The 72,089-nt window shown below is 40.8% G+C and overlaps 1 protein-coding gene across 1 annotated transcript; it reads right to left on the reverse strand.

Annotated features, from left to right (window-relative positions):
- Window positions 1–1,169: 1,169 nt before the first annotated feature.
- LOC145397036 (histone-lysine N-methyltransferase SETMAR-like) lies at window positions 1,170–41,915 on the reverse strand. The gene is made up of 4 exons (XM_080270253.1): window positions 41,866–41,915; window positions 40,461–40,517; window positions 1,658–1,858; window positions 1,170–1,509 (listed from the first exon to the last, which is right to left on the reverse strand). The coding sequence occupies exons 1-4, from the start codon at window positions 41,913–41,915 to the stop codon at window positions 1,170–1,172; spliced, it is 648 nt and encodes a 215-aa protein (XP_080126379.1).
- Window positions 41,916–72,089: the final 30,174 nt, after the last annotated feature.

The raw sequence follows: 72,089 nt of genomic DNA on the forward strand, positions 1-72,089 counted from the left end.
AACAAAGTTTGGCTTTGAATAAGAAAGAAAAATATTTGAATCGTTGCTTGAGTGGTCCCAAAGTTTGGTATGGGACGGTGTTTCATGGTGTGAAGAGGGGCTGCCAGAAACTGGATTCAGATCTGCAGTCAGGGAGAACAAAATATCTCACACATCTCAGGTAGACATGGTCTCACATACCCAGCTTATACTCACATACCCTTATACTGCAGAAACGGAGAGAGAGCTTGAAGTAACTCCCTCACCCCTTGCATGGATACACAAAGTTAGGAAGCTACTGAGAAGAACAGGGCTCCTGGGTATTTAGAATTTAATGAACTAGAAACTGGGATGGGGGGAGGGGTCTCTCAGACCCACCTCTACCTAAGCAGGGTTAGACGCCATTTTTTTTTTAGTGTAAATTTTGAAAAGGAAGTGTAGTGTGTTATATGCATGTTGTTTGGTGATGAGAGTTAAAGAAACTTGTAAAGCATTCTGGCCAACTCTGTGTTACTGGATCACTGAAAAAAGTTCAGCAAAAAGGGATGATAAGGAACTAGTCCCAAGGGCTAATGAAACAGGAGCTCCAGCTCTCCCTATCATCAGTTTTCCATCCACCTTGGGAGTACTGCCATGGTCGACTGGTGCTACAGTCTACTTCCTGGAACCAACTATCTGGAACCAACAACGACTTCCATGTGAGTGGTTTATGTCTACAAGAAAAATGGGGACCACTCAAATTGTGACAACAATTGAGGCAGCTCCCTCCATATGAATGCCAGCAAAGTACTAGCAAGATGTTTCTAGGGGGACAAAACATCTGACATAGTCAACACGTCCTGAAACACAATGTTGATTTCGGAGGGAACGAAACACCTGTGATATGCTCTTTGTTGTCCGCCAGATAGAAGAGAAGTGCCACGACGAGAACCGTCACATATATACGAGGTGCAAAGTACTAGCAAGATGTTTCTAGGGGGACAAAACATCTGACATAGTAAACACGTCCTGAAACACAATGTTGATTTCGGAGGGAACGAAACACCTGTGATATGCTCTTTGTTGTCCGCCAGATAGAAGAGAAGTGCCACGACGAGAACCGTCACATATATACGAGGCGCATTCCAGAAGTTTTGAGACTTTTTTAGGACAGACATATATTTATTTCAAAAAAGTACAAGTACAAAACTCTAATTTCCTTTACAATAGGACCCTCCAACTTCAGTGCACTTGTTGTAGCACTCCAGCCACTTCTTGCAGGCCCCCTCATAGTCCTCCAAAGTGAATATGTCTAGGACCCTTGTCACAGCCTCCTTCATCTCCTCAATGTCTTCAAAACGACTGCCCCTGAGGTTCTCCTTCAGCTTGAGGAATAACCAGAAGTTGCACGGGACAAGGTCTGGACTGTAGGGAGGGTGAGGGACAGCCTTGACGCCCATCTCTGTCAAGTAGTTGGTCACCAGGATGGAACTGTGGACTGGTGCATTGTCCTGGTGCAGGTGCCAACGACCCGATTTGAAGAGCTCTGGCCTGTTGCGACGAAATCTCTTCCTGAACTAACTCAAAACCTCCACATAGTATTCTTTGTTGACCGTCTGGCCGGAGGGAACCCAGTGGATGTAGATGATGCCCTTGCTGTCGAAGAAGGGGATCATCATGAGCTTCCCAGTGGACTTGCTCTGCTTGGCCTTTTTGGGTCTGGGGGAAGTCAAACTGCTTCCATTGGGAACTCTGTCTCTTGGTCTCTGGATCATAACAGTAGATCCAGCTTTCGTCACAGGTCACAAGAGACCCAAGAGCACTCGGATTCGAGGTAATGAGCTCAACCATCTCCCTGCTGTCACCAACACGCCTTTCCTTGTGTTTGTCACTGAGTACCCTGGTAACAAACTTTGCACAAATTTTGCACATGTTCAGATCTTCGTGAAGAGTTCCGTGTACAGTTGCCACACAGACTCCAAACTGTGTACTTATTGTCTGAATAGATATACGACGGTCCTCGTCCAGAAAATTGCGAATTTTCTCAACCAACTCTGAAGTTCTGACGTCCCTCTCCCTCCCGCACTTCTCATCGTCTCTCACCTCCTCTCTGCCGTCCTGGAACCTCTTGTACCACCGAAAAACAGATGCTCTGCTCATACAGGTTAATCCATAAGCAGTCTGGATCATTTCATAAGTTTTTGTAGCGTTTTTGCGCAGTTCAACACAAAACTTTATTGCGTAGCGAGCTTCCAAATTGTCTTCACGTCCCGACTATATTCTGCGAACTAGTCAGCTGTGACAAGCGGTGTATAGTAGGGTGTGTTTTAAGTGATGTAACAGCCATCTTCTTCAATCAGGAAAAACAAAATTTGGCATGTTAGCTTATTAGATGTCTAGTAATGATAAATTAAAGTGACAATAATCTAGGACAGTAAGAAGTGCCTCTCCCAAAAGTCTCAAAACTTCTGGAATGCACCTCGTATATTGCACTGATTGATCCTGCAGAAGCCTCTGGCACTGTCAACAGAAAACTTTAATGGAATGCTCTTTCAAAATCTGGAGTTCCGAGCATATTTCTTCATCCTGAAGAGTGAAGAGTATGCATGACAACATGAATGCCTGTATGTTCATAGGTGGGAGCAAATCCGAACCTTTCACTGTGAACATGGGATTGAAGCAAGGATGTGTCAAGGCTCCTTTGATTTTCAACATCTGACTCACTGCTATGATTCTTTTATATCATCAACAATGAACCATGCTGGTGAAATAAAATCCAGCTCAGTCTAGACGGTAGCTTATTTAATCATAGACCTATTCAAGCAGAAAGACTTTAATGGTTCATTTCCTAGAGCTGAAATACACTGATGACTGTGCTGTCCTTGCACATACCCCAGAAGCCCTGCAACGGAGTTTAACCATCGTCTGACATCGAATAAACGTCAACAGAAGAGGAATAATATATCAGAGAAACAACCCAGAAGAGTCTGCAATATACATGCATATGTATTTAACACTACATACATAAGAACGTGTGAGATCAAGTATTTATGTACGCAAATGTAAGAAAGTACGTATATAAGTACATAAGCCCATAAATAAGTAGGAACGTGCGCATATACAGTATATAATTTTTTGCGTATGTACATAAGCACGTTCATACGTGCGTACATATGTAAAAACTTACATACGCGGGTATGTAAGTACATATATAGGAGTTTATGCAAGTACTTAAAGAGATGCCTAAGTATGTACATAGGTGAGTTCGTAAGTACGCACATAGATGCATACGAAAATACTTGCATATATGCGTACATATGTACCGTATGCAGGTGCATACGTAAATATGATTATATGTGTCGAAAGACGTAGCCGAAGGGTTAAATTAGGTGGAGAGATATACTGGAGGAGGCGGTGCCAGAATCGGCAGAGAGACGGCCTGAAGTCCGGATGGACCCATTTTCGATTCCCGACTGGGGCAGGAACAGTTTAAGGCTTTGAATTTCACGAAAAGCAGATTTTTCTGATCTACCAGATGACCCACCAACATGTCATAAAAATACCCCCGCTAATACCAGTACACCAGTCCTGTATGAGCCAGCCCTAGCATGTATTCAGTATGGATGGTGGGCGTTAGCGCCGAAGTGGTGACATGTGGGGGTGCAGGAGGACTACTGGGCCCCAAGGAGGACTACTGGGACTTGAGAATAGGCCTTGAAGCGTTTGCCCAGAGTCGGACACATAAAAAAAAAAAAGGATCGTAGATTAACGGCTCCCCCTCTAACTCTAGTGGAGTGTAACATGGGATGTTGCCAGTAATATGGTGATGCGTCAAGGAGAGTTAATAGGTTGGTCTCTATCGCATTTTCCCTCTCTGTGTATTCTTTTATCGCAAATGAGGTAAGTTACAGTCACTTCTTGGGTTACTGAGTTTTATTGTACACAGATATATCGATATGTGAATAAAAAGCGTAACGTAACGTGGTGGCAAACCTCTTAACTACCCTCTTCTACTTATATCTTCAATCGTTCTCTCGGGCACTCTGCCCTTACAGCATTCCTTGGCATTATTTACCGACCATTGCATAGGTGTGTCCATGTCTAGTGTACCTTTCCATAGCTAGTTTTCCATGAAGTCAGATAACTGGCTCAAGTTGGTTACACCGCATGTTCATGAAATATTTGTATTGTCTGGCTAACAGGGTTTTGTTACTGATGCCTATAGCTATTGTTACATAGCCAATGATTTCATCATCCTTTGTGTAATTTTAACGCACAGTATGCTGCATGTTTGATCACGAGCGTGTTCTGCCTCAGTCCCCCCCTTCTACCGTTATAGTTGAGTAAGTCGTTCTCTCTGTTATACTTTGCGGGATTTTCAGCTCTTTGTCCCCATGGCTTCATTTGCGCGTCCTTCTTACAAGTTGTATCAGGCTCTGCTGGCCCCTATATAATGAGCTCAGTCTCTGCATCATGGCCACTTAGATCTGCTCCTCATTTTGTTCACATCTCTGTCCTCCCCTGTACAGATATTATTATTGTGAGTGCTCAAGAAATCTCCAAACATCTAGCAGCTGTGTGTAATTTGAGTATAACTTATTGCATTTTTTCCTTGTACTGTATAGCATAAGGTGTTGATTTGTAGGCCTAGTGAGTTCTTTTTGTAATTTATATAAAGTTTTACTATCAGCCATTTTTCATAATAGTTTGTATCTGTAATAATTTATCTGGCATTCACTGAGTATTATCTGGTATCTCATTTTATCAGGGCTGACTTAGATAAATTTACTCTTGCTAATTTCGTGTTAATAGAGGCTATTGCAGTTAACCATATATTTAACCTGTTTATTTGCCATTACATTATCCTTATGAGTCCTGAGTGTTTTGTTGTTAGTTTGAGCATTAAACTTTAACTTGTAATTTTACCTAACTCTTTTGTTTTGAACCTGGAACTTTACGGGACAGTAGTGACTCTTCGTATTCTCACTTAAAGTGTACATTATCTTTCTCTGTTTCGTAACATGAATTTGGCGACCTCATATCAGGATATTCAGGATATTATCATAAGGATATTGCTTGATATTTTGTGACTGTTTCTTATTAATTATGTCTACTATTACTACACTTGATGAAGCCAAGGACTTTTTGTCAAATGTGCAAACAGTGTGTGATATAGAAAACAGAACAAAGAATGAACTTAAGCTTGTTGCTCAACAATTGGGAATTGTTGTTCGCTCTCATCATTCTAAAGATCAGATTGTTGACATGATTAATGAAAGCTTGTTTAATGTAACTCCTCCAAATGAGCAAACGCAGATTGAATTAGCTAAGTTACAGCTAGCCCTGCAGGAGGCTCGAGTTAATGAGGCAAATGCTCGTATTCAAGAGGCAGAGGTACAGGCTCAGGCACAAATTGAACTTGCCAGGATTCAGGCAGACCATGAGTATCGCATGAAACAAGGTGGAACTGGATCATCTAGCTCTGATGATTTTGATGTGGCTAAAAATGTTAAACTTGTCCCTCCTTTTAATGAATCTGATTTAACAAAGTATTTTCAGTTGTTTGAGAGGGTAGCTACAGGTTTTAATTGGCCTAAGGAGTATTGGCCAGTACTCCTTCAAACTGTTCTCACCGGTAAAGCTCAAGTAACTTATGCATCTTTGCCTCAGGATCAGTCTGATAATTATGATGTAGTTAAGAGCTTGATTCTTAAGGCCTATGAGCTTGTTCCTGAAGCCTATAGAGTAAAATTTAGGACAACTTACAAGCAAGATAAGCAATCCCATGTTGAGTATGCAAAAATCAAAGAAGATCTGTTAGAGCAGTGGTTAAATTCTAAGAATGTGGATTCTGATTTTGGTAAATTTAAGCAGATGATTTTGCTGGAGGACTTCAAAAGGTGTATTTATAAAGATGTAAGCCTATATCTTGATGAGAAAAGAATAGATAATTTGTCTGATGCTGCAGTTTTAGCTGATGAATATGTTCTCACTCACAAGAGATATTCTAAAGAAAAAGGGAAAGCTGAGAGTAAGTACGTTGCCTCTACTCAGAGTACAGGTAACAGGAAAGAGAATAAAGATGATGTTTCTCAGGAAGTAAATACCAGCTTCACCTCTAGATTTCAGAAAAGTAAATGTACTTATTGTAGTAAGCTTGGTCATACTACGGAGAGATGTTTCAGGAGACAGCGTGATGTGAACAAAAAGGAGTCTTTAAATATTCAGTCAATTGGTCTAGTGTCCACTCTTGAGAGTTCCCAGAATTCTTTAACTGAGTTAACTGAACCTGCTTTGAGGGGTAACTAAAATTCTCATGACGGAGCTCCTCTTTTGAGCAGTAACGTGGGTGACACTCTCAAGAGTTCATGTGCTAATTTCCTGTCTGATGGTTTTGTCAGTCCTCTGGACAGTAATGACAGGAAATCAGTTCAAATATATCGTGATACAGGTGCTTGCCAATCCCTTATGCTGACCAGTGTTCTAGGCTCTAATGTTCATTCCTCTGATGAAACTGTAATCTTACAAGGTGTCGGGAATAATTACTTCTCTGTCCCTCTGTGCAGAGTGAATTTAGAATCTGGCTTTGTTAATGGTTCCGTTATGGTTGGGTTGGTTGAGACACTCCCAATGTCAGGTGTAACTTTCTTACTTGGAAATGATATTGGTGGAAGTCAAGTGTGTCCAGCTCCTCAGTTGTCTAGTGAGCCAGTGGCTGCGTCCCAGGATTGTGATGTCCCTCATGCGTTCCCTGCATGTGCTGTCACTAGGGCTAAGTCTAAAGTTACTGGTGATTTAGAGGATAATGATGATGATGATGTTATCCTAGCTGACACTTTTCTTGCTAATTTGGACCACTCACCAGATGAGGCAGTACCCCGTAGTGTTGATAATTTGTCTCGTCAAGAGTTGGTTGAGTTGCAGGTTGCTGACCCTGAGTTGAAAGGTCTAGCTAACTCTGCTTACAGTGAAGAAGAGTCAGCCGGTGCTTCTACTTGTTATTATGTAAAGTCAGGAGTACTTATGAGGAAGTGGAGACCCCCAACAGCATCAGCCGACTGTGAATGGGAGGTTGTACATCAAGTTGTCATCCCTCGTGTTTGTAGGCAGGATATCATTAGAGTGGCTCATGATTCCAGTTTGGCAGGACACCTTGGAGTGAGGAAGACTGTGGCACGCATTTTGAAACACTTCTACTGGCCAGGTATCTTCAGGGATGTTTCCTGGTATTGTAAGTCTTGTCACACCTGTCAAGTTGTGGGGAAGTGTAATCAGACCGAAAAGGTTGCACCTCAAGTTCCCATTCCCCCTTTTGAGGCGCCTTTCACCCGTGTGTTGGTGGATATTGTGGGCCCTCTTCCTAAGACTTCTTCAGGATTTTCTTATGTGTTGACCATGATTGATATGGCTACTCGTTATCCTGAAGCCATTCCACTTAGAAACATCTCAGCAAAGAACGTGGTTAAGGAAATGCTAGGGTTCTTCACAAAGTTTGGTCTGCCCAAGGAGGTACAGTCAGACCGGGGAAGTAATTTCATGTCAAACGTTTTCAAGCAGTCTCTGAAAGAGTTGGGCATCACCCAGATCACGTCTTCAGCTTACCATCCCCAGACCCAAGGAGCGTTGGAGAGATATCATCAAACACTCAAATCGATGCTCAAGAAATACTGTTTGGAACATCAGAAAGACTGGGATAAAGGTCTTCCATTCGTTGTATTTGCCGCAAGAGAATCTCCAAATGAATCACTGGGCTTCTCACCTTTTGAACTACTGTTTGGCCATGAAGTAAGAGGACCCCTTAAGTTACTCAAGGAATGCTGGCTGTCGGAGGAAGATGACGTCGACCTGCTGGAGTGTGTGATGAAGTTTGGAGAACGGCTGTCCACTGCTTTGCAGCTGGCGAGAGAGAATTTGGGAGCTGCTCAGGAGAAGATGAAGACTTGGTATGATAAGAAGTCCAGGTTACGCCACTTTCAGCCAGGAGATCAGGTTTTGATTCTGCTACCAGTTCATGGGCAACCTCTTCAAGCCAAGTTTAGTGGCCCTTATTTCGTGGAGAAGAAACTCAGTGATGTCAACTATGTCATCGCCACACCAGATCGTAGAAAGAGCAACCAACTATGTCACATCAACATGCTAAAGTTATATCACAGGCGGGACGAAAATAATCCAGTCTGCACTGTAGCTGTTCTGCCCGAGTCTGCAAGTGAAGCTCTCCCATGCAGTATGAGCCTGAGTGATAGTTTGGGGAAGAATCCTGATATCATGAATGATCTCCAGACTAAGCTTTCTCATCTACCTCCCAAGGAAAGGCAGGAGTTTTCGGCATTGCTGCAGGAGTACCCGCAAGTGTTCCGTGCTACTCCAGGAAGAACCACTGTGTTGATGCATGATGTCGATGTTGGAGACGCAAAGCCAATTAAATTGCCTCCTTACCGTGTGAACCCAGTGAAAGTTCCTCTCATCCAGAAGGAGCTTGGCTACCTGTTGGATCACAAGATGATTGAGCCCTGTCAGAGCGAGTGGAGTTCTCCTGTCACTCTAGTCCCTAAGCCAGGTGGGTCACAGAGGCTTTGCATCGACTACAGACGTGTTAATCAGATAACAAAAACAGACACTTACCCTCTCCCTCGTGTGGAATATTGCATAGACAAGATCGGAAAGGCTAGGTACATAAGTAAGTTTGATTTGTTAAAGGGATACTGGCAAGTACCTATGACTGAGCGTGCTAGGGAGATCTCATGTTTTGTAACATTAGGAAGGACCTTTGCATGGTCTGTAATGCCATATACAGATTGTTTTAGAGTAATAAGAAATTTCCTTTGTAAATTTCTTTTTCTTTGTGGGGAGGTGTTACATAGCCTATGATTTCATCATCCTTTGTGTAATTTTAACACACAGTATGCTGCATGTTTGATCACGAGCGTGTTCTGCCTCAGTCCCCCCCTTCTACCGTTATAGTTGAGTAAGTCGTTCTCTCTGTTATACTTTGCGGGATTTTCAGCTCTTTGTCCCCATGGCTTCATTTGCGCGTCCTTCTTACAAGTTGTATCAGGCTCTGCTGGCCCCTATATAATGAGCTCAGTCTCTGCATCATGGCCACTTAGATCTGCTCCTCATTTTGTTCACATCTCTGTCCTCCCCTGTACAGATATTATTATTGTGAGTGCTCAAGAAATCTCCAAACATCTAGCAGCTGTGTGTAATTTGAGTATAACTTATTGCATTTTTTCCTTGTACTGTATAGCATAAGGTGTTGATTTGTAGGCCTAGTGAGTTCTTTTTGTAATTTATATAAAGTTTTACTATCAGCCATTTTTCATAATAGTTTGTATCTGTAATAATTTATCTGGCATTCACTGAGTATTATCTGGTATCTCATTTTATCAGGGCTGACTTAGATAAATTTACTCTTGCTAATTTCGTGTTAATAGAGGCTATTGCAGTTAACCATATATTTAACCTGTTTATTTGCCATTACATTATCTTTATGAGTCCTGAATGTTTTGTTGTTAGTTTGAGCATTAAACTTTAACTTGTAATTTTACCTAACTCTTTTGTTTTGAACCTGGAACTTTACGGGACAGTAGTGACTCTTCGTATTCTCACTTAAAGTGTACATTATCTTTCTCTGTTTCGTAACACTATAAAGTTACTTAGTTATATATTATATATTAATTAATGCCTACATATCGCTCGGTCACGCCAACTGTTGTACTACGACACTACATAAAATGCCTATTGTCTTCATATTACAATAAACTTGTCAGCTAATTAAGTGAAATTCATAACACTGTAAAAGTAACGTAAATCTGGTAAAATAGAATTGTAACATAACTGTAGTCATCTTAACTGTAGTCACTGTAATAATATGACTGTAACATAATTTTAGTGAAATTGTAGTGACATAATTATTACATAATTGTAGTGAAATTGTAGTAACATAATTGTTACATAATTGTAAAATTGCAACAAAATCGTAGCTATATTGTTGCACAGTTACATATTACATATTAATGCCTACATACGTGCATACATAAGTACTTACGTAGGTGTGTACGTAAGTTCATATATATGTACATAAGTAAGGATATATACATGTATGTACATAAGCTCATACCTAGGTGCATACATAAGTACTTGGGTGCATAAGTAGGCATATACATACGTTTGTGCGTAAATAGATGCATACATAATTAAGTACATGGATGTGAAGGTACGTACGTTAATGTGTACGTAAGTGCGTACACAGGTGCGTACATAAGTATGTACGAGTAAGTCGGCACATACATACTGCGTGTAAGTAAATGCCCTCCACGTCGCAAATAACTCACCATTGTTTTGGTTGGGGGTCGTGTAATCGGTATTATGTGCCTCTATTTCCGAGCTATGATCCTGTGGGAGGCCTGGAGGTCCCAAAATGAAAGGAACACTCCACAGTAAAAAAGATGGCGGCCGACATAGTTTGTGTATGTCGGTGTAACGCCGATAGGGAGCAGTGCGGCCGATAGGGGAGACACCAAGAGCGTGCGACCGTCAGTGAATCCGGGCCCAGAATTCTCTCAACAAACTGGGATTTGTCCTGCTGACTGTGTAGCAGCTTTTGGATCCAAGATTGGTCTGCACAGTCACACACGTTGACACCAGAGTCAATGAGAAACACACCATCCTTGTTGGTAAAGTAGGCGTCATCTTTTGTAGCAGAAGGACAGCTTTAAGTGTGTGTGTGTGTGTGTGTGTGTGTGTGTGTGTGTGTGTGTGTGTGTGTGTGTGTGTGTGTGTGTATTATGTAAGATTTATGAGAAACTTCTGGATATTACTCTAGGGTTAATTTTGAGTAATCATTTCTATATCAGCATAGGTCCAATTCTCGATCATTACACAGCTACAATTGCTGATGACCTTGTGGGCGAAACTGGTCTCACTCGTAATTCACCAACAAGGTCATCAACATTTCTAACATTATAGTGGGTGAGAACTGGACCAATTTTGATATAACACATTGTACCCAAACATTGTCCAATAATAAGGTCCTGAAGATTCTTTTTAGTACAGCAGGACACAATATTGTAGATCTGTCTATATATATCTATCTGTTTGTTTGTCTATTTACCTATAATACTAAGTGTGCTACCATTGGGTATTCACTGTTCACTACCCCAGAGGACCTGGGTTTGTATCTCCATGCAAGTAAAGATTTTTTATCTGAACTTCAAGTAGACCCTTGGCTTACCTGGTATGCTTTGAAGAGTACCTTCCCACACCTTGGTGTGTGGGTGGATGGAAGGCTGGGGAGGCTTCCTCAGTAATGCCTTCCATAATAGGCTTTGCTATGGCGCAGCATCAAGAGAGAGATTGCCGCTACAGTCATCTGGGGCTGCGGTCAGTACTCATTCCTGAGCATGTATAGAACCAACATCTTTCTCTTTCTGAGTGTTGACAAGAGCCAACAACTTTTCTGTTCCTGCGTGATGCATTGTGGCTCATGGCTTTAAACCTGTTTGAAATATTTAAAAAGCAGAAACAGATATGGTAGGATAAAGTCTTTCTCAGAACAACTGGAACCTTAGGTTATAATAGCACCAGTCGAGCAAGGCGGTGCACCTAATGAGGCTGGATACCTGATGATAGGGAGAGTTGCAGCCCGAGTTACATCAGCCTTCGGGACTATGTTCTGACCGTCCCATTTTGCTGAACTTTTTTAGTGTTTCAGTCACGCAGAGAGTAGGTCAGCATACTCTCCAATACAAGTTCTGTCAACACTAAACTACACGCACATTACACACTACATTTCCTATTCTAAATTAACAAACAAGCATCTCATCACCAAGCCTAAGAGACCCTTGGGAGGGGGGGGGGGATCAAAGCTCTCACATCTGCCTCTCTCCTGGTGACGACCAAGTGAGATGGCTGGAACCCCTAATTCACTTCCCCTTCATTTCTGCAACACTCACAGCCTTTCCCTTAACTTCCCCTCCGTTTCCTCACCTCCTTTAACCCCTTACCTGCGGGGCGTCACTTTTGTGACGCTCGGCCACAATGGATCATACCGCGGGGCGTCACTTTTGTGATTCTGTGTTATTTTGAATTATCCCGGGCTCTCAAGTGGTGGCTTGTATCATCTATCAGTACTGCCAATGTCCAACACTAGTCAGCACTCCAAATCTCATCTGTACTCCCATCCATTGTTGACAATTTAGCAATTTTACCCCCTTCGTGACTCCCCTCCCTACCTGCCCTCCATTACCCTGTCCTCTCACCTCCCACACTGCGCTGCGCTACGCAAATTTCCCCCGGATTTTTCCACAGATTTCATCCATTGAAATAAGCCCTATGCCCTATACTTATACAAAATAATATATACCAAAAAAAAAACAGGTAAGTGATAGTGTTATACACCAGAAATTGGCTAATTATCACCTGACAAAACCTCACTTGCATTCATTCGCTACATTACCATGGTAATTTCCCCCTTGATTTATGCCTTGTAATCGATGTCTGTAATAAAAATATATATCAGAAAGGAAGGGAGAATCCTAACTGACATTTACATTCACCTGGAACTACCTATTTCTTTATGTACTGCCGAGATTTTCTACCTATAAAAAATTAGCCTGTAAGTTAGCAGCAGTCAGCCTAAAGTGTCATTGTCAACCCTGCCCTTCTCAGATAAGCCGCGGCATTTAGTTCCTTGTCCTCTGCTGTAGACAAACGATGTCGCACTCGCGCCCCGCCATTCCTGCCGCTTCTGCGCCCATTGCAAAGGGCCCCGTGACCTCTGCTCCTAAGAAAAGTAGTGAGGCAAGCAGGAAAGGCCTTAGTGACTCTGCAGTGGCACGTGAACTGGCAGAATTGTCCATGATTATGATGTACAGTGACCATGACGATTCGGGTGAATCGTGTGATGAGCCGAGTGAGGTTATCGCGCCAGAAACAGCAACAACGAGTGCTACAGTAAGTGAATCAGTGTCTAGCTCCAAGGGAAAGGAGCCTTTAGTGCAGCAAGGACAGGAATTTGGGAAGGGAGTGAAAAGGCGGCGTGTTAGCCCCAGAACAATGCCCCCACGTGACCCAGCCCGCCATGAGTCACGAGTGCATTCACCTCCCCGTTCCCCAAGCCCCACTTCACTCATTTCTTCATCATCATCGGCTGAGTTATCTCCGGAGTCTTCATCATCGGAGTCACCACCAGCATCAACAGTGAAGGCAGGCCATAGAGGCAGAGGTAAATCAAGGAGAGTGAAAAGCAGTGTAGCTAGTAGGGTAAGGGCCGCTAGTGCTGTACGGCAACCTAGGGTCAGTGCGAGTGACCTTGACCAAGATAAACCTCCCTCACAGCCAACCTCCACCACCACCACCACCACCCGCCCTACACCGCCACGACAGGGAATCCTGGACGCCTTCGCGTGGATGGAAGGGTCAGATTTTGTGCCAGAAAATCTAGTTTTTGATGAGAGCTCCTCAGGAGTTCAGCCTGCCTTCACTATGGACGAAAATGCTGAGTGTGTCGACTACCTTTTGGCCTTCCTAGATGACGAAGTCATGCAGCACATATGTGATGAAACCAACAGGTATGAATCACAACGTGCTGCAAGTGGTACAGGTGCAGCCAAGATCCAACAGTGGTCCATGCTGGGAGTGCAGGAGCTGTATGTGTTCTTTGCCCTCATGCTTCTCATGCCACACTCCAAGAAGCATGAGTTGGAAGAATACTGGTCCATGGACCCCTTACTACCCTCACCCACCTTCAATAAGTACATGGCCAGAGATCGCTTCCGGAACATCATGGGAAACCTGCACTTTGCCGACAACGATGTACCTTCCCAAACCGACCCACTCTGGAAGATCCGGGAGATTCTGAGCAGAATGAAGAATAAGTTTATGTCATTCTTCCACCCTTTTCAGAAGGTTGTCATTGATGAATCCTTGGTTTTGTTCAGAGGACGTCTTCGGTTTGTTCAGTACATTCCAAGCAAAAGCCATCACTTTGGAATTAAGTTCTTTGTACTGTGCGACTGTAAGACGGGGTACATACTTGACTTCATCGTATATTCAGCCAGCACTGTCGATCTGGATAAAACACACCCCCTTGGCTTCTCAGGCTGTGTAGTGAAAGTGCTCCTAGAAAAGTATTTTGGTGGGAATCATATGCTGTATACAGACAACTACTATACAGCACCGAAACTTGCCAAATACCTTTCTGAACACGGCATTGGCTCCTGCGGCACTGTGAAAAGTAATCGTGCCCACTTCCCCAAATTCCCAGAGGCGGGAACCTCGCAGCAAGGAGACGTGCACCTACGCAAGTGTGAGAAGATGCTGGCAATACGGTGGCATGACAAGAGGGTCGTGCACATGCTCACCACCGTACATAAGGGGGAGATGAGAGACAGTGGGAAGGTCGGCCGTAGGACAGACGAACCTGTGATGAAACCTGATGCTGTGTTGGACTATAATATCAACATGCGGCTGGTGGACAAGTCCAACATGATGATTGGTGAGATCGACTGCCTCAGGAAGAATACTAGGTGGTACAGGAAAGTTTTTCTGCATCTGATAGATATGACGATGCTGAACGCCTTCATCCTGTACAAGATGAAGGTCAAGCCACCCAAGTCCTTCTCCCTGAGGTTGTTCGCCAGGACTTGTGTCCAGCAGCTGTTGGAAAGATATGATAGGGTGACAGCAGCAACTCCAAGGCGCCATCCAGTAACACTTCCCGACCGACTTGAGCAGAGGGCGTATATGGATCGGCACAGACTTGAGCTTATGCCTGCCACAGGGAAAAGGAAGGCTGCGATTCGCAGGTGTCAGGTATGTGCGCATACCACCCGCCGCACACCTGAGCATAAACGCACCTCTTGGCAGTGCTCTGAGTGCCAGGTTCCCCTCTGTGTTACCTGCTTCTTCGATTACCACAGCCAGAAGCAGTTCTAACAGTGCAAGTGTGGAAGCAGAATGATTTGGAAATAATGTGTAAATAATGTGTAAATAATGTGTAAATAGCAGGTGAAAGCAATGGATGTTCAGTTCATATGATTGAACAGTGTATTATAGTTTTATCTTACTGAAAGTGACAGTGAATAACATAGTGTAAGTAAAATAGCAGGGTAAATATTGAAAATAGAATAGAAAATGTAAATAGTAATGTAAGTAATTAGTAATATAAGAATATGAGTACAAATAATTTATGTTATAACAGTGAAAGTGAATCCGTGGCTCTCTACGTATTTTACTGAATGAAAAATTGAATGACTTCCGTGACAATAAACTAATACGACTGAAGGAAACTTATGGAGAAAGACTCCAGTTATATATAAGTGTGATATAGTGATAGAAATATAAAGTGTGAGGGGTTTTATGAATAATAAATGACAGAGTGCCTAGAGCGAACTAGCGCAAGTGCGACGATCAGACGCGCTCGTAATTTCCATTGCTTTCACAGTGTTTTTTTTTTGGAGTATAGATCCCAAACTACTTGAAAATTGTAGAATAGTGTTTATAGTGTTTGTATCTGGCTGTGGTAATCATATTACGGGTTGTCGGGAAATGTAAAGTGGAGACTTCGTTACCCTACTTCAGAGGTCTTCACAAGTCCTACGGTAACTGACGAAGGCTCAACAATCATTCCAGGAGAAAGCTGAAGGTATGTGCCATAAGTATATGTAATTTTATTATTCTAGGACTAATAACTGATTTTTGGCAAATATTTTTTGAGAGTCTGTCGGAGCCCGAATAACCCCGCGGGACACACAAGTCATTGGTAAACAAGCCCGCGGTGTAGGGGTTAAACCTCACCTCTTCCTCACCGAGACTCAGTTGTCTGAGGCGACTGATAGCAAACCTTTCTCTCTAACCTCCTACTTTCTATATACTCATATAAATGCCAAAGGTGGCTTCTGAGTATATGTACACAACAATATAATTTGCTTTCGTGTTCCTGAACTTGAATCTTCTGTATCTGACTTTGGCTGTTCTCTTATTCTCAGACTAAAAATATCTGTCCTGTTTACTTAGCCCCTAATTCTAATGACTAAGACAAATTCTTCGACTATCTTCCTTCTTATATGTTACGCATCCTATCAATTTCCCCTTTCTTTTAAATCTCCATTTTAGGTGATCTCAATGTTCACCACCACTCTTGGTTCTCCGCTCCTTTCACTGGTCCACCTGGTGAACAAACCTACATGTTTGCTGTCCTTAATGACCTAGAGCAGCATGTAGAGCACCCTACCCATATCTTTGACTGACTAGGAGAGAGTTCCAACATACTAGACCTCTTCCTTACAACTAATCCTTCTGTTTATGCTGTTCATCTTTTCTCTCCATTCGGATCCTCCAATCACAACATTATCAACGTAATCTGTCCTATCGCTCCAGTAAGGTCTGTGGCCACAGCGGCAGCTGTGGCACTTTTGAGCCACTGATTGGGAGTCCCTCAGGCAGAATATTGATTTTCCCTAGAATGATTATTGCTTCAATGGCCGAAAGCCATCTGAGTTTGCCTTGCACATTATGGAGAGTATTCTCTCGGGACCAGAAGCATACATTTCTTTCTCATATCCTTTGATTGATGCAAAAAAGCCATGGTTTAATCATGCTTGTTCTAATGCTGTCCAAAACATGGAGAAGGCCAACAAAAGGTACCAAACCCACCCTATCCCTGAATCTCATCTCTTTTCATTTTTGTCTCCAGACTTGTGCTAAGTCTGTTCTTCACTCTGCTAAAATAATTTCATTCATAGTAAATGCTGAGAACTCTCCCGCTCAAAATCCTCCCACTCCTGGCATCTTACCAAAAACTTTTCTGACAACTTTACCACAGCATCCTTCATCCTCTTTTCCACACTGATGGCTCTGTACCTATTTCTTCTACTCATAAAGTAGAACTCTTCACTCAGAATTTCTCCTCCAATTCCACCTACGATTCCAGTGCTGTTCCTCCATCACTTCCCTCTCTGACTTCCTCATGGCTAACATTACAATTTCTTCAGTTGATGTAATTTCTGCCATTACTGGCCTCATTACTAAAAACGTACCTCAGAGGTAAATGCAGTCTTGTTTTTAATTCATCAAAAACTCGCTTCTTACATCTTTCAACCCATGAAAATCTTCCTCATGAGTATCATCTAATTTTTAACAATATGCATCTCAGTCCTGCATCACCTTTAAATATATTTGAGGGTTTTATCCTCTCGGGAATTAGCTTGGAAAGATCATATTCTTTCATGTAAAATCTGCTTCCAAGAGATTATTTATGCTAAACCGCCCCCGGGCCTCCATTACCCCTGTTTAGTTGTTGATTATAACCTCGGGTTTTATTTGCCTTTTGTAGAGTGCAACTCTCACGTGTAGGGAGGCTCCCCATATACTGTACAACTCTTCTCAGTAGGGTGGAGTCAAAGGCTTTTGTCTCATTATCTCTTCTCTTCTTACTGGCTTCCGTCAGCCTCTGTCAATTTGCCACACTGTTGCATCTTATCTCTTTTCTATCGCTACTTCAATGGTCGCTGCTCCTCTAAACTGTCTGCTTGCATCCCTCCATCTGTATGGCAGGCGTGTAGCACCCATCTAGCAGCAAACTCGCATCCCTTTCCTGTCCAAGTCTCTAATACGTCAAGAGTTAACTGTTGCTTCCAGTCCTTCATGTATTCAACAGGTAAACTCTGGAACTGTCTCTCTCTGTCTGTGTTTCCTACTGCCTATGACCTGCAATCTTTCAAATACAGTGGTCCAGGCAACTCGAAATGAACGGATCTTGAATTTGGCTCTGTTATCTTGTTTTCTATTTTTCTGTGAGGGAACAGTTTGAGGGCTCCTGGCCTTTGATTCCTTGCATAATAAAAACAAAATAGAGTGTGAACAAGGACAATATATATATATATATATATATATATATATATATATATATATATATATATATATATATATATATATATATTTTTTTTTTTTGGGGGGGAGAAATATTAGGAATGCATAATCAAAACTTGTGCACTATTAGTTGTATGTTCTAATGAAGTGGAGCGAGTGATGACCATTTACAACATACAACCCCCCCCCCCTGGGGAAATGGAAACGCAACAGGAAAGATAAGGGAAATGGATGGAAATGTATCTCTGGCTGCCAGTGTGTAAGTTTCTGGCCACGTCTTTCCTCTTCCACAAATGACGGGAGATATAAAATTCCCCAAGTTGCTAAAGTTGGCTGAAATAACAGACGAGCCAAACGGTCAAAGTGGAGAAACGATTGGACAGGCTTTCCTTTTGCTGTGGGGAAAAAAAAAAAAAAAAGTTGCTATTTCGCTTCCGTTTTCACAGTAATATTGGAGTATTGTTTTGGTGGGTATATTTGGTTTTGTGTGTGTGTGTGTGTGTGTGTGTGTGTGTGTGTGTGTGTGTGTGTGTGTAAATAATATTATTTTCTTTTTTTCGAAGAGAGACAGCTATAGGGAGCACCCTTTGCTCTGAACACTTTTTTTCAAAGGCCAGGGTCACAGAGTTAGGTCAGAATTTGAACTAACAAGGTTAGTTTAAATAGTTTTAGACTGATTTAGAAGAAACATGATGAAAACGTTGAGGGTAAGGCAAAACAAAGGGGTTTGATTAAAAAAAAAAAAAATCCTCTAAAGGTCATGGTCACAGGGGAAAGTAAAAGTTTGGCCCATGTGTCTGTGTGTGAACAGAATAACGATAACATATTTATCGTATCTGGCCCAGTCTTGCTGAAAGGGTGATGGTCAGCGAAAGAGCTGTTGCTTTTGAGAATAAGTCAATGATCAAAGCAACATGGCAGGGTCAACTTGAACAATTTTTGCCTGAGCGATATCAAACTTTTGGAAGGGCTTGGAGCAATAAAGTTTTTTGTCTTTTGAAAACACCCATCCAAAGGTCAAGGTCACAGCAAAAGGCCAAGTGTCAAAGTAACAGGGCAAGTCAAGCAGCTTTGACCCATTTTGAATCAAACCTTGTTTATGAATGAATTATGTGATTGGCAAAAATGAAGTTAGTTTTGAGAACAATTCACAAAAAGTCAAAGTCTTAACGCAAAGTCATGTGTTCGGTCCTTACACCAACTGGTGAGGGTGTGTGTTAGCATTCTGAGTTCTTCATTGTCTTCTTTCAACATCACTATCAGCTTTGTTGATATTGTTGTTAATTTACATAGGTTTGTGATGAACAGAAGCAGAAGCCATAACTGCATGGAACTTCCTAAACAACCCACTCAGTATGATTTTTGTTCTTTTCTATTAATGTTATATCCAGACTAGAATACCTTACATAGTAGAGATGTCTCGTGCTGAAGGGGTTAAAGAAGGCTTCTTCTAATGCCCAAAAATCGAAAACTAAACATTAAGCAGACTAAAGGAACAGAGGAAAGCACAAATAATAGTAAAAATATGACTATTCTGAAGTGGTGAGCTATATTTCGATGTCATTCTTAATTATTAAAGCCTCAATGCAGTTTTAATCTGTTGACATTCAAGCCAATTTGTACATTGTTTTCTGATATTTTTCAGTCTTTGTATCATTATTTCCTCCCAAGCTTTTTGGGGGGCATTCAATCCTTACTATATTCACATGCAGTTTAAATCTTATATCCAACCATATACTAAACCTATTTCACTCCGGAGGCAAATGCCCACTTTGATTATCAAACCCCTTTATTATCCCCTTTTCCTTGTACACAGGAATGATTATACCTGGCTTCCAATCCTCCGGGACTCTGCCTTCCTTCCAGGCCAATCTGCACATCTATATCCATTCTCCTACTATCTCCACTCCATGCTTCATCATTTCACCACATACTCCATCAATTACTGGGGATTTCCCCATTTTGACTTTCTTCATTGGATCCTCTACTTCTGTCCTCCTGATCACTTCCTCTCTTCTCACGTCCCTCCTTCTCCAAGCCATTCCCCAGCCACTTACACTTGAATTACTGTCATTCTCCATATTTAACAGTTCCCTAAAGTGTTCTCTACATTTGCTAATATTTTCTCCCCTCTCCACTAGCAATCTGCAATCTTTCACTCCCCTACTATCTTCTATATCACCCTGTCTAACCTTCTTTTCCTCTTTCCAGAACAATTTATTTACATTGCCTAAGCTTTACATTCAAATTCCTTCCTAATTCCTCATCCATTCTCTTCTCTGTCCCACTAATTCATTCACCTCTCACTTTTTCTCTACATATAACTCTCTCTTCCATCTCACAAATTCCTCTGTGCCTCTGCTTCCCGTCCATTCTCTATGTTTTCTTCTTTTGCGCCACAGCTTGTCTAACCTTTTCGTTCCACCAAGCTGTTCCTTGCTCCCCTTTGTCTCCTCTTCACCCCACACAGCACCTCAACTGCTGCACAGATTTCTTCTGTGAATATCTTGCACAAGTCTTCCACCTCCCAAATCTGCTCCAAATCATAGCATTGAGAAGTGGAATTTGCTAGTTAGATAGTACTGGAGGGTTCCTGGTGGTTCTCACAGTTTCTGTTATGTGTCAGAGTTGCCTATTAGCCCGCTATTGTGAGCGGACTTATTTTGTAAAGTTATACATTAATTTCTATTCCCCTTTTCTGTATAATGCTTTATTTTGGTGTTTGATAGATTATGTATCTTTTTTATAGTTCCTTCTCTACATAATTTAGAGTACTACATAATGCGAGAAAACTCTGGTATGTTTTGGATGTCTCAGATTTAACAGCTGTAGGTTCTAGAGAAAACTAGAAGATTCAAGTGTAATGCAAGATTATATAAGGATGGGAGAGAGAATAGAGCAGTTTCAGTCAGTTTCGTTTCAATTTTAGTTTCAGTGCAGTTCAGTGTCATTTCAGTGTCACTGCAGCCTAGTAAAGGTTGTATAGCTCCGGGTCTCGTGAAAGGAGTGAATTGTAGTTAGCATGCATTAAGTGTATTTGGTGAATGAAGACCGTGAACTAGAGAAGCCATTTTTATTTACTATGCCTGAGCTGATCTCGTTGTTACACACCAAAAGGCTGACAGTGAGAAGAATTACTCACTGGGCAACGTCCTTCCTATATTGAACTACTGCTGTTCCAGTCTGTGGCTGTGTGGGATGGGGACGTAACAATATTCACCCAATCGCTCCTCCATTTCTCTCTTATTATTGCCCACCTTTACAAAGCGGAGTCATAAAGTTTTTGCCCACCTGTGTGTGTGTGTGTGTGTGTGTGTGTGTGTGTGTGTGTGTGTGTGTGTGTGTGTGTGTGTGTGTGTGTGTGTGTGTGTGTGTGTGTGTCTGTCTGTGCGTGCGTGCGTGTGTGTGTGTGTGTGTGTGTGTGTGTGTGTGTGTGTGTGTGTGTGTGTGTGTGTGTGTGTGTGTGTGTGTGTGTGTGTGTGTGTGTGTGTGTGTCTGTCTGTCTGTCTGTCTGTCTGTGCGTGCGTGTGTGTGTGTGTGTGTGTGTGTGTGTGTGTGTGTGTGTGTGTGTGTGTGTGTGTGTGTGTGTGTGTGTGTGACTTTCCATAGAATCTCATGAACGGACTGAGCCACCAACACGACCAATATAGCTCAAGAATGGCATGAACTACCAACATGAAACATTCAGGTATTAGGATATGGTCAAAATCATGGACTTTGACAACAGCAATATCTGCCATACAATTAGCATTCGGCTCCCACATGCATTTCTTTCATATTCTGCCTTTTTTCTACGCTCCTTCTATCGATTATTTCCTCCCACCTAATATATATATATATATATATATATATATATATATATATATATATATATATATATATATATATATATATATATTAAGAAGAAAACAGGGGCATGGAAGAAGATGAGAGACGAAAGAGAGAGTTATCTGTAGAGGAAGTGAAAGGTGAAAAGATTAGTAAGTGAGAGTAAGAAGAGAGTGGATGAGGAATTTGGAAGGAATTTGAGTGTAACGTGGAGGGAATGTACAGTAAGAAAATGTTCTGGGAAGAGGTAAAGAGAGTTAGACAGGGTGCCAAATTTAGTTGGGGAGTAAAAGATAAAAATGATACTAGTGGAGAAGGAAGAAAGAGTGAGCATCTCGAGAGAACACTTTAAGGAATTGTTGAACATAAAGAATGAAAGTAATGCGAGTATAAATGGTTTGGGAATGGCTAGGAGAAGGGATGTGAGAAGAAAGGAAGAAATCAGTTGGATGAAAGTTGTGGAAGCAATGAAGAAAGTTAAAAAGGGGAAAGACCCAGGAATTGATGGAGTGTGTGGTGAAATGATGAAGCATGGGGTAGAGATAGTAGTAAAATGGATGCGGAAGATGTGCAGATTGGCCTGGGAGGAAGGTAGAGTCCAGGAGGATTGGAAGTCAGGTATAATTTTTCCCTTGCACGAAGGAAAAGGGGAAAAAGAAGTGTGTGACACTCACTGAGGCATTTGTTTTCTGAGTGTAATAGGAAAAGTATATGGTAGGATAATATATGACAGAGTTAGGGAAATAACAGAGGAATTAGTTGGAGAAGAACAGAGAGGTTTTAGGAAGGGAAGAGTTTGTGTAGATCAGATATTCTTTCTTAGATGTTTGGTGGAATAGTTTCTTGAGAAGGGAAAGAAGTTGTAAGTGGCCTTCTTGGATATGGAGAAAGCATAGTACAGGATGGACAGACAAGGACTGTGGAAAGTTTAAAGAATATATGGAGTAGATACGATGTTGTTGAATGCCGTGAAGAGTATGTATGAGGGTGCTAAGGCGCAGTCTGTGTGGATAGCGAACTGAGTGAATTTTTCTATTTGAAGGTTGGATTCAGGCAAAGCTGTGTCATGTCTCCATGGTTATTTTATCTGTTTATGGATGAGGTTCTAAAAGAGATACAAGGCAGGGCATTGGATGTTGGAGCGGCCTCAGCGAGAGAGGGCAGTGTTTGGAGACTCCCTGTACTGCAGATGATACTGTGTATCAGGTGAAGACGAAGAGGAGCTGCAAGGCTTGGTGGATGAGTTTGGGAGTGTGTGTAAGACACGGAATCTAAAGGTGAATGTAGGGAAGAGTACAGTTATGGTCTTCCAGAGGAGTGAAGTCAGTAAATGTACAGTGAGATTGGATGAGGAGGATATGGAATATGTGAGTGCATTTAAGTACTTGAGTAGTGTGATGAGTAAGGATGGAAGTTAGGAGGATGAATTGGTTGAAAGGGGTTGCTGGTTTCTTCAAAGCAGTGATAAGAAACATGGAAGTGAGCATGGAAATGAAAAAGTTACTACGTGACAGAATTGTGATACCAACTCTAATGTATGGTAGTGAAGCTTCGACTCTGTTGGAGGGACACAAGTCAAGAGTGAGAGCTGTGGAAATGAGTTATTTGAAGGAGCATGTGGAGCCACATGGAAAGACAGACTGACAAATGAAGAAGTGAAGGAGCATTGTGGTGTGGATGTGGATGTGATAGGAAGCATTAGGAGAAACACACTGAGGTGGTTTGGCCATGTGGAGAGGATGAAGAGTGAGAGAGTGGCGAAGGGAGTGAATGAGAGTGAGGTGGAGGGGGGGAGAGGGAGGAGGAGGTCAAAGATGAGATGGAGGGATGGAGTGGAGAGGTATATGAGAGAGGGGGGTGTGAGCTGTGTTCAGGGTAGTGAAATGACGGGGGACAGCGACATGAAGGCGATTTGTTTATAGCTACCCCTTACGGGATTAAGGTGTCTGGCAATATATATATATATATATATATATATATATATATATATATATATATATATATATATATATATATATATATATATATATATATATATATATATATATATATATATATATATATATATATATATATATATATATATATATATATATATATATATATATATATATATATATATATATATATATATATATATATATATATATATATATATATATATATATATATATATATATATATATATATATATATATATATATATATATATATATATATATATATATATATATATATATATATATATATATATATATATATATATATATATATATATATATATATATATATATATATATATATATATATATATATATATATATATATATATATATATATATATATATATATATATATATATATATATATATATATATATATATATATATATAAAACTTACATTAGGGTGGTCAAAAAAAAAAAGTGGGGGGGGGGGTCTTGCTGCTGCACTAGGGTTCCTAATGACAAGACATGTTTCTGGTAAATATTTCATCAGATTTGAACAAGATGTAGAGGCTGGACAACATGAAGGTATTTTCGGGATACTCAACGGAAAGTGAACAAAACTGGAATAATTTCTAACACTGTTTAAACCAAATATGTTAATGTTTTATTAACAACTATTAACACTGCATAAAGCAAAAATGTGTACATGTGAGTTATTGCTAACATATTATAAACAACTTTGAACTCTAATATCCCCATCTCCAAAAGTATTGAAATTCTTGGTGTCTCACTTAACAGTGCCCTCAGCTGGACCTCTCATGTCAGAACACTTGCTAAAACCGCCTCAAAGAAACTTGGATTATTGTACAGAGTCCGTAACTTCTTCGCCGATGAGCAGTTAGCTATAATTTATAAGAGTCATGTGCGCTCTCAGCTTGAATATTGCTCACCCTTGTGGAATGGTTGTGGAGAGGTTGCATTAAGACAACTAGACAAAATTCAGAATAAAGCTGTTAGAATCATTAACAACCCTGCCATTACATATAAACTACCTCCCCTGCAAGTAAGAAGGAATGTTGCCTCCCTTGCATTATTTTACAGATATTTTTTTGGCAAATGCTCAGGCGAAGTTGCGTCCATGGTGCCACCTCTCCATGCCTTCCCTCGTGCTACACGGGCATCTGGTAGCGCTCATGACTGGAATGTCACTCAACCATATTGCAGAACTTCTGCCTATCACAATTCTTTCATTCCCCGAACTGCATCTCTCTGGAACTCGCTTCCCCAGAGTTGTTTTCCTCCAAATTTCAACCCACAACTGTTCAAGTCTAACTGTTACAGATATTTTATGAACAGAGGACACCAGTAATCTGGTGTATGGATTATTTTTTTTCTCCATTTGTTTTTCCTTCCTCCGTTCTGTTAAAAAAAAAAAAATAATAATAATAATAATAATAATTGATACATGATTGTGAGTATATTATAAATATTATTTAATAACGACGTAACATACTGAATATTCACTTACTAGGTATGGATATACAGCTTTTACTTATTATTCCATTAAATTTCGCAGATTTACGTAAACTGAATTTTGTAAAAGGTGTAAGTATTTTATTATGGCAAAACTACAGTCATTAGAGGATGGGCACATTTACCTATGAATTCTAGTTTGTAACAGAAGCTGCTTCAGGTTTCACTGACCTTTTTGTAATGTACGCTTCTAATGGGGAGCGGAGGAGCCCGGGGTTAGGCAAGTTGGTCCCAGCATTTAAGATGAGAGAGACCAGCCTCATCGCTGAGTGGCATTATGTGAGCAATAAACCCCAACCACCCCTTGGATATAAACGTACACAGGCCCAATCCGACTGGAGCGCCTTAATTGCCCACTAAACCACTAGGCGCAATAATTTGGTTATACGGTTACTACCAAGCATAGTAAATGGTTTCCTGGTATATATATATATATATATATATATATATATATATATATATATATACGGTTACTACCCAGCATAGTAAATGGTTTCCTGGTATATATATATATATATATATATATATATATATATATATATATATATATATATATATATATATATATACGGTTACTACCCAGCATAGTAAATGGTTTCCTGGTGTGTATATATATATATATATATATATATATATATATATATATATAATCTCATCAGCTGTTTGACTGTCCACTGCAGGACCGGCCTATCCCTACCGAAGTGGGAACGATACAGCCAATGTATCTCTACCAAGTGGCTTAGGCTGTCTAGTAGAGATTGTATGTAGTGCTTGTATGTGTAACTGTTGTGTTGGAGTGGCTTTGGATGTGTGTGTAGTCTGTGAACCAAGTGTAATCTGCCCACGCAAGCCGACTGGGTACAAGCATACTTTATAATATGCGACACTGTTTCAACCACAGCACCCTTTGTGCCCGCCAATGCAGTACGTGGCCAGAAGAAAGCTCTCAAAGTTTGTTTTTTTACCCTGGCGGGGCGGGAACCCTCGTTCTTCAGTGTACAAAAATGCACACTTTACCACTGAGGCTCCATATATATATATATATATATATATATATATATATATATATATATATATATATATATATATATATATATATATATATATATATATATATATATACTAGAGTGATGTTTTCCCTATACTTGCTGCTGTTAAGCTATGATATTCAGTTTACGGGGGGCCAGAGAAGAGAGGAGAGGAAAGAGAAATCAAAGAACCATTCCAACTACAGTCATCGCCTTATCTATTTTAAGAAAGTTGTTAATTTGCCTTAGTGATAAAATTTGGCATAAGCTTTATTTTTACTTTTAACAAACAATTTATTTCTCTTACAAATTAGCCGTGATAGTGAATATAAGAAACAAATTAGAGCTCTGACTATAGTGATAGCTATTTCTTTTTCTACTGGCAGGTGAGCAGAGGGTAGGTGGTGCTTGGGCCAGCACACGTGCACTGGAGTCTTTCTGCTTCTCTTTTTGGGTTACGGTTTGGGCTGCCTGGCCTTTCTCGTCGAGCAGTTTGTTAAAAAGATCGCGACAGAGGGCTCTGCTGGCTGATTTCTTTCCACTTTCTCAGTCATACCATACCATTTATATTTCACACATGGGTTAATTAAATGTTCACTTCAAAGGGTAATCTATTGTTCAGAATGACCACCAGGTATCAAGTAAATCGATAAAAATCGTATTTACATCAAATAGTTCTTTCAATAAACTTAAGAAACTAATCAGTGTCATTATAAATTAGGACTTGGATACACAATAACACTTACAATTAATTCCCCGTTGTAAGTCTGGTTTGGATTTGCACGACGAATCTTCCTTTACTTCGTTGTCTTGCTTCTATTTTACACACACACACACACACACATATATATATATATATTCTTACGGTAGCGCCAGCCCGGGGCTATTACAAAAAGACAACAAGGCAGCCTTAGATGATCGGCCTCCACTGCGTTGCAAAAATAACGCAGACCCCGGCACTCACGCTCCGCAAACTAGAGAAAAACTGCGCAACGGAAAAACTTAAACACAACACTCTGTACTTTGACTAACAAACGGAACAGCCTACCTATAGATCCAGCCTACTATCGTCACTACCGGAAGTAATACCGCCCGAGACAGTCACAGGAACACCTCCCACTTACTTCCGGTGGTGACGACTTTCTACTTAACCCGTGTCCAAGGGGGAACGCAGTTGACGGCTCATGATAGTTCTCACTAGCCTTGTGCAAGTAGATGGGATTGAACTGTGTAGGGGTTAGGGGTGTGTGTGTATGTACGTGTGTTGGGGAACGTTAATTAAGGCAGCGAGAGGACTACGGTGAGCCAGACTGGCCCTCCAAAGACAACAAGGTCATAAAAACAAATAAAATAACTACTTCCCTCAGTCAGCAACAAAAGAATAAAAATAAACTTAAATGAAAACGCCAGCTCGGCATAAAAATGACTGGGGAGAGAGAGAGAGTGTACAAACACCTGATACTGAAGCTGGTTGGGAAGACACTGCCCTGATCAAGGCTCGTGTGCAGTCAAGCGCGAACGCATGAATCAGATTAACAAGGAACTTAAATTCGTGCCCCTCTCTCTCTCTCTCTCTCTCTCTACAATGAATTGGTACTTCTAATGCAAGCAAAACATCATTAAATATACTGGTAGCTCACATAAGACAATCAAAATAATCAAACGCATTCTCAGCATGGTATGAAATAAAATTGCCCTCAGTGGCGGGAACGAAAGAAACAAAAGAACTTGTAACACTCGCTAATTTAAACTCCGCGAATGACACGGATACTGCATAATCCCCTAGCCCAGCTGTAACGGCTGCACCTGTGGGAGCGGAAAGGCGGACAGCGTAACACGCCCTTCCCCAAGGGAAAATTTTGAGCCCTGGATCAAAATTTTAGAATCAAAACCCTGACCCCTCTCTGGATAAACAATCAGCAATTACGTTATCAATCCCCTTAATATGCCTAACTTCTAAATTGTACTCTTGCAAAAGCAAACTCCAGCGGGTCAAACGCTGGTTCTTAAATTTAAACTTGTTCAAAAACTGCAGGGGATGATGGTCTGAATAAATCTTGATCACAGGGCCAAAAGGGGGCAGGTGGACAGCAAAGTGTTGCAGGGCCAGGATAATCACTAATAACTCCTGCTCTATGACGGAATAGTTCTTCTGAGCTCTATTAAACTTCTTTGAGAAGTATGATATGGGATGTTCAACCTGGCCCTCATCCGGCTGCATCAACACTGCTCCTACCCCTACTCGGCTAGCGTCAACTGCAAGCACAAAAGATTTGTCAAAATCTGGTGCACGCAATATAGGGTGGTGGCACAGCAGAGACTTAACAGTAGTAAAAGCTTGCTCACACTCGGCTGTCCACTGCCACTTCTTATCCTTGCGCAATAAGTCAGTAAGAGGGGCAAGCACTGCGGAGTAATTCCCAATAAATCGTCTGTAATAGCCGATCATGCCCAAAAATCGCTGGAGGGCACGGCGACACTGGGGTGCTGCAAAATTGGAAATGGCATCCACCTTAGCCCGAGGTGGAGCCACTTGCCCATGTCCTACAACAAATCCAAGGTACTGGACCTTAGCACGTACGAACTCGCACTTGTCCAAGTTGACTACTAAGCCAGCTTCCTCCAACCGCTTAATGAGCATTTCCACATGATCAAGGTGCTCCTCCCACTTGGTATCATACACAATGACATCATCGATGTAAACGACACAATTAGGTATGCCATCCACCACTTTATCCATAAGCCTCTGGAAAGTGGCTGGAGCATTCTTCAATCCATGAGGCATCACCTGGCACTGATATACTGCACCACTGACAACAAAGCTAGCCACTTGTTTAGCCCGTTCTGTCAGCGGGACCTGCCAGTATCCTTTTACTAAGTCAAGTTTGGTGATATAAGTGGCATTTCCCACCTTGTCCACGGAGTCATCGACCCGAGGCAAGGGATAAGCATCGGTCTTAGACAGTGAGTTAACCTTCCAGAAGTCCACACACAACCTAACCTTCCCATCTGGCTTCGGCTGCAAGGTAACTGGTGAACTCCACTCACTGAAACTCCTCTTGATCAATCCATGGTCCAACATATACTGGATCTCATTATCGAGAGCTTTCTGTCTGATAGGGTTGATGCGGTAGGGAGCTAATTTTACAGGCTTACTATCCCCAACGTCAATGTCATGAGTAGCCCAAGTTGTCAATTCCGGTGAATCTCCAAAAACTTTCGGATGTTTCCATAATCTGTTGCACAGCTCTTCTCGCTTTACTGGATCAAGGTGTCGCAATTTCTCCACCAGAGCTGCATAACCATTGCCCTCCCATAGGTCAGCTGGTAACATCTCACCACGACTAAGCACTTCCTCCTGCTCCTCCAACTCACTACCAACCGCCAAAACTACAGGAGCGGTCTTATCCCTGGTTCCCTCGACGTCCACTCCAAAGTCACCTTCCAGGGACTGTGGCTGTAACCCTGGTCCACTACTCACATCACCGGCACCAACAGCTCCCTCCACAGCACGTTCTTTTGATGCCACGTCCTCCCTTCCCCGTCCTTCACATCCCAGGTGAGAGACATCAGCAGTCATCCCACAATGAGAATCAACTGGGCGGTAGTATGGCTTCAACATATTAATGTGGCACAACTGAGTACTCTTCCGCCTATCTGGGGTAACAATTAGATAGTCAAGTTCCCCAACTCTCTTCTTCACAATATAAGGACCACTGAATCTAGCAGCCAGAGGTTTTCCTTGCATGGGCAGCAGTGCCAAAACTTCATCTCCTTGCTTAAACTCATGACTTCTGACCTTCTTATTGTAATGAGCCTTCATTTTCGCTTGAGCCCCGATTAGACGGTCACGGGCAAGCTCTAAAGCGCAATGCAGTCTCTCCCGAGTGCGGCAGACATAGTCAAGCATGGATTCCTGGTTGCCAGATTTGTTGTTACTCCAGGCCTCTCGCACCACATCCAATGGACCACGAACTCTGTGCCCAAACACTAACTCATTGGGTGAAAACCCTAATGACTCAGTTGGTACCTCTCTCACTGCAAACATAACAAAGGGTACCGCTAGGTCCCAATCCTTTCCACTATCATAGCAGAAGGTGCGCAGCATTGTCTTTAAGGTCTGATGATCCCTCTCCAGGGCACCTTGTGACTGCGGATGGTAGGCACTGGACAAAATGTGTTTGATGCCCAACTCTGTCATTGTCTGCTTAAACAAATTAGATGTAAAATTTACTCCACGGTCTGACTGCAACTCCTTGGGCAGGCCAAAATGAGTAAAGAACAGGATAAGTTGCTTGACTACTGACTTCGCCTGCATGCTTCTGATTGGTATAGCCTCTGGGTATCGCGTTGTAACATCCATTATGGTTAACAAATACTTGTTTCCAGCAGAAGTAGGAGGTAAAGGGCCCACGATATCAATGATTACCCGGGTAAACGGAGGTTCAACTGCAGGAATGGGAGTCAAAGGGGCCACAGGAAGAACTTGATTAGGCTTGCCCACTATCTGACACGTGTGACAGCTCTTGATGTACGCAGCAACTTGTCCCGGCATACTTGGCCACCAAAAGTTATATCTTAAGCGCTGCACTGTCTTTCTGTTTCCCAAGTGACCTGCTAAAGGTCCCTCATATGCTAACTGTATTAACGGCACCCTATACTGCACAGGCACCACCACCTGCACTAACTCACCCACTCCTCCATCCACCGTGGCGCCAGTGGGCGTCCATCGGCGATGTAAAACATTGTCTTTAATCAGGAACTCCTCCTTACCACGCTCCATACTTCTTTCTTCCCCTACTCGAGCAAACAAGGGCTTTAATGTTACATCCTCCTGTTGCTTCACCCTCAATTCTGCTGGCCCAACACCCGCCAGCTCTACTGAGGACTGAGATAAGGGACTGGTTGGGACACTGGATTGCAAAGGGCGATCAATCTCAGCGCCACCTCTAGTACACTCGACAGGGGGAGGAATGTCAGACTTCACACTGACATCATCATCACCTCTACCCTCAACAGTGACACTGTTTCTCAGGCGCGTTTGACGGTGGTCCTGCATCCCCGTAGTCGACCCCAGCATCCTGAAATTCTTCTAATTCAGTCGGTGGGCTGGGTTCAGTCTCCACACAGACACACTCAGCACCACCTCTAGTGTCCTGAGTGGGAAGTGGGGCAGCGCCCATGCACGAATTCCCACTCTCCTCACCCACCACAGCAACACTCTGCTCACTAGGTTCCTCCATTGGTGGCCCTGCCTCATCACAGTCGACCCCAAGAACCTGTGACTTCGCCAGTTCTTCCTCCCAGGCTGCAACCTGTGCCATAGATCTTGTAATTGCACAGACCGGGAACATGGCTTCCACTTCTGCATCAACTTCAATACCAATTTTTGGGGCGTCAAAACACTTCTTTGCCACAACAACTGGTGGGGGAAGAGATGGAAATACTTTCTCCCCAGCCAGGTCGTTCCCCAGCAGAAAATCAACCCCCTCTACTGGCATTACATCAGCAACAGCTACTTGAGCTGCAGCCTGAACAATGGGGCAATCGAGTTCCACATGAACATAATCATAGTATTCATCTGAGTTCATGACTCTACACAGCACATACTTCCCTGAGTTTACAGGCCCTCCAGTCACGTTTCTGCACACGGACTGTTGTGCACCGGTATCACGAACCACAGTAACTGGATAACTGATCCCATGAATTTTCACTGTGCCGTGACACATAAAAGGTTTACACCAGTCTAGGGACGATTTCTGAGGCAGTTCATCCGGAGGTGGCGTAGCATGTTGGGTAACTTTTTCAGCCTGAGCTGGCAGCGAGCACAGCCGGCTGCACTCCAGCTTTCCACAGACTTCTCCCTCACTGTTGCCACTCTCCCAACTCCTCTCGTTCACCTGACTCGAACCTACAATTAGTGCCACTGGTTTGGCATTTTGGGAGGCCTTCCACTTAGGGCAGTAAGGCTTGATGTGCCCACTCTGTTTGCAAAAGTAACAAAGTAGCTTTGAACTGGATACAGGGCTCTTTCTCCCTGAATTCTTTTTCTCCTCTGTACTTCCCTTGGACTGATTCACGGGAGATTTATCCCAGGCAGGGCCACTCACAGTCCTCTCCCTGGAATACTGAAAATTAGCATACTTGACCCCCATACTCCGCAAGGCCAACACCCTGTCATCAGCCCACGTCGCTGCTTCCTTCACGGTCTTAAATCTCTTCTCCCTAATTTTAACACCAATTTCTTTGTCAGCCATGTTGGTAAAATGTTCCATCAAAAGCAGTTCACGCACATCGTTATACGAAGTGGCGCTCTCACTCAGCAACCACTCGTCTAACCTCTCCTCCGATACCTGGCGTAGGCCATATAGGTGTCAGCAGGTCTTTTCTGAGCACCACGGAACAACAACCGATAAGCCTCCGGTCTAAGTTCATATGCCTTCAGGATGGCTGCTTTAAATTCATCATAATCATCTACATCCTCAGGGCTCAACCTATTATACACTTCCAAAGCTTTTCCCTTCAGCACATTAGATACCAAGCCCACCCAGCGCTGCCTGGGCCACTCAAACTGCCTAGCCTTCTTTTCAAACCTGACAAACCATTCTGTCACCTTCAGCTCATCAAATGCCGGCACTAATTTTAGACTCCTTGAGAGCCAACTCTCCCTATCCTCTGCACGGCCTGAGGTTTGGGTATCTGAAGTTGGTCTATTAGCAGTCACCTCCAAGCGAGTCTTCACCAGCTCAAATCGCATTTTTTCACGCTGCAACTCCATCTGCATCTCCCTCTCTTCTTTCTCTCTTGCACGCTGCATCTCCATCTCCATCTCATCTTTCTCTCTTGCACGCTGCATTTCCATCTCCAACCTTTTCAACTCCAACTGCAACTGGGCCTCCGGTGACAAGACTCCAGGGTATATGGGAGTGGAATGAACAGCTCCAGGGAAAGCACTAGACATACCTGGGGGAACTGCTCTAAACTGGCTCGGCAGCATCATAGATGGTAATAGTGGGGCAGCGAAACGAGGCAGCTGAGCACCATAGTCAAACTCAGGGCTCACACGGGGAGTACCTTTGCTATGTGCCTCTCGTTGTTCCATATTTTCCATATCCACAGGTGACTCAGCACGTACGCGATCTGGTGTAGACACGCGTGACTCCATGGCGACAAATCAATGGCAGTACTGAATAATGAAATACTAATGCTGACTGAGAAACTACACACACATCAACTTCACCTCAAAGCACAGAGAACGCCAAGGTAACGATATCCTAGCAAGAAGAAGGCACTGTTAGGATATCCTGGCGAGGTCGCCACTGTTACGGTAGTGCCAGCCCGGGGCTATTACAAAAAGACAACAAGGCAGCCTTAGATGATCGGCCTCCACTGCGTTGCAAAAATAACGCAGACCCCGGCACTCACGCTCCGCAAACTAGAGAAAAACTGCGCAACGGAAAAACTTAAACACAACACTCTGTACTTTGACTAACAAACGGAACAGCCTACCTATAGATCCAGCCTACTATTGTCACTACCGGAAGTAATACCGCCCGAGACAGTCACAGGAACACCTCCCACTTACTTCCGGTGGTGACGACTTTCTACTTAACCCGTGTCCAAGGGGGAACGCAGTTGACGGCTCACGATATTCTCACTAGCCTTGTGCAAGTAGATGGGATTGAACTGTGTAGGGGTTAGGGGTGTGTGTGTATGTACGTGTGTTGGGGAACGTTAATTAAGGCAGCGAGAGGACTACGGTGAGCCAGACTGGCCCTCCAAAGACAACAAGATCATAAAAACAAATAAAATAACTACTTCCCTCAGTCAGCAACAAAAGAATAAAAATAAACTTAAATGAAAACGCCAGCTCGGCATAAAAATGACTGGGGAGAGAGAGAGAGTGTACAAACACCCGATACTGAAGCTGGTTGGGAAGACACTGCCCTGATCAAGGCTTGTGTGCAGTCAAGCGCGAACGCATGAATCAGATTAACAAGGAACTTAAATTCGTGCCCCTCTCTCTCTCTCTCTCTCTCTACAATGAATTGGTACTTCTAATGCAAGCAAAACATCATTAAATATACTGGTAGCTCACATAAGACAATCAAAATAATCAAACGCATTCTCAGCATGGTATGAAATAAAATTGCCCTCTGTGGCGGGAACGAAAGAAACAAAAGAACTTGTAACACTCGCTAATTTAAACTCCGCGAATGACACGGATACTCCATAATCCCCTAGCCCAGCTGTAAAAGCTGCACCCGTGGGAACGGAAAGGCGGACAACGTAACAATATATATATATATATATATATATATATATATATATATATATTTTTTTGAGGTAGGTGGAGGAGCTCACCATCCACTCACTCGATGTAGTGCTGCTCTCGGGTGTCTGCCCTTTCCTCTCCTCCATCCCTTTTTCCTTCCCTCCTCTTCTGTCTTCCTTTCGTTGATTCTTTCCTTGTCCTTCTGCCTATGGGCAACTTTACACTCCCTCTTCTGTCTTTCTTTCCTTAATTCTATTCTCTTCCTTCTGCCTGTGCGTGACTCTACACTGAGTGACAAGCCAAATGGTTTCCTGTACACCAGGAAACCATTTACTACGCTGGGTGGTAACCGTATAACCAAGTTTTGGCGCCTGGTGGTTTAGTGGGTAATTATTGCGCTCCAATCGGATTGAGCCGGTGAAGGTGTACATCCAAGGGATGGTTGGGGTTGATTGCTCGTGTAATGCCACTCAGGGATGAGTGAGGCTGGTCACTCTCATCTTAAATGTCGGGACCAACTGTCTAGCCCCGGGCACCTACGCTCCACATGGAGCAATGTAGGATTGGATGATATATATATATATATATATATATGCGGGTAAGGGGATGGATATGTTATGATGTGGCAGGGGTAAACCAGCTCTGCTGTCGGGCCCTGCTGCGGATGTCACTGATTGCATTGCGCTGTTGACCCTTGTGCGATGTGGTGCGGTGAGGATCTGTCCGTTCTCCCCTTTATGACTAAGATGCGAATGAATGTGTTTGAATGGATGAGTAAATGGGGAGTGTGTCGTCCTGTCTCGGCTACCTCCCTTTCCTTGGGGGAAGCAGCCTAGGTATACTGTATATATATATATATATATATATATATATATATATATATATATATATATATATATATATATATATATATATATATTTATTTATTTATTTATATACGTAGAGAGAGAGAGAGAGAGAGAGAGAGAGAGAGATACCTCTCTCTCTCTCTCTCTCTCTCTCTCTCTCTCTCTCTCTCTCTCTATATATATATATATATATATATATATATATATATATATACATACAGTCTATATATATGTGCTCGTATATAGTCCGACTCAACACAAAATGTTTACGAGCAAAACAGTTTGAAAAGCGTAAAATTTTTTCACGAAGTACATCTGCATCAGTTATGTGTCAGATGCTTGAAAGTTTAGGGCAAGGCAAGAGATGGATCAGAATGATAAAACATTCCTTTCTGTGGAATGATATGGTTTGGGTGACTAATACAGTATGAATCTGATTCTTTAAGGGGGATGTTTGCACTGTTGTGAAATCTGCTGCTCTGCTCTACGACTGGAGATTACAGAACTGACTGAATCAACTCGGTATCAGAATAATCGGAATCGCCATATGCAATGTTAAACAAGATGCGGTGCCAAGGTACAGTAAACTCGTCCACGCAGTCATTTTAGTGCTAACTTATAAACACAAGATATCTAGTCAAAGATGTCACATATCGAAATCTGAGTAAATAATGGTCACAAATGACGATTTTATGTCCATTTGAAATTTTAGGTCTGACCCATCTAATACTGACCTCCATACAGCTAACTGGGGATGACCCCCCTGATGTAATGGGGCAAGTTAGAGGTTGCAGATTTGAAAGGTGCACCTTTAGGTTTTTGTTTCATGTCAATATGACGAATTTGAAAATTTATGACGGAAAAAAATGGATTTTTTAGATAATTTTTTTGGGCCTACAGCCTATGCCTTGGCCCAATTTACCCCAAATACATTCAATTGATCAGAGGGTCATAGCCCACCATGCCCTTAATTTTAGTCAAAATCGCACCAGTAGTTTTCACATAAAGTTGTTAACAGACAGAAAGGCTGACAGACAAAAGAAGCAAACAAACAAACCCAGTGATAACAATAGCCACCCCGAGCCACTCTAGATCAGGGACTGGTAATTAAAGGTTCCTGCGGTACATGCGCGTCCGTGGTTTAGCAAAATACATAAATACGGACGTCCCTGAGTGTCAACGTTACTGGACGCCTGACCCTGCGCGCCTGACTTCCTCACCCGCCACTGTCTGACCATCGCCTCGCCGCTGGTGAGATATGAGAGGGAGGCGCCGTGCCGCGTGGCTGACGGTGTTAGTGTGGTGGTTGTGTGGCTGACGGTGTTAGTGTAGTGATGGTGTGGCTGACGGTGTCAGTGTGGTGCTGGTGTGGGTGACGGTGTTAGTGTGGTGAAGGTGTGGCTGACGGTTTTAGTGTGGTGGTGGTGTGGCTGACGGTGTTAGTGTGGTGGTGGTGTGGCTGACGGTGTCAGTGTGGTGCTGGTGTGGGTGACGGTGATAGTGTGGTGCAGGTGTGGCTGACGGTGTTAGTGTGGTGGTGGTGTGGCTGACGGTGTTAGTGTGGTGCAGGTGTGGCTGACGGTGTTAGTGTGGTGCAGGTGTGGCTGACGGTGGTAATGTGGTGGTTGTTTGGCTGACGGTAGTAGTGTGGCGCTGGTGTGGCTGACGGTGTTAGTGTGGTGTTGGTACGGCCTTGATTTCTTGTAAAGTTTGCTTATATAACAACATTGATACGGGATTGTTTGGTTATGACGTGACGATTGAGATAACTCAGGAAGATGACCAAAATTTATTACACATATTAGAAGTTCAGGCACGTCGACTATACATATGCATATAAGGTTACCGGTTATAGAAGGCTGTCATCAAATCCTCTCGGTCTGAAAAGTAAATGAAACACTGTATTAGTATCATGATCCATTGACTTTGAGCTGGACGTGGTTGAGCTGGACAGATTAAAGGTGACCTGTTTTTTATATAGGGAATTGATGATACCTATTACTTATTGCAGGAAATCTGTGTGTGTGTGTGTGTGTGTGTGTGTGTGTGTGTGTGTGTGTGTGTGTGTGTGTGTGTGTGTGTGTGTGTGTGTGTGTGAATTTACGGGTGCTCATTTCGTTTCGTAACTACTGTTGGATGATATCTCTTAGCTAGTATTGATTAACGTCTAAGGAAAGACAAGTAATGTCACTATGCGGCAAAGGAGAGGATTTGAGAGGAATGGGTATGATGAACGAAATCCCTTTAACGCCACTGACCTTGAAATTTCTGTCTATGATTAAATAAACGAAACATGTCTGTGATTCAGACAGGTGATGAATGTTCTTGTTAAAAGTCAGGCACTGATGAAGATCATGCGAAGTCAGGAGTGACCCGGGCACATCCAACCTCTGTGATTTTTATCATTAAAGATATGCCTATTCTCAGATGTATAGCGATTAGATGATACAGCAACATTACTGAGAGATAAAGGAGTTTAAAGGATATAACCGTCTCTTTGTTTAAGGTATAATCGTGATGATATGCAAATTTATGGCGAATATTTGATGAAAATTCATGGGGAGGTAATTAGGGAAGATTTGATCTCTTCAGCTATTGAAAAAAGGAGGAAATGTTCCATTGTAAATGAATATTAATATACGGTAAAAAAAAAAAAAAAAAACACGTTTCAGCATCCTCCTATGATAAGAAGTATGAAGAGTAGTGAAATTCAATAAACACAAAGACATAAGTAAAACACTAGTACTGTTCAAGCCAGTAGACTTCCGTGAATAACTAATAAAAATCTAAGTGAAATTGCATCATTTTGAAGTGAGAGCTCCAAGTGAAAAAAAAAAAAAATGCTTAGAAAATTAAGTACACTGAATACTTTCCGAGGTGACAGACTACTTTCTGCTGACTCTCATATTCATCATGGCTAAGGATTTGGGTAGTTTTTGACGCAGGTTTACATTGTGAAGAGAAGGTGTGATGTCTGGTAAATGTACAGCCGGCATCAAAATTATTGTCATCTCCAGCATTTGACTGTATGGAAAACAATTATAAATAATGAGAAATAGGCGACATTGATACCCTTTTTTACAAGTATGGATCATTGTCATAAGTGTCGTTTGCTGTGGACTCACAAGGCTAATTTTTAAAGTTCTTAGTGAAAAATACAGGACAAGCGACAGGACTTTTCAGGGCGACTGTACATCTCAGAAAACAGGCACAGAGATATTATTCCAAAGCAACAGCGAAACTACAGTATCTAATAGTGAGACAAGAGACGGTAAAAATAATTTAGTGCTTCAGAATAAATAGTTTCAACAAATGTATGAAACATGAGATAGCACTAACAAAAGCATAAAGAGAATGAAACAAACTCATTCGAGGACCGAATGCTAATCACCAGCCAAAACATGTCGTTGGATAAAGCACAAATTACCTACAAAATAAATCAGAAGAAAATTCGGAATATTCTCTGGAAATCTTTCACCGCGCTTCGGAAAAGCCAGTCCATTTTGGGAAACATATGGCGGCTGGCATTCGGCCGTCATTAATCAAATCCATGTCAAAAGTAATAGGCTTCTGCACATCCACATAGTTGCTATTTCCCGAAGGTTTGGTGAAAATTCGTCCACAACTTTTCGAGATATGTTGAGAAAAGACACACACACACACACACACACACACACACACACACACACACACACACACACACACACACACACACACACACACAGGTTGGAAAAAACATTGTTTCGCCTTGCTAAAGGCGGGTGGTAAGAATGAACTGGGAACACGTGAAGTACGGATCACGAAACTCCTAAATAATACCAGTGAAATTCCAGTGTGTATGAAGGAGCAACGAAAAAAAGACAGTGCATGCGGCTGTTAGGGCAAACGGTGAATACATAAGAGCGAAGAAATTAAAAGAATATCGACAAGAGAAAAATTACGATTCAAAGTTAAACTTGAAGACAAGGATAAGACACAGTCTTTAGCATAACTTACAGGAAAACCATTTTTTTTTTTTTTCATAATGAAAAGCTCTAGCCTTTCAGTAATATCAGAAAAGGAAGCGTCTTAGTCTGATTTCATGACAAAGAACTCAAAGGATGGGATTGCTTGTTTAGTAACAGTGTAACATCATAAAAGATATAAACTTTCAAATTTACTTAACGAAAATTTTATGTTCCCCTGTCGATCCTCAGTATTATGGATCAGTAGCCTGGATTCAACCAACTTCCATTGACCATAAACCCCTATTGACCTAATCGATAAAGATTGGAAAAGATAATGTTAGAAATCATATGTAGTTGTAAAAGGAGAGAGGTTTGTGGATCGGTGAGCAACAAAATTGGACGATCTAATAACCATAGTTTCACAAACATAGATGGTCATGTGAACTGGAGAGTGTGTATTTGTTAAATAAACAATAAATTGTTACCCTCAACGTAAATAGTCCCATGAGATGAACAGGCACAGTTGCAACCAGAAGAGCTGGTAAAACTCAACGATAAATATAACATATACATTGAGCACCGAATTAAAGTGACTTGCGAAACTCAGAACTACGATTTTCTCATTACGACAACTACTTCCCAAAATTAAAATAAATCATAAATGCCTGGCTGATAATGTGAGGTATTATTAGTGTCTGCAAGTGTACCTACGGCAGGAAACTGATGTAGACACGAAATCCATAAATGTTGTTGTCTGAGATGAAACCAAAGGCACTGAGGAAATTGCTGTGATAAATCTTTGAGCTGCAGTTTGCCTCTGGGGACGTCAATAATAATCTCGACTACTCTATCCCTCATGCCGCCAAACAATTTTACTTAGCCTAGGAGCGGCGTCTCAGGCACGTATTCTCGTCGGGGAAGGAGGTTCCCCGGCACCACTTCTTTAACGATTCATTTTCCAGACTTCACATCAGTATCCTCTTTTATATTTCTTATGATTTTCAAAATATTGACAAAGACTTCTTGAATAACACACAAGAATATAGAAACGAAGCAGAATCAGAAATATGCCGGTAAGGAAGAGGTGACAGGAAGCTTCCTGACTGCACAAAAATAACGCTTTCATGTTTAGGTCCGCGGCCACACCAAAAACTTGCTGACGAGGGCGGATATGAGTGGGAGTTCTGCGTCACATTAACCTATTCAAGTTCATGCACACACCCACCTGCGTCCAGTGGGGCCACTTGTATGGGTTACAATGATATAAAACTCCCACTCGCACCTGTCCACGCCATCAAGCAGTAGGTGTGGACACGACCCAAGGGTTAACGGAAGTAATGTTGATGAAAGTGGGATATCAGAAGGACGCCTGGATGAACCACTCAGAGCACTTCCCCTGAATATTGGTTTACCGACTTTATGGTGAGGATGTTAATTATCCATTATTCTTATTCCTAGCGGACGATCATATTCAGCTTAGGAGAATATCCAAGTGCTCTTAGTATATTCTGTACCTAACCCCTTTCCCCATTCAAAAATCTATTTTGTGTGTCTTGATTTCAAAGTGCCTTTAACCGTGCAAATGGAGAAATTTATACTTCGATAACAAAAACTTGTTATTTCAAGGATCCAACTGCTCCGAGCCCACATACATCATTAATATCATTAAATATGGATGAAGAGGGTCTGGCTGAAATTTTCATATCCCCACAGTAAAGACACTTCAGTAAGGAACTATAATTTCTTCCATACAAATATTTAAATTACATCATTTCACTTGTATTCAACTACGGTGAATGGATCTTTTATGCTGTGCTAGAGAGGGACGTCTACACATGGTGGCACCGATATAAACAAGCAGGACTGTTGTTTGGCTATAAAAACGTCCCTCAACTCTCTCCCTATCCCTCGAAAGAAAAAAAGTGACTTGCTCCAGAGGGGCAACTTCAGCCTGCAGTCCCCTGGATTAACATACAGATGAACTGGTTAATACAACAGCATCTGCAACTACTGCTACTATACTATTACTACTGCTATTATACCACTACTGCTTGCTGTACTACTGCTACTACTACTGCTGTGCTACTACTACTACTGAAGAGAGAAACCTGTACCTTACATAGGAAAAATCAAGCATTATATTACCATTATGCAGAGAAACGAACCTGGGACTTTCAGGTGAGAGCCAGGCAGCATAACACTACACCACGACCAGATAAAAGTTATTTCACATTGTCACAATCTTGTGACCAATGTCCCTCCGCCCCCACTGTGGGCATGGAGAGGATGAGATAACCCCCTGGCACTCGGGCAAGTAGATGCTTATAATCTATCCCAAGCACTTACGGCAAGTCAGAATGAAGAGAAAAACCTGTACTTTACACAGAAAAAATCATCCAATATATTACCTCTATGACGGGAATCGAACCCGGGACTCTCAGGTGAGAGCCAGGCAGCATACCATTATCCCAAGCACTTGCTGTAAGTGTAGCACTTGCCGTAAGTGCTTGGGATAGATTAAAAGCATCTTCTTGCTCGAGTGCCAGGGGGTTATCTGATCCTCTTCAGGCCCACAGTGGGGGCGGAGGGACATTGGTCACAAGATTGTGACGATGTAAGATAACTTTCACCTGGTCGTGGTGTAGTGGTACGCTGCCTGACTCTCTCCTGAGAGTCCCATGTTCGATTCCCGGCATAGTTGTAATATATTGGACGGATACTACTACTACTATTGTACTACTGCTTCTACTACTGCTACTTCTACATACCTCTACTACTGTACTACTACTATTACGTCTGCTACTGCTTTGACTATGCTGTTTGAAAGTCGTATCATAACAGCGAGAATTTGCTAAACTACCTAGTAATGAACAACTAGAACAAAGAGTTAGAATTTCCCTTGGTGCTTCCGGATCCTCAAACGTACAAACTCCCTCACTACATTTATGTCTTTTAATTCTTTGGCCAGCGAACAGACGGCCTGATTAAATCTTCAGGAAACTCAGGCAAAGAAGCGGCTTCAGTCACTACTACTCAATAATAGATAATAATAATAATAATCATCATCATCATCATCATCATCATCATAATCCGGACCTCCTTTCCCACTCTAGGGCACGGTGAGGAGTAGCAACGTCCAGACAGCCCAAGTCTGCCCACTGCAATGGGCCATGCTTACATTCACTCATCATTCAAGTCCCCGGAATCCTGGCTCTATCTGATACGCCAAAAACTTTCACCACAGTCTGTAGCTTAACATAAACGTATCCAATAATAATAATAATAATAATAATAATAATAAAAATAATATTATTATCATTATTATTATTATTATTATTATTATTATTATTATTATTAAATAGCAATATCAGTAGTAGTAGTAGTAGTAGTAGTAGTAGTAGTAGTAGTAGTAGTAGTAGTCATATTAGTAGTAGTAGTAGTAGTTGTTGTAGTATAAAAAAGTAGTATAGTTGCAGTAGTAGTAGTAGTAGTAGTAGTAGTAGTGGTGGTAGTAAATGTCTCTTTTCCTCATAATAATAACGTGCCTCTTTTCCTGGTAAAAATGTTGTGTGGAGATCGTGAGAAAAAGCAAAATGAAGTACGTCACTGTAATTATCACTTAAGACCTTGGTGAACTAATCAGTAAAAATCAGTGAGACAGACAGATAACATCCATTCTTTACTTGCCAATCCGAAAAGCGTAAAAGTAACTGACCAAAGGTGTGCTTACTATTGGCTGTATTTCTTTTAATTCTTCATTAGGTAGAAACTCTAGACGTTTTACACGCTGAGGCTGAACTGAATTATAACCCTTGCATTCTTGATACTATGAATCAATAGGAACCAAAAACGTTTTACAGACCGAAGCTCTACTGAACATGAATTGTGCTTTTGTAACTGCCTACGATTCTTCACTTCGGCCCCTAAACGTTTAACCGGCCAAATCTGTACTTAATTTTATCTGATGTATTCTTGATGCTGTCTTCGATTCTTCTTTAGTTCGAAACCCTAAACGTTTTACAGACAAAAATGTATTTAATTTTAACAACTGGAATCTTAATGCTTTCCACGAACATCATTAGATCGGATCCTCAACGTTAACTTTTGCCAACTGAAACTCTACCTAATTTTAACTTATGTATTTTTCCTGATGGCAAAGATATTTCATTCATCTGGAATCCTGAATGTTTTACTGCCCGAAAAAGTTTTTGTATATAAATGTAGTGTTCTTCATTACGATTTTACATAGTTTCAGACACTATACGTTTATCTGATGGAAATATATTAAATTTTAACTATAGAATTCTTGATGCTGCATACGATTAATCATAAGATCAGACCCTAAACTTTTCACATACCGACACTCTACTTACTTGCAACTGTATTGTTCCTGATGCCTATAATTCTTCACTAGTTCGTAGCCCTACACGTTTAACTTAACAGAAATTCACTTCTAAACAGATTATTGGTATGGATTCAGGGCGGACATATAGGAACACCAAGCTGTCTGAACGAATGAGGTTCGTACAGCTATGGTACAAGGGTCTGTCGTACCAGGCCATAGCGGATCTCACGGGCAAAAGCGCAACCACAGTGAGGCGGTGGGTGAAGAGATGGCAGGCCTGTGAACAATACGGCGTTCAAGGACTCAGTATTTCCTCCAATCCTACAGTGCCCGTGGTACAATCATCAGCTCGTTACATTTACCTTGTTGGAGACTATTTTCACAGCAAATAAATCGTTTGCCATAAAAAAGTGCTCTCCAGAGTTTCCTTCTTTTCTAGCTAAATTATTCAGACTATGCATAAGTACTTCTTCATTCCCAATTTCTTGGCGATAAGTAAAAATCCATCCAATTCTGAAGAAAAGAAGTTCCTCTGACCCCTCTGATTACAGACCAATAGCTATCACATCTTCCCTTCGTAAAGTATTTGATGTCATAACCAATAAGCACACACTTAAACATCTTGAATCCAACAACTTAATTAGTGATTGACAATACGGTTTTCGACCCGAAAGAACCACTGTTGTCCAAGTGGCACCGTTCCCTAGTGGCCACACTCCCTTGCTATGGACTAACGTCTTTTTTTCCTCTGATATCCTCATATCTCAGTGACAGAAAGATAAGAGTAAAAGTAGATGACGCATATTCCAATTTCCACTCAACGCCGACTAGCCACAAGGATCAGTTTTGGCTTTAGCCCTATTCCTAATTCATATTAATGATTCATCTGTCACCCACAGTCCCATCCATTCATATTCAGATGACTCTCAACACTTCACAGTTCATTCACACTAAACACCCATTCACTTAGTTTTTTATCCCGAATTCACAACTCAGTACTGCTATCACCATGAATCAAGAGTTTTCTAGGATCACTGAATGGGGACAAAATAACCTTGTATCATTTAATGCTAGTAAAACCAAATATATACAATTTCCTAACGGACAGATATTGCCAGATTCCTTTATTACCATCAATGCTACTAACATTCTTATCCTCCCAAATAATAACATTCTCAGTGTTTGACTAACAATGACCTCAGTTGCATCACTCATATCAGATTACTTGCTAAAACCGCCTCAAAGAAACTTGGATTATTGTATCGAGTTCTTCACTGATGTTGGCTATTGTTTATAAGAATCATGTGTGCCATCAGCTAGAATGTTGTTCACCCTCATGGAATGGATGTGAAGAGGTTATACTAAAATAACTAGACAAAATTTAGAACAAAGCTCTTAGAATTTTTTGTAATAGTGCCATTACAAATAAACTGCCTCCATTAGAGGTAAAAAGCAATACTGTCTCCCATGCTTTATTATCTATCTATCTATCTATCTATCTATAGCCCGACGCCCTAATCCCGCAAAGGGTGGCCGCAGACAAAACGCCTCCAAGTCGCTCTGTCACCCACCATCCGACTACCCTCCCCCCAACTCACCCCCCCTTCCCTCATATACCTCTCAACTCCAACCCTCCACCTCATCCTCGGTCTACCTCTCTCTCTCCCTCCCCCCACCTCACCCACATACACCCTCTTAGTCAGTCTTTCATTCTCCATTCTCTCCACATGTCCAAACCACCTCAGTGTATTTCTCCTAATCTTCTCAACCACATCCACATCCACCCCACAGCGTTCCTTAACTTCTTCATTCGTCAACCTGTCCCTCCACGTCACTCCACATGCTCCTCTCAAGTAACTCATTTCCACTGCTCTCACTCTTGACTTGTTGCCCTCTTGTAAGGTCCATGCCTCGCTTCCATACGTCAGGGTAGGGATCACAATACTATCATGCAGTGACTTCTTAACTTCCATACTCACCTCCCTATTTCTCATCACTGCTCTCAGTGTACCAACAACCTTCCTGCCCTGCTGTACCCTTTCACGTACTTCATCCCCCAAAGTTCCATCCTTACTCATCACACTACCCAAGTACTTGAATGCACTCACATTCTCCATATCCTCACCATCCAACCTCACTGCACACTCTGTGACTTCATTCCTCTCAAACACCATAACTTTACTTTTGTTTACATTAACTTTCAGATTCCTCCTCCTACACACTGTCCCAAATTCATTCACCAAACCTTGCAACTCCCATTCATCTTCACTCAACAGCACTGTATCATTAGCAAACAGCAACACCGGAAGCTTCCAAATCTCACCCTTATTCATTAGAGCCACCCCCACATCCACTGCCCTACCCTGCACGTCCTTTACAACCCCATCCATGTATATATTAAACAGCCATGGAGACATCACACAACCCTGTTTCAGTCCCACATTGAGATCAAAGAACTCACTCAGCTCACCATCCATTCGCACCGTAGCCCTAGCTCCCTCGTACATACTCTTCACAGCACTCAGCAATTTCCCATCCACTCCATATATTCTTAATACCTTCCACATACCTTGCCTATCTATTCTGTCATAAGCTTTCTCCAAGTCCATGAAGGCAGCATACACTTTCCTTCCCTTCTCTAGATACTTCTCCACTAAACATCTTAGGACAAATATCTGATCTACACACCCTTTTCCCTTCCTAAATCCCCCTTGTTCTTCTCCAACTAGCTCCTCTGTCATATGCCTAACCCTATCAATGAGTATTCTACCATATATTTTACCAGTCAGATGCTTTTATGGCAAATGCTCCGACGAAGTGGCATTCATTGCGGCACCTCACCATGCCTTCCCCCTTGCTACACGGGCACCTGGTAACGCTCATGACTGGAATGTCACACTGGCATATTGCAGAAATTCCGCCTAACAGAAATTTTGTATTCCCCGAACTGCATCTCCTTTGAACACGCTTCCCCAGAGTTGTTTCTCCCTAAACTTCAACCTACAGCTGATCAAGTCCAACTGTTACAGATTTTTGATGGATGGAGGACACCAGTAAATTGGTGTACGGAATATTTTTTATTATCCATTTGTTTTTCCTTCCTTTGTTCTGTTATTTAAAGAAAAATTGAGTGGTTGTAGCAAGAGAACAAAGAAGTTGGATACCTGGATAAGATGCCCGGTACATTATGTGGAGAGAGAGAGAGAGAGAGAGAGAGAGAGACAGACAGACAGAGACAGACAGACAGACAGAGACAGACAGACAGACAGAGACAGACATAGACAGACAGACAGATAGGTTGTAATATAAATATAAATATAAATACACTATATATATATATATATATATATATATATATATATATATATATATATATATATATATATATATATATATATATATATACAGAGAGAGAGAGAGAGAGTCCGACTCAACACAAGATGTTTACGAGCAAAATAGTTTGAAAAGCGTAAAATTTTTTCACGAAGTACATCTGCATCAGTTATGTGTCAGATGCTAGAAAGTTTAGGGCAAGGGAAGAGATGGATCAGAATGATAAAACATTCCTTTCTGTGGAATGATATGGTTTGGGTGACTAATACAGTATGAATCTGGTTCTTTAAGAGGATGTTTGCACTGTTGTGAAATCGGTTGCTCTGCCTTACAACTGCAGATGTTACAGAATTAACTGAATCAACTGCGTATCGGAATAATCGGAATCGTCAGATGCAATATCAAACAAAAAGCGGTATCATGGCACAGCAAACCCGTCCACGGCAGTCATTTTAGTGCTGACGTATAAGCACAACAAGACATCTAGACGAAGATGGCACGTATCAAAATTGCAGTAAATCGGGTGAAAAATGATTTTATGCTCATTTGAAATTTTAGGCCCGACCCACCTGATATTGACCCCCCCGACCGCTAACTGGGTGGGTGAACCCCATGACATAATGAGGCAAGTTAGAGGATGCAGATTTGAAAGATGCACCTTTAGGTTTTGGTTTCATGTCGATATGACGAATTTGAAAAGTTTGGACAAAAGAAGATTTGCTTTTACATTTTTTGGACCTACAGCCTGAGCCTAACCGCAATTTGGGCCAAAATTTAATCAGTTGATCCGAGGGTCATAGGCCACCATGCCCGTATTTTTAGCCAAAATCGCGCAAGAAGTTTTCAGGTAAAGTTATTAACAGACAGAAAGGCTGACAGACCTACAAAGAAAGAAACAGACAAACCCAGTGAAAACAACACCCGCCCCCGAGCCCCTCTAGGGGGAGGACTAGTAAATATGAGTTTCTGCGGTACATGCGCATCCTTGTTGTAGGACAATTGATAAATACAGGACGTCCCTGAATGTCCACGTCACTAGCCGCCTGACCCTGAGCGACCGACTGCCTCACCTGCCGCTGCCTGACTATCGCCTCGCCACTGGCGACTCTTGAGAGTGTGGGGCCGTGCCAGTGTGGCTGACGGTGTTAGTGTGGTGGTGGTGTGGGTGACGGTGTTAGTGTGGTGGTGGTGTGGGTGACGGTGTTAGTGTGGTGGTGGTGTGGGTGACGGTGTTAGTGTGGTGGTGGTGTGGCTGACGGTGTTAGTGTGGTGGTGGTGTGGCTGGCGGTGTTAGTGTGGTGGTGGTGTGGCTGATGGTGGTAGTGTGGTGGTGGTGTGGCTGGCGGTGGTAGTGTGGTGGTGGTGTGGCTGACTGTGTAAGTATGGTACTGGTGTGGCTGACGGTGTTAGTGTGGTGCTGATGTGGCTGACGGTGTTAGTGTGGTGCTGATGTGGCTGACGGTGTTAGTGTGGTGGTGGTGTGGCTGACGGTGTAAGTATGGTACTGGTGTGGCTGACGGTGTTAGTGTGGTGGTGGTGTGGCTGACGGTGTTAGTGTGGTGGTGGTGTGGCTGACGGTGTTAGTGTGGTGGTGGTGTGGCTGACGGTGTTAGTGTGGTGGTGGTGTGGCTGACGGTGTTAGTGTGGTGGTGGTGTGGCTGGCGGTGGTAGTGTGGTGGTGGTGTGGCTGGCGGTGGTAGTGTGGTGTTGGTGTGGCCTTGATTTTTTGTTAAGATTGCTTAGATAAGAACGTGGATGTGGGTTTGTTTGGTTATGGCGCGACGACCGAGATAACGCAGGAAGATGACTGAAATTTATCACATATATAAGTTCAGGCACGCCGACTATAGATATGCATATAATGTTTCTGGTTATAGAAGGCTGTCATCAAAACCTCTTTGTCTGATAAGTAAATGAAACACTATATCAGTATCATGATCCATTGACTTTGAGCTGGACGTGTTTAACATTATACTGAGACAGATTAAAGGCGACCTGCTTTATATAAGGGGTATTGATGACACCTATTACTTATTGCAGGAACTATCTGTGAAATCTCTCTCTCTCTCTCTCTCTCTCTCTCTCTCTCTCTCTCTCTGTTTGCTTGTGTGTGTGTGTGTGTGTGTGTGTGTGTGTGTGTGTGTATTAACGGGTGCTCATTTCCTTTCGTAACAAGGATATCACTTAGCAATTATAGATTAATGCCTAAGGATACACTAGTAATTTCACTATGCGGTAAAGGAAAAGATTTGAGAGGAATGGCTATGATGAACGAAATCCGTTTAACAACACCAAACTTGAAATTTCTGTGTATAATGAAGTAACGAAATATGTCTGTGATTCAGACAGGTGATGAATGTTCCTGCTAAAAGTCAGGCACTGAGCAAGATTATGCGAAGTTAGGTGTGACCTGGGCACATCCAACTTCTGACATTTTTTTCCTTAAAGATGTGGCTTTTCCCAGATGTACAGTGATTAGATGACAGAGGAACAGAACTGAGAGATGAAAGAGATTAAAGGATATAACCGTCTTTTTGTTTAAGTTATACTCGTGACGATATGCAAATTAATGGCGATTATTTGATGGAAATTCATGGGTAGGATGTTTAGTGGGGAGGATTTGATCTCTTCAACCATTAATAATAGGAGCATATGTTCCATTGTAAATGAATATTAATAAATGGAAACAAAAAAACAAAAAAATCGGTACAGGTTTTAGCATCGTCCCATGATATAGGCATATGAAGAGTAGTGCAATTTAATAAACACAGCGACATAAGTAAAATACTAGTACTGTTAAAGCCAGTATACTTCCATAAGTAACAAAAATCTATGTGGAACTGCATCATTTTGAACCAAGCGGTCTAAGTGAAAAAAAAAAAAAAAAAAAAAAAAAAAAAAAAAAAAAAAAACGCTTAGTTTGTTAAATACACTGACTGAATACTTTCCGAGGTGACAGACTACTTTCTGCTGACTCTCATATTCATCATGGCTCAGGGTTTCGGTAGTTTTTGGCGGAAGTTTACGTTGTGAAGGAAAGGTGTGATGTCTGATAAATGTACAGTCGGCATCAAAATTATTGTCATCTCCAGCATTTGCCTGTATGGAATATAATTATAAACTATAAGAAACAGGCGACATTGTTTCTTTTTCTTTTTTTTTTTTTTAGTATTGATCATTGTCATAAGTCTCGTTTGCTGTGGACTCACAAGACTAATTTTTAAAGTTCTTAGTGAAAAAATGCAGGACAAACCACAGGACTTTTGAGGTTGACTATACATCTCAAAACAGGCACAAAAACATTATTCCAAAACAATAGCAAAACTACAGTATCTAATAGTGAGACAAGTGTTACGGAACAGAGAAAACTCCAGCAAAGTTCCAGGTTCAAAACAAAAGAGTTAGGTAAAATTACAAGTTAAAGTTTAATGCTCAAACTAACAACTAAACATTCAGGACTCATAAGGATAATGTAATGGCAAAAAACAGGTTAAATATATGGTTAACTGCAATAGCCTCTATTAACACGAAATTAGCAAGTGTAAATTTATCTAAGTCAGCCCTGATAAAATAAGAAAACCAGATAATGCTCAGTTAATGCAAGATATATTATTACAGATCCAAAATATTATCAAAAATGACTGACATAAAAACACATGAATCACAAAAACCTTACTAGGCCTATGAATTAACACCTTATGCTATACAGTACAAGAAAAAATGTAATAACACTTATACTCAAATTACACAGCTGCTAGATGGTTGGAGACTTCCTGAGCACTCACAATAATAACAACTGTACAGGGGAGGACAGAGATGTGAGCAAAATGAGGAGTAGATCTAAGTGGCAATTAATGTAGAGACTGAGCTCATTATATAGGGGCCGGCAGAGCTTGATACAACTTGTAAGAAGGACGCGCAAATGAAGCCATAGGGGACAAAGAGTTGACCATCCTGCTCTGAACAACAGAAAGAACGACTTACTCTACTATAAGGGTTAGAAGGGGGGAGTGAGGTAGAACACGCTCGTGATCAAACATGCAGCATACTGTACGTTAGAATTACACAAAGGATGATGAAATCATAGGCTATGTAACACAAGAGACGGCAAAAATAATTAAGTGCATCAGAATAAATAGTTTCAACAAAAGTATGAAGCATGAGACGGCACTAACAAAAACATAAGAGAATGAAACAAAATCATTCAGGAGCCGAATGCTAATCACCAGCAAAAACATGTCTTTGGATAAGGTACAAATTACTTACAAAATCAATTTGCAGAAAATTCGCATAGTTCTGTGGAAATCAGTCACCGCACTTCGCAAAAGCCAGTCCATTTTGGGAAACATATGGCGGCTGGCATTCGGCCGTCATTAATCAAATCCATGTCAAAAGTAATAGGCTTCTGCACATCCACATAGTTGATATTTCCCGAAGGTTTGGTGAAAACTCGTCCACAACTTTTCGAGATATGTTGGAAAGAAAAACACACACACACACACACACACACACACACACACACACACACACACACACACACACAGACGCTGGCAAAAACATTATCGTTCTGCCTTGCTACAGGGAGTTGGTAACAATCGAAACTCCCATAATAGCAGTGAAATTCCAGTGTTTGTGAAGGAGCAACGAAAACAAGACGGTGCATGTGGCTGTTAGGGCAAACAGTGAATACATAGGAGTGAAGAAATCAAAGTGTCGACAGGCGAAAAAATACGGTTCACGGTTATACTTGAAGACAAGGATATTACATAGTCCTAAGCATAACTTACAGGGAAACCATTTTTTTTTTTAAATTTTGAAACGTATAGCCTTTTAGTAAAATCAGAAAATGAAGCGTCTTAGTCTGATTTCATGACAAAGAACTGAAAGTATGGGATTATGTGTTTAGTAACAGAGTTAAACCTTCAATTTTCTTAGCGAAAATAGTATGTTTCCTTGTCGATCCTCTATATTATGGATCAGTAACCTGGATTCAAGAAACGTTCATTGACCATAAACACCTAGAGACCTAATCGATAAAGAATGGAAAAGATAATGTTAGATCATACATTTAGTTGTAAAAAGAGAGGTTTATGGATCGGTGACCAACAGAATTAGATGCTTTAATCACCATAGTTCATAAACATAGCTGGTTATGTGAACTTTAGAGCGCGTATTTGTTATATAAATAATAAAAGGTTAACCTCAACTTAAATAGTGCCATGAGAAGAATAGGCACAAGTGCAACCAGAAGAATTGGTGAAATTCAACGATGAATAAAAAACATTAAGCACTGACCTAAAGTGACTTGCGAAACTCAGAATAACGATTTCCACATTACGACAAATACAACCTATAATTAAACTGCCTGGCTGATAATGTGAGTTATTCTTAGTGTCTGCAAGTGTACCTAAGGCAGGAAACTAATGTAGAGACGAAATCCATAAATCATGGTGCCTGAGATGAAACCAAACGCATTGAGGAAATTGCTGTGATAAATCTTTGAGCTGCAGTTTGCGTCTGGGACCGTCAATAATCTCGACAACTCTACCCTTGATACCGCCAGTTTTACTCAGCCTAGGAGCGGCGTCTCAGGCACGTATTCTAGACGGGTAAGGTGGCTCCCCAGCTTCTCTCCTTTAATGATTTATTTTCCAAACGATCCATCAGTATCCTCCTTTTTACTTCTTATGTTCTTTAAAATGTCGACACAGTCTTCTTGAATAACGCACAAGAATATAGTAACGAAGAAGAATCAGAAATAAACCATTAAGGAAGAGGTGTCAGTAAGCTTCCTAACCGCACCAGAATACCGCCCTCATGGCTAGGGCCGAGGCCACACCAAAGACTTGCTGACGAGGGCAGATGTGAGTGGAAGTTCTGCATCACATTAACCTGTTGAAATTAACGCACACACCCGGCTGCGTCCAGTGGGGCTATTTGTATGGGTTAAAATGATACAAAACTTCCACCCGTACCCGTCCACCCCAGGAAGCAATTGGTGTGGACACGACCCAGGGGTTAACAGAAGGTAATATTGATGACAGTGGGATATCAGAAGGAAGCCTACATGCATCACTCAGAGTTCGTCCTCTGAATACTGGTTTACGGTCTTTGTGGTGAAGATGTTAATTTTCCATTATTCTTACTCCTAGTGGATGATCATATTCAGCTTAGGAGATAATCCAGGTGCTCTAAATAAATTCTATACCTTACCCCTCCCCCACTTCCCTCTGTTCAAAAATCTATTCTGAGTGTTTCGATTTCAAATTGCCTTTAATTGTTCATATGGTGTACTCTGCTAACAAAAACTTGTAATTACTCGTACAAGGATCCAACTGCTTCGAGACAACATTCATCATTATCATCACTAAAAATCCCTGAATAGGGTCTGGCTTAAATTATCATATCCCCACAGTAAAGACACTTCAGAAAGTAACAATAATTTATCCCATACAACTATATAGATTACATTATTCCGCTTGTCGGGTTGAACTGCGGTGAATGAATCTTTTATGTTGTGCTGAAGAGGGACGCCTTCACGTGGTGGCACCGATATAAACAAGCAGGACTGTTGTTTGGTTATAAAAACGTCCCTCAACTCTCTCCCAGTCCCTCGAAAGGACAAATGTACCTCCTGTAGAGGAGGTTCACATGCAGATGAACCTGTATATACAACAACAGCATCTACAACTACTGCTACTTTACTATTACTATTGCTATTATACCAATACTGCTGCTGTAATGCTATACTACTACTACTACTACTACTAGTACTCCTCCTCCTCCTCCTCCTGCTACTACTACTACTACTTCTGCTACTTTGACAACGCTGTTTGAAAACCGTATCATAACTTTATGGCGAGATTTTCCTAGAGTCACCAGTAATATACAACTACAATAAAGAGAATTGCCCTTGAATTTTTTGGAGCCCCAAACGTACAAACTCTTTCACTACATTCATGTTTTTTTTTTTAATTCTTTGGCCAGCGAAGAGACGGCCTGATCAAATTTTCAGCAAACTCAGGCAAAGAAGTGGTTTCAGTCACTGCTGGTCAATAATAAATAATAATAGAAATAATAATAATAATAATAATAATGATGATAATAATAATAATAATAATTTTAATAACACCAATAAGAACTACAACAAAAAACAACAATAATAATAATCTATCTATCTATTCCCAGACTAAAAATAATAATAATAATTATAAGAATAATAATAATACGAACAAGAAGAAGAAGAAGAAGAAGAACAACAACAACAACAACAACGAACAACAACAAACAGTAGTGACAGTTGTAGTATTAGTAATAGTAAGTTTCTCTTTTCCACATGATAATAACGTGCCTCTCATCCTGGTAATAATATCGTGTGGTGCTCGTGAGAACACAAAATGAAGTACGTCATTGTATCACTGAAGACCTTGGTGAAACAATCACTAAGAATCAATGGAATGGACAGATAACATCCATTCTTTACTTGCCAGTCCCAAAAGTGTAAAGGTAATACTGACCAGAGGTATACTTAATAATGACTGTATTTTTTAAACATTCTTCATTACGTATAAACTCTAAACGTTTTACAGAACGAAGCTGTACTGCATTTGAATTTTGCTTTTGATAATGCCAACAACTCCTCAGTTCGGCCCCTAAGCGTTTTACAGACCACAATTTTACTTGATTTTAACTGTTGTATTCTTCATGGTCTCTTCCATACTTCTTTAGTTCGAAACCCTAAACGTTTTACAGACAAAAATGTATTTAATTTTAAAGACTGGAATCTTGATGCTTTCCACGAACATCATTAGATCGGATCCTCAACGTTAACTTTTGCCAACTGAAACTCTACCTAATTTTAACTTATGTATTTTTCCTGATGGCAAAGATATTTCATTCGTCTGGAATCCTGAATGTTTTACTACCCGAAAAAGTTTTTGAATATAAATGTAGTGTTTTTCATTGCGATTTTACATAGTTTCAGACACTATACGTTTATCTGATGGAAATATATTTAATTTTAACTATAAAATTCTTGATGCTGCATACGATTAATCATTAGATCAGATCCTACACTTTTCACATACCGAAATTCTTCTTACTTGCAATTGTATTATTCCTGATGCCTATAAATCTCCATTACTTCGTAGCCCTACACGTTTAACTAAACACAAATTCACTTCTAAACAGGTTATTGGTATGGATTCAGGGTGGACATATAGGAACACCAAGCTGTCTGAACGAGTGAGGTTCGTACAGCTGTGGTACAAGGGTCTGTCGTACCAGGCCATAGCGGATCTCACGGGCAAAAGCGCAACCACAGTGAGGCGGTGGGTGAAGAGATGGCAGGCCTGTGAACAATACAACTTTCAAGGACTCAATATTTCCTCCAATCCTACAGTGCCCGTGGTACAATCACCAGCTCGTTACATTTACCTTATTGGAGACTATTTTCACAACAAATAAATCGTTCACCATGAAAAAGTGCTCTCCAGAGTTTCCTTCTTTTCTAGCTAAATTATTCAGACTATGCATAAGTACTTCTTCATTCCCAATTTCTTGGCGATAAGTAAAAATCCATCCAATTCTGAAGAAAAGAAGTTCCTCTGACCCCTCTGATTACAGACCAATAGCTATCACATCTTCCCTTGGTCAAGTATTTGAAGTCATAACCAATATGCACACAGTTAAACATCTTGAATCCAACAACTTAATTAGTGATTGACAGTACGGTTTTCGACCCGAAAGAACCACTGTTGTCCAAGTGGCACCGTTCCCTAGTGGCCACACTCCCTTGCTATGGACTAACGTCTTTTTTTCCTCTGATATCCTCATATCTCAGTGACAGAAAGATAAGAGCAAAAGTAGGTGACGCATATTCCAATTTCCACTCAATGCCGACTAGCCACAAGGATCAGTTTTGGCTTTAGCCCTATTCCTAATTCATATTAATGATTCATCTGTCACCCACAGTCCCATACATTCATATTCAGATGACTCTCAACACTTCACAGTTCATTCACACTAAACACCCATTCACTTAGTTTAATATCCCGAATTCACAACACAGTACTGCTATCACCATGAATCAAGAGTTTTCTAGGACCACTGAATGAGGACAAAATAACCTTGTATCATTTAATGCTAGTAAAACCAAATATATACAATTTCCTAACAGACAGATATTGCCAGATTCCTTTATTACCATCAATGCTACTAACATTCTTATCCCCCCAAATAATAACATTCTCAGTGTTTGACTAACAATGACCTCAGTTGCATCACTCATATCAGATTACTTGCTAAAACCGCCTCAAAGAAACTTGGATTATTGTATCGAGTTCTTCACTGATGTTGGCTATTGTTTATAAGAATCATGTGTGCCATCAGCTAGAATGTTGTTCACCCATATGGAGTGGATGTGGAGAGGTTATACTAAAATAACTAGAGAAAATTTAGAACAAAGCTCTTAGAATTTTTTATAATAGTGCCATTACAAATAAACTGCCTCCATTAGAAGTAAAAAGCAATAATGTCTCCCATGCGTTATTATACAGATGCTTTTATGGCAAATGCTCAGACGAAGTGGCATCCATTGCAGTACCTCACCATGCCTTTCCGCTTGCTACACGGGCATCTGGTAACGTTCATGACTGGAATGTCACACTGCCATATTGCAGAAATTCCGCCTAACAGAAATTTTGTATTCCCCGAACTGCATCTCCATTGAACACGCTTCCCCAGAGTTGTTTCTCCCTAAACTTCAACCTACAGCTGATCAAGTCCAACTGTTACAGATTTTTGATGGATGGAGGACACCAGTAAATTGGTGTACGAAATATTTTTTTTTTCCATTTGTTTTTCCTTCCTTTGTTCTGTTATTTAAAGAAAAATTGAGTGCTTGTAGCAAGAGAACAAAGAAGTTGGATACCTGGATAAGATGCCCGGTATAATATATATATATATATATATATATATATATATATATATATATATATATATATATATATATATATATATATATATATATATATATATAGATAGATAGATAGATAGATAGATAGATAGATAGACAGACAGATAGATAGATAGACAGATAGATATAGTCCGACTCAACACAAGATATTTACGAGCAAAACAGTTTGGAAAGCGTAATTTTTTTTTTCACGAAGTACATCTGCATCAGTTATGTGTCAGATGCTTGAAAGTTTAGGGCAAGGCAAGAGATGGATCAGAATGATAAAATATTCCTTTCTGTGGAATGATATGGTTTGGGTGACTAATACAGTATGAATCTGGTTCTTTAAGGGGATGTTTGCACTGTTGTGAAATCGGTTGCTCTGTCTTACAACTGCAGATGTTACAGAATTAACTGAATCAACTGCGTATCGGAATAATCGGAATCGTCAGATGCAATATCAAACAAAAAGCGGTATCATGGCACAGCAAACCCGTCCACGGCAGTCATTTTAGTGCTGAAAGCACAACAAGACATCTAGACGAAGATGGCACGTATCAAAATTGCAGTAAATCGGGTGAAAAATGACTTTATGCTCATTTGAAATTTTAGGCCCGACCCACCTGATATTGACCCCCCCGACCGCTAACTGGGTGGGTGACCCCCATGACGTAATGAAGCATGTTAGAGGATGCAGATTTGAAAGATGCACCTTTAGGTTTTGGTTTCATGTCGATATGACGAATTTGAAAAGTTTGGACGAAAGAAGATTTGCTTTTACATTTTTTGGACCTACAGCCTGAGCCTAGGCGCAATTTGGGCCAAAATTTAATCAGTTCATCCGAGGGTCATAGGCCACCATGCCCGTATTTTTAGCCAAAATCGCGCAAGAAGTTTTCACGTAAAGTTATTAACAGACAGAAAGGCTGACAGACCTACAAACAAAGAAACAGACAAACCCAGTGAAAACAACACTCGCCTCCGAGCCCTCTAGGGCGAGGACTAGTAAATATGAGTTTCTGCGGTACATGCGCATCCTTGTTGTAGGACAACTGATAAATACAGGACGTCCCTGAATGTCCACGTCACTAGCCGCCTGACCCTGCGCGACCGACTGCCTCACCCGCCGCTGCCTGACTAGCGCCTCGCCACTGGCGAGTCTTGAGAGTGTGGGGCCGTGCCAGTGTGGGTGACGGTGTTAGTGTGGTGGTGGTGTGGCCGACGGCGTTAGTGTGGTGGTGGTGTGGCAGACGGTGTAAGTATGGTACTGGTGTGGGTGACGGTGTTAGTGTGGTGGTGGTGTGGCTGACGGTGTTAGTGTGGTGGTGGTGTGGCTGACGGTGTTAGTGTGGTGGTGGTGTGGCTGGCGGTGTTAGTGTGGTGGTGGTGTGGCTGACGGTGTTAGTGTGGTGGTGGTGTGGCTGGCGGTGGTAGTGTGGTGGTGGTGTGGCTGACTGTGTTCGTATGGTACTGGTGTGGCTGACGGTGTTAGTGTGGTGCTGATGTGGCTGACGGTGTTAGTGTGGTGGTGGTGTGGCTGACGGTGTTAGTGTGGTGGTCGTGTGGCTGCTGGTGGTAGTGTGGTGTTGGTGTGGCCTTGATTTTTTGTTAAGATTGCTTAGATAACAACGTGGATGTGGGTTTGTTTGGTCTTAGATAACAACGTGGATGTGGGTTTGTTTGGTCTTAGATAACAACGTGGATGTGGGTTTGTTTGGTCTTAGATAACAACGTGGATGTGGGTTTGTTTGGTCTTAGATAACAACGTGGATGTGGGTTTGTTTGGTCTTAGATAACAACGTGGATGTGGGTTTGTTTGGTTATCGCGTGACGACCGAGATAACGCAGGAAGATGACTGAAATTTATCACAAATATAAGTTCAGGCACGCCGACTATAGATATGCATATAATGTTTCTGGTTATAGAAGGCTGTCATCAAAACCTCTTTGTCTGAAAAGCAAATGAAACACTATATCAGTATCATGATCCATTGACTTTGACCTGGACGTGTTTAACATTATACTGAGACAGATTAAAGGCGACCTGCTTTATATAAGGGGTATTGATGACACCTATTACTTATTGAAGGAACTATCTGGACATTCTCTCTCTCTCTCTCTCTCTCTGTTTGCTTGTGTGTGTGTGTGTGTGTGTGTGTGTGTGTGTGTGTATTTACGGGTGCTCATTTCCTTTCGTAACAAGGATATCACATAGCAATTATAGATTAACGCCTAAGGAAACACTAGTAATGTCACTCTGCGGCTAAGGAAACGATTTGAGAGGAATGGCAATGGTGAACGAAATCCGTTGAACGCCACCGAACTCGAAATTTCTGTGTATAATGAAATAACGAAATATGTCTGTGATTCAGACAAGTGATGAATGTTCCTGCTAAAAGTCAGGCACTGAGCAAGATTATGCGAAGTTAGGTGTGACCTGGGCACATCCAACCTCTGAGGTTTTTTTCCTTAAAGATGTGGCTTTTCCCAGATGTACAGTGATTAGATGACAGAGGAACAGAACTGAGAGATGAAAGAGATTAAAGGATATAACCGTCTTTTTGTTTAAGTTATAATCGTGATGATATGCAAATTAATGGCGATTATTTGATGGAAATTCATGGGAAGGATGTTTAGTGGGGAGGATTTGATCTCTTCAGCCATTAAAAACAGGAGCAAATGTTCCATTGTAAATGAATATTAATATACAGTAAATATATATATATATATATATATATATATATATATATATATATATATATATATATATATATATATTAAAATCGGTACAGGTTTTAGCATCGTCCCATGATAAAGGAGTATGAAGTGTATTGCAATTCAATGAACAACGACATAAGTAAAATACTAGTACTGTTGAAACCAGCATACTTCTCTGAATAAGTAATAAAAATCTATGTGGAACTGCATCATTTTGAACCAAGCGGTCTAAGTGGAAAAAAAAAAAAAAAAAAAAAAAAAAAAAAAAAACCGTTTTGATTATTAAATACACTGACTGAATACTTTCCGAGGTGACAGACTACTTTCTGCTGACTCTCATATTCATCATGGCTCAGGGTTTGGTAGTTTTTGACGCAGGTTTACATTGTGAAGAGAAGGTGTGATGTCTGATAAATGTACAGTCGGCATCAAAATTATTGTCATCTCCAGCATTTGCCTGTATGGAATATAATTATAAACTATAAGAAACAGGCGACATTGTTTCTTTTTCTTTTTTTTTTTTTTAGTATTGATCATTGTCATAAGTCTCGTTTGCTGTGGACTCACAAGACTAATTTTTAAAGTTCTTAGTGAAAAAATGCAGGACAAGCCACAGGACTTTTGAGGTTGACTATACATCTCAAAACAGGCACAAAAACATTATTCCAAAACAATAGCAAAACTACAGTATCTAATAGTGAGACAAGTGTTACGGAACAGAGAAAACTCCAACAAAGTTCCAGGTTCAAAACAAAAGAGTTAGGTAAAATTACAAGTTAAAGTTTAATGCTCAAACTAACAACTAAACATTCAGGACTCATAAGGATAATGTAATGGCAAAAAACAGGTTAAATATATGGTTAACTGCAATAGCCTCTATTAACACGAAATTAGCAAGTGTAAATTTATCTAAGTCAGCCCTGATAAAATAAGAAAACCAGATAATGCTCAGTTAATGCAAGATATATTATTACAGATCCAAAATATTATCAAAAATGACTGACATAAAAACACATGAATCACAAAAACCTTACTAGGCCTATGAATTAACACCTTATGCTATACAGTACAAGAAAAAATGTAATAACACTTATACTCAAATTACACAGCTGCTAGATGGTTGGAGACTTCCTGAGCACTCACAATAATAACAACTGTACAGGGGAGGACAGAGATGTGAGCAAAATGAGGAGTAGATCTAAGTGGCAATTAATGTAGAGACTGAGCTCATTATATAGGGGCCGGCAGAGCTTGATACAACTTGTAAGAAGGACGCGCAAATGAAGCCATAGGGGACAAAGAGTTGACCATCCTGCTCTGAACAACAGAAAGAACGACTTACTCTACTATAAGGGTTAGAAGGGGGAGTGAGGTAGAACACGCTCGTGATCAAACATGCAGCATACTGTACGTTAGAATTACACAAAGGATGATGAAATCATAGGCTATGTAACACAAGAGACGGCAAAAATAATTAAGTGCATCAGAATAAATAGTTTCAACAAAAGTATGAAGCATGAGACGGCACTAACAAAAACATAAGAGAATGAAACAAAATCATTCAGGAGCCGAATGCTAATCACCAGCAAAAACATGTCTTTGGATAAGGTACAAATTACTTACAAAATAAATTTGCAGAAAATTCGCATAGTTCTGTGGAAATCAGTCACCGCACTTCGCAAAAGCCAGTCCATTTTGGGAAACATATGGCGGCTGGCATTCGGCCGTCATTAATCAAATCCATGTCAAAAGTAATAGGCTTCTGCACATCCACATAGTTGCTATTTCCCGAAGGTTTAGTGAAAATTCGTCCACAACTTTTCGAGATATGTTGGGAACAGACAGACAGACAGACAGACACACACACACACACACACACACACACACACACACACACACACACACACACACACAGACGCTGGCAAAAACATTATCGTTCCGCCTTGCTAACGGCGGGTGGTAACAATAAAAAGGGAACATGTGAATACGGATCACGAAACTCCCATAATAGCAGTGAAATTCCGGTGTTTGTGAAGGAGCAACAAAAACGAGACGGTGCATACGGCTGTTAGGGTAGTGAATACATAGGAGTGAAGAAATCAATTAAAGTGTCGACAAGTGAAAAAATACGGTTCACGTGAAGACAAGGATATTACACAGTCCTAAGCATAACTTACAGAGAAACTATTTTTTTTTTTTATATTATGAAACGTTTTAGCCTTTAGTAAAATCAGAAAATGAAGCGTCTTAGTCTGATTTCATGACAAAGAACTGAAAGTATGGGATTATGTGTTTAGTAACAGAGTTAAACCTTCAATTTTCTTAGCGAAAATAGTATGTTTCCTTGTCGATCCTCTATATTATGGATCAGTAACCTGGATTCAAGAAACGTTCATTGACCATAAACACCTAGAGACCTAATCGATAAAGAATGGAAAAGATAATGTTAGATCATACATTTAGTTGTAAAAAGAGAGGTTTATGGATCGGTGACCAACAGAATTAGATGCTTTAATCACCATAGTTCATAAACATAGCTGGTTATGTGAACTTTAGAGCGCGTATTTGTTATATAAATAATAAAAGGTTAACCTCAACTTAAATAGTGCCATGAGAAGAATAGGCACAAGTGCAACCAGAAGAATTGGTGAAATTCAACGATGAATAAAAAACATTAAGCACTGACCTAAAGTGACTTGCGAAACTCAGAATAACGATTTCCACATTACGACAAATACAACCTATAATTAAACTGCCTGGCTGATAATGTGAGTTATTCTTAGTGTCTGCAAGTGTACCTAAGGCAGGAAACTAATGTAGAGACGAAATCCATAAATCATGGTGCCTGAGATGAAACCAAACGCATTGAGGAAATTGCTGTGATAAATCTTTGAGCTGCAGTTTGCGTCTGGGACCGTCAATAATCTCGACAACTCTACCCTTGATACCGCCAGTTTTACTCAGCCTAGGAGCGGCGTCTCAGGCACGTATTCTAGACGGGTAAGGTGGCTCCCCAGCTTCTCTCCTTTAATGATTTATTTTCCAAACGATCCATCAGTATCCTCCTTTTTACTTCTTATGTTCTTTAAAATGTCGACACAGTCTTCTTGAATAACGCACAAGAATATAGTAACGAAGAAGAATCAGAAATAAACCATTAAGGAAGAGGTGTCAGTAAGCTTCCTAACCGCACCAGAATACCGCCCTCATGGCTAGGGCCGAGGCCACACCAAAGACTTGCTGACGAGGGCAGATGTGAGTGGAAGTTCTGCATCACATTAACCTGTTGAAATTAACGCACACACCCGGCTGCGTCCAGTGGGGCTATTTGTATGGGTTAAAATGATACAAAACTTCCACCCGTACCCGTCCACCCCAGGAAGCAATTGGTGTGGACACGACCCAGGGGTTAACAGAAGGTAATATTGATGACAGTGGGATATCAGAAGGAAGCCTACATGCATCACTCAGAGTTCGTCCTCTGAATACTGGTTTACGGTCTTTGTGGTGAGGATGTTAATTTTCCATTATTCTTACTCCTAGTGGATGATCATATTCAGCTTAGGAGATAATCCAGGTGCTCTAAATAAATTCTATACCTTACCCCTCCCCCACTTCCCTCTGTTCAAAAATCTATTCTGAGTGTTTCGATTTCAAATTGCCTTTAATTGTTCATATGGTGTACTCTGCTAACAAAAACTTGTAATTACTCGTACAAGGATCCAACTGCTTCGAGACAACATTCATCATTATCATCACTAAAAATCCCTGAATAGGGTCTGGCTTAAATTATCATATCCCCACAGTAAAGACACTTCAGAAAGTAACAATAATTTATCCCATACAACTATATAGATTACATTATTCCGCTTGTCGGGTTGAACTGCGGTGAATGAATCTTTTATGTTGTGCTGAAGAGGGACGCCTTCACGTGGTGGCACCGATATAAACAAGCAGGACTGTTGTTTGGTTATAAAAACGTCCCTCAACTCTCTCCCAGTCCCTCGAAAGGACAAATGTACCTCCTGTAGAGGAGGTTCACATGCAGATGAACCTGTATATACAACAACAGCATCTACAACTACTGCTACTTTACTATTACTATTGCTATTATACCAATACTGCTGCTGTAATGCTATACTACTACTACTACTACTACTAGTACTCCTCCTCCTCCTCCTCCTGCTACTACTACTACTACTTCTGCTACTTTGACAACGCTGTTTGAAAACCGTATCATAACTTTATGGCGAGATTTTCCTAGAGTCACCAGTAATATACAACTACAATAAAGAGAATTGCCCTTGAATTTTTTGGAGCCCCAAACGTACAAACTCTTTCACTACATTCATGTTTTTTTTTTTAATTCTTTGGCCAGCGAAGAGACGGCCTGATCAAATTTTCAGCAAACTCAGGCAAAGAAGTGGTTTCAGTCACTGCTGCTCAATAAATAATAATAATAATAATAATAATAATAATAATAACAATAATAATAATAATAATAATAATAATAATAATGATAATATTAATAATAATAATAAAAAAGTTAGCAACAACAACAAAAGCAAGAACAGCGACAACAACAATAATAATAATCTATCTATCTATTCCCAGACTAAAAATAATAATAATAATTATAAGAATAATAATAATACGAACAAGAAGAAGAAGAAGAAGAAGAACAACAACAACAACAACAACGAACAACAACAAACAGTAGTGACAGTTGTAGTATTAGTAATAGTAAGTTTCTCTTTTCCACATGATAATAACGTGCCTCTCATCCTGGTAATAATATCGTGTGGTGCTCGTGAGAACACAAAATGAATTACGTCAATGTAATAATCACTGAAGACCTTGGTGAAACAATCACTAAGAATCAATGGAATGGACAGATAACATCCATTCTTTACTTGCCAGTCCCAAAAGTGTAAAGGTAATACTGACCAGAGGTATACTTAATAATGACTGTATTTTTTAAACATTCTTCATTACGTATAAACTCTAAACGTTTTACAGAACGAAGCTGTACTGCATTTGAATTTTGCTTTTGATAATGCCAACAACTCCTCAGTTCGGCCCCTAAGCGTTTTACAGACCACAATTTTACTTGATTTTAACTGTTGTATTCTTCATGGTCTCTTCCATACTTCTTTAGTTCGAAACCCTAAACGTTTTACAGACAAAAATGTATTTAATTTTAAAGACTGGAATCTTGATGCTTTCCACGAACATCATTAGATCGGATCCTCAACGTTAACTTTTGCCAACTGAAACTCTACCTAATTTTAACTTATGTATTTTTCCTGATGGCAAAGATATTTCATTCGTCTGGAATCCTGAATGTTTTACTACCCGAAAAAGTTTTTGAATATAAATGTAGTGTTTTTCATTGCGATTTTACATAGTTTCAGACACTATACGTTTATCTGATGGAAATATATTTAATTTTAACTATAAAATTCTTGATGCTGCATACGATTAATCATTAGATCAGATCCTACACTTTTCACATACCGAAATTCTTCTTACTTGCAATTGTATTATTCCTGATGCCTATAAATCTCCATTACTTCGTAGCCCTACACGTTTAACTAAACACAAATTCACTTCTAAACAGGTTATTGGTATGGATTCAGGGTGGACATATAGGAACACCAAGCTGTCTGAACGAGTGAGGTTCGTACAGCTGTGGTACAAGGGTCTGTCGTACCAGGCCATAGCGGATCTCACGGGCAAAAGCGCAACCACAGTGAGGCGGTGGGTGAAGAGATGGCAGGCCTGTGAACAATACAACTTTCAAGGACTCAATATTTCCTCCAATCCTACAGTGCCCGTGGTACAATCACCAGCTCGTTACATTTACCTTATTGGAGACTATTTTCACAACAAATAAATCGTTCACCATGAAAAAGTGCTCTCCAGAGTTTCCTTCTTTTCTAGCTAAATTATTCAGACTATGCATAAGTACTTCTTCATTCCCAATTTCTTGGCGATAAGTAAAAATCCATCCAATTCTGAAGAAAAGAAGTTCCTCTGACCCCTCTGATTACAGACCAATTAGCTATCACATCTTCCCTTGGTCAAGTATTTGAAGTCATAACCAATATGCACACAGTTAAACATCTTGAATCCAACAACTTAATTAGTGATTGACAGTACGGTTTTCGACCCGAAAGAACCACTGTTGTCCAACTGTGGCACCGTTCCCTAGTGGCCACACTCCCTTGCTATGGACTAACGTCTTTTGTTCCTCTGATATCCTCATATCTCAGTGACAGAAAGATAAGAGCAAAAGTAGGTGACGCATATTCCAATTTCCATTCATTTAACGCCGGCGTGCCACAAGGATCAGTTTTGGCTTTAGCCCTATTCCTAATTCATATTAATGATTTTTTATCTGTCACCCACAGTCCCATACATTCATATTCAGATGACTCTCAACACTTCACAGTTCATTCACACTTAAACACCCATTCACTTAGTTTAATATCCCGAATTCACAACACAGTACTGCTATCACCATGAATCAAGAGTTTTCTAGGACCACTGAATGAGGACAAAATAACCTTGTATCATTTAATGCTAGTAAAACCAAATATATACAATTTCCTAACAGACAGATATTGCCAGATTCCTTTATTACCATCAATGCTACTAACATTCTTATCCCCCAAAGTAATAACATTCTCAGTGTTTGACTAACAATGACCTCAGTTGCATCACTCATATCAGATTACTTGCTAAAACCGCCTCAAAGAAACTTGGATTATTGTATCGAGTTTGTAACTTCTTCACTGATGAGGAGTTGGCTATTGTTTATAAGAATCATGTGTGCCATCAGCTAGAATGTTGTTCACCCATATGGAGTGGATGTGGAGAGGTTATACTAAAATAACTAGAGAAAATTTAGAACAAAGCTCTTAGAATTTTTTATAATAGTGCCATTACAAATAAACTGCCTCCATTAGAAGTAAAAAGCAATAATGTCTCCCATGCGTTATTATACAGATGCTTTTATGGCAAATGCTCAGACGAAGTGGCATCCATTGCAGTACCTCACCATGCCTTTCCGCTTGCTACACGGGCATCTGGTAACGTTCATGACTGGAATGTCACACTGCCATATTGCAGAAATTCCGCCTAACAGAAATTTTGTATTCCCCGAACTGCATCTCCATTGAACACGCTTCCCCAGAGTTGTTTCTCCCTAAACTTCAACCTACAGCTGATCAAGTCCAACTGTTACAGATTTTTGATGGATGGAGGACACCAGTAAATTGGTGTACGAAATATTTTTTTTTTCCATTTGTTTTTCCTTCCTTTGTTCTGTTATTTAAAGAAAAATTGAGTGCTTGTAGCAAGAGAACAAAGAAGTTGGATACCTGGATAAGATGCCCGGTACATTATATATATATATATATATATATATATATATATATGTATATATATATATATATATATATATATATATATATATATATATATATAGATAGATAGATAGATAGATAGACAGACAGATAGATAGATAGACAGATAGATATAGTCCGACTCAACACAAGATATTTACGAGCAAAACAGTTTGGAAAGCGTTATTTTTTTTTTCACGAAGTACATCTGCATCAGTTATGTGTCAGATGCTTGAAAGTTTAGGGCAAGGCAAGAGATGGATCAGAATGATAAAATATTCCTTTCTGTGGAATGATATGGTTTGGGTGACTAATACAGTATGAATCTGGTTCTTTAAGGGGATGTTTGCACTGTTGTGAAATCGGTTGCTCTGTCTTACAACTGCAGATGTTACAGAATTAACTGAATCAACTGCGTATCGGAATAATCGGAATCGTCAGATGCAATATCAAACAAAAAGCGGTATCATGGCACAGCAAACCCGTCCACGGCAGTCATTTTAGTGCTGAAAGCACAACAAGACATCTAGACGAAGATGGCACGTATCAAAATTGCAGTAAATCGGGTGAAAAATGACTTTATGCTCATTTGAAATTTTAGGCCCGACCCACCTGATATTGACCCCCCCGACCGCTAACTGGGTGGGTGACCCCCATGACGTAATGAAGCATGTTAGAGGATGCAGATTTGAAAGATGCACCTTTAGGTTTTGGTTTCATGTCGATATGACGAATTTGAAAAGTTTGGACGAAAGAAGATTTGCTTTTACATTTTTTGGACCTACAGCCTGAGCCTAGGCGCAATTTGGGCCAAAATTTAATCAGTTCATCCGAGGGTCATAGGCCACCATGCCCGTATTTTTAGCCAAAATCGCGCAAGAAGTTTTCACGTAAAGTTATTAACAGACAGAAAGGCTGACAGACCTACAAACAAAGAAACAGACAAACCCAGTGAAAACAACACTCGCCTCCGAGCCCCTCTAGGGCGAGGACTAGTAAATATGAGTTTCTGCGGTACATGCGCATCCTTGTTGTAGGACAACTGATAAATACAGGACGTCCCTGAATGTCCACGTCACTAGCCGCCTGACCCTGCGCGACCGACTGCCTCACCCGCCGCTGCCTGACTAGCGCCTCGCCACTGGCGAGTCTTGAGAGTGTGGGGCCGTGCCAGTGTGGGTGACGGTGTTAGTGTGGTGGTGGTGTGGCCGACGGCGTTAGTGTGGTGGTGGTGTGGCAGACGGTGTAAGTATGGTACTGGTGTGGGTGACGGTGTTAGTGTGGTGGTGGTGTGGCTGACGGTGTTAGTGTGGTGGTGGTGTGGCTGACGGTGTTAGTGTGGTGGTGGTGTGGCTGGCGGTGTTAGTGTGGTGGTGGTGTGGCTGACGGTGTTAGTGTGGTGGTGGTGTGGCTGGCGGTGGTAGTGTGGTGGTGGTGTGGCTGACTGTGTTCGTATGGTATTGGTGTGGCTGACGGTGTTAGTGTGGTGCTGATGTGGCTGACGGTGTTAGTGTGGTGGTGGTGTGGCTGACGGTGTTAGTGTGGTGGTCGTGTGGCTGCTGGTGGTAGTGTGGTGTTGGTGTGGCCTTGATTTTTTGTTAAGATTGCTTAGATAACAACGTGGATGTGGGTTTGTTTGGTCTTAGATAACAACGTGGATGTGGGTTTGTTTGGTCTTAGATAACAACGTGGATGTGGGTTTGTTTGGTCTTAGATAACAACGTGGATGTGGGTTTGTTTGGTCTTAGATAACAACGTGGATGTGGGTTTGTTTGGTCTTAGATAACAACGTGGATGTGGGTTTGTTTGGTCTTAGATAACAACGTGGATGTGGGTTTGTTTGGTTATCGCGTGACGACCGAGATAACGCAGGAAGATGACTGAAATTTATCACAAATATAAGTTCAGGCACGCCGACTATAGATATGCATATAATGTTTCTGGTTATAGAAGGCTGTCATCAAAACCTCTTTGTCTGAAAAGCAAATGAAACACTATATCAGTATCATGATCCATTGACTTTGACCTGGACGTGTTTAACATTATACTGAGACAGATTAAAGGCGACCTGCTTTATATAAGGGGTATTGATGACACCTATTACTTATTGAAGGAACTATCTGGACATTCTCTCTCTCTCTCTCTCTCTCTGTTTGCTTGTGTGTGTGTGTGTGTGTGTGTGTGTGTGTGTATTTACGGGTGCTCATTTCCTTTCGTAACAAGGATATCACATAGCAATTATAGATTAACGCCTAAGGAAACACTAGTAATGTCACTCTGCGGCTAAGGAAACGATTTGAGAGGAATGGCAATGGTGAACGAAATCCGTTGAACGCCACCGAACTCGAAATTTCTGTGTATAATGAAATAACGAAATATGTCTGTGATTCAGACAAGTGATGAATGTTCCTGCTAAAAGTCAGGCACTGAGCAAGATTATGCGAAGTTAGGTGTGACCTGGGCACATCCAACCTCTGAGGTTTTTTTCCTTAAAGATGTGGCTTTTCCCAGATGTACAGTGATTAGATGACAGAGGAACAGAACTGAGAGATGAAAGAGATTAAAGGATATAACCGTCTTTTTGTTTAAGTTATAATCGTGATGATATGCAAATTAATGGCGATTATTTGATGGAAATTCATGGGAAGGATGTTTAGTGGGGAGGATTTGATCTCTTCAGCCATTAAAAACAGGAGCAAATGTTCCATTGTAAATGAATATTAATATACAGTAAATATATATATATATATATATATATATATATATATATATATATATATATATATATATATATATATATTAAAATCGGTACAGGTTTTAGCATCGTCCCATGATATAGGCATATGAAGAGTAGCGCAATTTAATAAACACAGCGACATAAGTAAAATACTAGTACTGTTAAAGCCAGTATACTTCCATAAGTAACAAAAATCTAAGTGAAACTGCATCATTTTGAACCAAGCGGTCTAAGTGGAAAAAAAAAAAAAAAAAAAAAAAAAACGCTTAGTTTGTTAAATACACTGACTGAATACTTTCCGAGGTGACAGACTACTTTCTGCTGACTCTCATATTCATCATGGCTCAGGGTTTGGTAGTTTTTGACGCAGGTTTACATTGTGAAGAGAAGGTGTGATGTCTGATAAATGTACAGTCGGCATCAAAATTATTGTCATCTCCAGCATTTGTCTGTATGGAAAACAATTATAAACTATGTGAAACAGGCGACATTGATACCCTTTTTTTTTTTTTTTTTTTTAGTATTGATCATTGTCATGAGTCTCGTTTGCTGTGGACTCACAAGATTAATTTTTAAAGTTCTTAGTGAAAAAATGCAGGACAAGCCACAGGACTTTTGAGGTCGACTGTACATCTCAAAACAGGCACAAAACCATAATTCCAAAACAACAGCAAAACTACAATATCTAATAGTGAGACAAGAGACGGCAAAAATAATTAAGTGCATCAGAATAAATAGTTTCAACAAATGTATGAAGCATGAGACGGCACTAACAAAAACATAAGAGAATGAAACAAAATCATTCAGGAGCCGAATGCTAATCACCAGCAAAAACATGTCGTTGGATAAGGTACAAATTACGTACAAAATAAATTTGCAGAAAATTCGCATAGTTCTGTGGAAATCTTTCACCGCACTTCGCAAAAGCCAGTCCATTTTGGGAAACATATGGCGGCTGGCATTCGGCCGTCATTAATCAACTCCATGTCAAAAGTAATAGGCTTCTGCACATCCACATAGTTGCTATTTCCCGAAGGTTTGGTGAAAATTCGTCCACAACTTTTCGAGATATGTTGGGAACAGACAGACAGACAGACACACACACACACACACACACACACACACACACACACACACAGACGCTGGCAAAAACATTATCGTTCCGCCTTGCTAACGGCGGGTGGTAACAATAAAAAGGGAACATGTGAATACGGATCACGAAACTCCCATAATAGCAGTGAAATTCCAGTGTTTGTGAAGGAGCAACAAAAACAAGACGGTGCATACGGCTGTTAGGGCAAACAGTGAATACATAGGAGTGAAGAAATCAATTAAAGTGTCGACAAGTGAAAAAATACGGTTCATGGTTACACATGAAGACAAAAATATTACATAGTCTTAAGCATAACTTACAGGGAAACCAATTTTTTTATTTTTTTTTATTATGAAGCGTTCTAGCCTTTAGTAAAATCAGAAAATGAAGCGTCTTAGTCTGATTTCATGACAAATAACTGAAAGGATGGGATTCTGTGTTTTGTAACAGAGTTAAACCTTAAAATTTTCTTAACGAAAATAGTATGTTTCCTTGTCTATCCTCTATATTATGGATCAATAGCCTGGATTCAACCAACGTCCACTGACCATAAACACCTATAGACCTAATCGATAAAGAATGGAAAAGATAATGTTAGATCATACATTTAGTTATAAAAAGAGAGGTTTATGGATCGGTGAGCAACAGAATTAGATGCTTTAATCACCATAGTTCATAAACATAGCTGGTCATGTGAACTTTAGAGTGCGTATTTGTTATATAAATAATAAAAGGTTAACCTCAACTTAAGTAGTGCCATGAGAAGAATAGGTACAAGTGCAACCAGAAGAATTGGTGAAATTCAACGATGAATAAAAAACATTAAGCACTGACCTAAAGTGACTTGCGAAACTCAGAAAAACGATTTCCACATTACAACAAATACAACCTATAATTAAACTGCCTGGCTGATAATGTGAGTTATTTTAAGTGTCTGCAAGTGTACCTAAGGCAGGAAACTAATGTCGAGATGAAATCCATAAATCATGGTGCCTGAGATGAAACCAAACGCATTGAGGAAATTGCTGTGATAAATCTTTGAGCTGCAGTTTGCCTCTGGGACCGTCAATAATCTCGACAACTCTACCCTTGATACCGCCAGTTTTACTCAGCCTAGGAGCGGCGTCTCAGGCACGTATTCTAGACGGGTAAGGTGGCTCCCCAGCTCCTCTCCTTTAATGATTTATTTTCCAAACGATCCATCAGTATCCTCCTTTTTACTTCTTATGTTCTTTAAAATGTCGACACAGTCTTCTTGAAT

The sequence above is a fragment of the Coenobita brevimanus genome, chromosome 40 (genome assembly GCF_032717465.1).
Source record: "Coenobita brevimanus isolate Jiangsu-jjx chromosome 40, ASM3271746v2, whole genome shotgun sequence".
Taxonomy (NCBI): Eukaryota; Metazoa; Arthropoda; class Malacostraca; order Decapoda; family Coenobitidae; genus Coenobita; species Coenobita brevimanus.

Coding starts and splice junctions, on each gene's coding strand:
- LOC145397036 (XM_080270253.1), bottom strand. CDS start 41,915: ATGGGACTCTCAGGAGAGAGTCAGGCAGCGTACCACTACACCACGACC. Junction 40,518..41,865: donor TACCACTACACCACGACCAG/GTGAAAGTTATC, acceptor TGGCGTGGACAG/GTGCGAGTGGGAGTTTTATA. Junction 1,859..40,460: donor AGTGGCCCCACTGGACGCAG/GTGGGTGTGTGC, acceptor GTTTGTTACCAG/GGTACTCAGTGACAAACACA.